This window comes from Coffea arabica, chromosome 6c (genome assembly GCF_036785885.1).
Source record: "Coffea arabica cultivar ET-39 chromosome 6c, Coffea Arabica ET-39 HiFi, whole genome shotgun sequence".
NCBI lineage: Eukaryota > Viridiplantae > Streptophyta > Magnoliopsida > Gentianales > Rubiaceae > Coffea > Coffea arabica.
In genome coordinates, this window is record NC_092320.1 from 59540278 (window position 1) to 59612366 (window position 72089).

General features: G+C 34.8%; 1 protein-coding gene across 1 annotated transcript; it reads left to right on the forward strand.

Annotated features, from left to right (window-relative positions):
* Window positions 1-8581: 8581 nt before the first annotated feature.
* Window positions 8582-18819, forward strand: LOC140008861 (topless-related protein 1-like). Its single transcript, XM_072053762.1, has 22 exons — window positions 8582-8658; window positions 8766-8945; window positions 9028-9141; window positions 9242-9400; window positions 9559-9635; window positions 9963-10033; window positions 11775-11859; window positions 12022-12068; window positions 12209-12278; window positions 12371-12447; window positions 12517-12612; window positions 12689-12784; window positions 12899-13032; window positions 13099-13333; window positions 13459-13623; window positions 16036-16146; window positions 16392-16571; window positions 16877-17005; window positions 17094-17189; window positions 17337-17528; window positions 17671-17837; window positions 18578-18819. The coding sequence occupies exons 1-22, from the start codon at window positions 8582-8584 to the stop codon at window positions 18747-18749; spliced, it is 2730 nt and encodes a 909-aa protein (XP_071909863.1). The 3' UTR covers window positions 18750-18819.
* Window positions 18820-72089: the final 53270 nt, after the last annotated feature.

The window sequence follows — 72089 nt, forward strand, 5'->3', positions numbered from 1 at the left end:
TCAATCATTTAACACGTGCATGCCTAAAATATACGGAGTCTTCTAGTAAAAAGTTTTTAACTCACCAATTTCAGCATGACTCATAGACGTGGGCACGTCCTTGGACCAGTATTCTTTCAAAATTTCTAAACGTATCTTTAAAACTAATCAGCTAATTAGGCTCGGGCACGCCTTGTTGGATAATAGTCTTCTATCCACTAAAACAACAAAATGAAAATTAAACACACAAAATGCTAGAAACCTAAGATAAAAATAATAAAATAATAAAGAAAAAAGTGAACTAGAAAGTGAATTGGATTGCCTCCCAATAAACGCCTTTCTTTAATGTTTTTGACTAGACATTGTCATGTCTGTTTAAGGAGGATAAAATCTTGTAATTCGTTTTAGTAATTCATCCTCTATATAATCTTGATAATCTTCCTAAGTAGAGTGGTCCTTAAGTATACGAGAGTATTTTCTTCCATGAACTAGTAGATAGTGCCAAACAATTAAACAATAATTTTAATTACTCCTCCATCACGAGTGTAAAGCCTGGTGCAACTCAATGAGTACAAACAATTTCACAATGATGCACAAAAATATATCAAATTTAAGCACAATAAAGAAAACTTAATTAAAGAGAAAAGATAAGAAATGCAAACCAAATATCAATCCAATGGCCTCTTCAATAGATGGCGATGCTAACCAAGATGTACAAGTGAAGGCTCACTCCTTCCTCACCCCAAACACTCTTTGGTTGAGCCAAGGAGTTTTACAACTATTCTAGTTAACCCTCAACAACCTACACTTGAAAGATCACTCACCCAATTAAGAACTATTTTATACAAATGAGACAACCTTCACCAAGGTTTTACCATTTCAAGTGATAGGTTCACCTTCACCAAGGTTTTACTCCTCCTAGAGAGTAACCTTCACTTGAGCAACCTCACAACCCAACTTCCCCAACCCCTTATACAACCAACAAAGAATCTTTCTACTCAAAAATCTCACTTGTAAACTTGTATTTTGTGTTGGCAAAAGTCCCTTGTTTTCTTGTGCTTTGGGGTGTTTATAGAAGGTGAGAAATGGCTCCAAAAGGCTCTCCAACGATCAAATATTAAATGCTGTCAAAACTAGCCGTTGGCCTGTCGGACGTCCGAACCACCTGTCGGACGTCCGAACCTTGCGTCCAAACCACTTGTCGGACGTCCGAACCCTGCGTCCGAACGTCGTCAGAGAGTCATCAAATCTTTGCGAAATTTCTCGTACGTCCGATGCGATCGATGTGTGTCCGAGGCGTGCATCCGATCCTTCCGAACGTCCGATGCTTCCTCACGAGCGTCCGACAGAGTTTCCTTCTTGATGTTCTTCATCCTTTCGGACGTCCGATAGCTTCCTTTCGGACGTCCGACATGAGTGCCCTGTTTTTGCTTCTTCTTTTGTGCCACAAGAATCTGTTCTAACAAATTGCTCACATAAAAACATTAGCCCAAATCTACATTTTGGTTTGTTAATCATCAAAACCAAGGATTGATCGACCAAGGTCAACAATCTCCCCCTTTTTGATGATGACAAACAAAATGAAGATTTTTTTTATCAAATAAGTTCAAATAAAGCTCCCCCTTAGAAAGTGCCAACATACAAAGAAATTTCAATAAATCCTACTCCCCCTTTTGGCATCAATCAAAAAAACAAACTCCCCCTTTATTTTTCAAATCAAGACCATATTGAATATCAAAATTTTCAAATGTACTTACAACCATTTAGCACTTCTTGGATCAAATCTTCATGATGTACCTAAATATGAGAAATTTCATTTGGTACCCTTTCTTTATAGGGTCCTTGGGAGTTAATACGACATGATCTAGCAATCCACATGGATTTCATGCCTTTTCTCATATTTTTCTTTACATAGCAATCATTTTGCATATGTCCAAATTTGCAACAAAAGTGACACATGATAAAAGTATTTTGCACATAGGTGGATTTAATGCAACTAATTCCCTTATCTCTTATTATAGCAAACTTATTTATGCCTTGAAAAGATTTTCTTTCTTTTGTTTGAGAAAACTTTTCTTTTTCATTTTGGAGAAACTCGTTCAAGTCATTAATTCTTTTCTTTAACAAATTTTGTTCCTCCAACATTTTTTCATAAAATTTTGTTTTCTCTTCCAACTTCTTTTTCAAATTATTTTTGCAATCAAAAGCCATTTTACATTTCTTCAAATCATCATTTTCCTTTTTCAAACATTTGTTTTCTTGAAAAAGATTGGAGTTTTCTTTCAACAAAGCATTTATTTTTGTTTTCAAATCTTTATTTTTAGCATAAGATTCTCTCAACTTTTTATGCATCTTAATCATAAGAAATCGCATACTATTATCTTCATCACTAGAAGAGTGATAAGAATTTACCTCATCTTCTCCAAAGGCCATTAGTGCCATTTGGGCCAACTCTTCTTTTCCTTCTTTTGAATTGCATTCATCCCATGTAATTTTGCAATCTCCTCTTGAACTTCTCTTGTTGAAGATCTTCTTGAAACTTTTGAAGAGAGGAGTTATATCATTGTCCACTTCCATGTTTTCACTACCCATGAAGGATGAGTTATCCCTCACTTGAGATGCTTTGAAAGCTATGCCTCTCTTATATATTCTTGCATTTTCTTCCTCTTGCACTTTGGATTTGAGCTTTAATTCATAAAAGGTTAGAAAATTCACAAGAGATTCAATGGACATAGAATTTAAATCTTTTGCCTCTTCTATAGCATTTATTTTATTTTCTCATTCTTTTGGCAAGGCATTCAAAATCTTTCTATTTTTCTCACCCAAAGAATATTCTTTTCCAAGCAATTTAAGATCTTGAATAATGTCACAAAATCTACTACACATCTTATCAACATTTTCAAGAGGATGCATTTTGAAAAATTCATATTGAGAAACAAGTAAAGATTTCTTTTGTTCTTTAATATCTTGGTTACCTTCATGAAATTCATACAATTTATCCCAAATGTCTTTAGCTGATTTACAACCTTTAATCCTACTAGATTCATTTACATCTAATGCAATGCACAATATATACATGGTCTTGGCATTTAAAGAAAGATATATCTTATCTTTTTCATTCAATTCTTGTCTAGTCTTTAATCTACTCAAATTAGTGGTAGAGTCAATTATTCTGGCTTCATAAGGACCATCTTCTACCACATACCATAATTCAATATAAACGGATTGTAAGAAAATCATCATTCTTTGTTTCCACATGCTAAAATGAGAACCATTAAACATAGGTGGTCTATCAATAGATTGCCCTTCTAAAAAAGAAACTTTTATGGTTGCCATGATCTTTACTCTAAGCGGTTAAGCTTGATCAAAAGAGACCAAACTCTGATACCAATTGTAAGGCCTGGTGCAACCCAATGAGTACAAACAATTTCACAATGATGCACAAAGATATATCAAATTTAAGCACAATAAAGAAAACTTAATTAAAGAGAAAAGATAAGAAATGCAAACCAAAGATCAATCCAATGGCCTCTTCAATAGATGGCGATGCTAACCAAGATGTACAAGTGAAGGCTCACTCCTTCCTCACCCCAAACACTCTTTGGTTGAGCCAAGGAGTTTTACAACTATTCTAGTTAACTCTCAACAACCTACACTTGAAAGATCACTCACCCAATTAAGAACTATTTTATACAAATGAGGCAACCTTCACCAAGGTTTTACCACTTCAAGTGATAGGTTCACCTTCACCAAGGTTTTACTCCTCCTAGAGAGTAACCTTCACTTGAGCAACCTCACAACCCAACTTCCCCAACCCCTTATACAACCAACAAAGAATCTTTCTACTCAAAAATCTCACTTGTAAGCTTGTATTTTGTGTTGGCAAAAGTCCCTTGTCTTCTTGTGCTTTGGGGTGTTTATAGAAGGTGAGAAATGGCTCCAAAAGGCTCTCCAACGGTCAAATATTAAATGCTGTCAAAACTAGCCGTTGGCCTGTCGGACGTCCGAACCCTGCGTCCAAACCACTTGTCGGACGTCCGAACCCTGCGTCCGAACGTCGTCAGAGAGTCATCAAATCTTTGCGAAATTTCTCGTATGTCCGATGCGATCGATGTGCGTCCGAGGCGTGCGTCCGATCCTTCCGGACGTCCGATACTTCCTCATGAGCGTCCGACAGAGTTTCCTTCTTGATGTTCTTCATCCTTTCGGACGTCCGATAGCTTCCTTTCGGACGTCCGACATGAGTGCCATGTTTTTGCTTCTTCTTTTGTGCCACAAGAATCTGTTCTAACAAATTGCTCACATAAAAACATTAGCCCAAATCTACATTTTAGTTTGTTAATCATCAAAACCAAGGATTGATCGATCAAGGTCAACAACGAGCAATTATCAATTCAAAATATTTGGCTATCACAACTCCTAACTTATTCCTGCCACAAAATTCAAAAACTTTTAGTATAACAAAGACAATCTCACTAACAAAAATTACAGAATAAGAGTCAAGAAGATGTTGGTTAGCAAATGGAGGGGCTGTCACCAAATTTGAAATTTGTTCACTAAATTCATTCAATAGAGCAATTTGAGGTTGGGGTCTCATTGCGCCCTTTTCAACTGCATTTTTAGATCCTTCTTTTTGAGATTCTTGCAGTTTCTCGTCACTTGTCGGGGTATTTGCACTCTTATCTTCCATAAGGTTGATAATGGTTTGTGAGGGCAACTTTTCATAAATTTGAGAAGCTAATTACGTCACTTAAGATGCCATCAGACACATTTAATCAACAAGTTTCTAATTTTCATCTCTATCTCCTATTGAAATCGATATGTGTTAATAGTTAGTGATTTAATTATTTCTTCAAGAGATCTACCTGACGTGAATGATGGTTATTACTATTTATATTGATGTTAAAAATCTATTGGCTCTGTTGCATAATTAAAGTTGGAGTTGTCTCACCATTCTTGATCATACACGTTTGAATAAGGGTCCCACATTTGAGTTAGGGTTGGAAAACGTTCAAAAGTATAGATTAGGGCACTTAGGTCATATTGAAATGCGGGGCACATATCGGTTGAATGACTCGAGACATAACAAATTTCACAAGTTGCAATAGCCAATTTTTCTATAAGAGAGGTATCTAAATGTGGATTATTAGAAAAAACACAAACCTCATTACCCCTTTTAGGAATAAAATTCAGTCTATTTCCAAAATACTAAATGTTAGCAGCCATAAACTAGTAAAAAAAATAAGAGAAAAATAAAAATAAGATGAACTCAAAAAAAGAAACAAATTAATCAGGTACCAGTCCCCGACAACGGCGTCAAAAATTGATAGGTATCGAGCCTGTGTAATAATAAATATCTACTCGAACAAAATATAGATTTTTGTATATAGTGATAAGCAGGGTTAATTTTTCAATTATCTTAAGAATTAGAGAAATCATATTCTAACCGAATAACACGCTACGAGGGTTATTTTAGGTTAGCCTATATGTTCTCCTGACACAAATCCAATTAAACCAGTCACCACTAATTTTAAGCAACTAAATAATTATGGATTTAACTGCTCTAATTGGCTTTAGGTTATTAGATTGAATTAAATATTGGGCACCCTTGATATTCAAACAACTTAATAACTACAAGAAATTAAATTAGAGAACACACAAATACCAGTAAATAAAAGAAATAAATATAATTAATTTGATCTCACAAGTTTGAATAATACCTGAATGACAAACTTAGTTCGTTCCCAAGAAAAAAGCTATGCGCCAAGTATTGGAATTAATTGTCAAGACCATTTTCCAAGAATACGAGATGAAGTATGGAAAAAAAGAAAAAGGAAAAGACGAGTCATCCTAACTACTTCCTCGTTGTTGTTTTTTTTTTTTTGAATACAAAGGAGAGGCCACTGCCTTTTAACATGGTATTAAGCGTGGGGTTGTGACCCCAATTATATCAGCTCCTAGTAACTCCCTTAGTCCTTCCGGTGGCTCTTCTAATCGTCCGCTTGATGACTGTAAACGGATTGCTTCCTTCGCTAGCCAATCTGCACATCGATTTCCTTCCCTCCAGATATGTTGCAGCTTGCATGACCATTCTCTGCTCTTCATGTTCCTAATCTGTTTCACCAGATTGTGGTAAGGCGATGTGATCACTTCATCCTCGTTGTTGTTTCGACTTTCGAGAAAGAAAAGATAAAGAAGCAAAACATGCCTTTCCTTATTCCGTTTCCTACTACTACTAAACTACTACTACTAAGCGAAATCAAATTGTTTCCAACAAATCAAATCTTATCCAAAAAAGAAAAGACAAAATAAACTAGCATCCTAGTAGGAATAAAATACTATTCATCTGGTGAAAAATCCAACTTTTTTTTTTTTTTTTTTTTGGCAAAGCCCCAAATTGGGGTAGGGATGCCATCCCATAATTTATTTATATCGAAAAAGAGTACAGCGAATTACAGGAGGGCCAAACCTGACCTCTGTTAAAGTAAAAGAAACAGCTAAGGATCAACAATTAAAAGCACATATGAAAAAATCTGGAATTCTAAACACATAACAGAGCAATCGAAAAAAATCATCCACATGAGGGTGCCCCACATTTGTGGGAATTTGTGGAAAAATCCAACTCTTGTGACTTCAACTCACAGCTGGAGATCACGAGCCAACTCCTGAGCTTCCTGGACGTGCAGAGTTTAGGCTTGACATGACTATGCCGAATAGCATAAAAATCCAGTGAAGATTACGTCTTTCATCCCTTTTTGCTCCGAATTTCTACAACCAACACCAATCACTAATATGAGTAGAATCTACTAATTAACACAATATTTGGCTAAAAACAAGGTTAAAACGATCATAAATTTAATAACAAAAATGCAACCTATCACAATGAGCAAAAAAATTCCTTTTTTTTTCTCTAATTTCCTAATCAACATGGTATCTTTTCATTCACAGTTTATACTTTTTGGTCTAACCCAACATTCAAGTGTTTCGAGAAAAAAAAAATCTATGGGCTTTTATGGAAGTCAAATTTGCGGTAAAGTCATTTTGTTTTATTCAAAAAGGTTTATCACGGTTCGGACCAACTACATCGCAAGTCTAGTAATTAATTTTTTAATCAATGAAACAGCATCAACTGGACAAATAATGCCACAATTTTGTTTATATTGTAATTTAATGTCAAATTAGTGGGTTCCAAAATTTCATTTGGAGTATTTTCATTGTCAAAGGTCAACTACTAAGCCTGTCAAGTAGTTTGTTCAGTTTATGATGAAATTTCTAGTTTCCGCGATGAACTTTCTTTGGAGTATGTGAAGTCAATTGTGTAATTTAATGTTAATATCATTTTAAAACTTGAAATCAGACAATATTCGTCACATACGTTATATCAATGGATTAATATACATTTGCTACTTTGCATTATGCATTATCTGGTAGAATTAATTAAAAATTGGTTAATAATTGAGTCTAACTGATCCTGAAATGAAAGATCTATTTATTGGTCTGCTTCATGTTTAAATGTACCCTATTATAAGTAGTCATAGTTACAGTATCTCCCACAAGAACTTGTGTTATAAGATGCACGAAGATATCCTCGGAGAAATCGCTCTCATGCCTTTCTCAAGTCACTGACAAGTGACAAGAAAGAATGCAGACACATGTTAGAAGGAAGGGATATCTGTCATCACTGTCTGTTTAGTATCTCTTTAAGTGCATGTAACCGTCATATCTCCTACACTTTTTCTTGCATTCTAGTAGATTTATGGCTTTTTCTTGAACTTCACTTTGTTTTTGTCATTTGTCTACTTCTTCTTAATTGAGATGATAAGCTAGAGTAAATTCGCTAGCATAAGATAACTTCCTCGCACTAGTGCCATTTTTAAGGGGGATTAATGATCTTTCTCTCGTTTCTACCAATTCATTTAGTATAAAGCCTCTTGGATATTCATTTCGTCAGCGCCTTAAATTCAAGAACTTCAATCTAATCTCACTTTTACTGAACTTTGATAACTCAGGGTGATTATATATTTCGTTTCACGCCAAGGACTCTGTCTATTTAATGCATGATTTTTGTGATCTATTAAATAGTTGGTTTCTTTTTTGTTGGATTGCATTAATTGGATTTTGTTACCTGCTTCTTTAAACGGTGGTTGTTTTACTTTCCTTATAAGCATGCAGGCAAAATTGCAATGCTGATCTGTGGAATAATTTTCTCAGTGTGGATGCTTATCTGTTGTCTGCTAAAATTAATTTTCTCAGGATAGACGCTTATCTGTTGTCGGCTGAAATTAATATACGTCTGTTGTGAGATGCGGCTTATTAATAGAGAGCTCTTAAATTGAAGTTGTTCAATTTGAGTTTGCTCGATCCGAGTTTACTTCCTGGTTTCTCTTCTAGTCTTCAAAGAAAGGTGAGTGCTAAATTCAATCACAATTTGCATGTTTGGATGCTTCAAATGTATGAATTCTTTCAATTAATTACCAGTCTTAGTTGATCCACGATGTATCCCTTTCATGCACTTGTGTTTTTCATCTGCATGTGATTCAGTGTCTTAAATGAGCTTCATTCATCTGAAGGTTTGAAAAAAAAATACATGTTAATCAGGGCAATGTCCCTCAGCAGAGACCTCCTCTTCTTGATTCGACAGTTCTGCAAGGACGAGAACCTCCACAAAACTGCTCATATGTGAGTTTCAATTTCCTATTTTCTAATTTCAGCTACGGTTTTCTAATTCAGCAAATTAAGCAATGACTTTAGTTAAACCTTTGACACGGTGAACGAATTCCATATAGGCTCGAGCAAGAGACTAGTTTCTACTTCGACATGAATTATTTTGAAGAGCTGGTATTGAGTGGAAATTGGAGCGAGGTAGAGGCTTATTTGTCGAGCTTCACAACACCCGATAGCAACGAGTATTCTATAAAGATGTACTTCGAAATCAGAAAACAAAAGTTTCTTGAGGCACTAGACAGGTAAGTTATGTTGGACTGTTTATTAAAATTTCAACGAAACCAGTTTTTGAAACAATTTAACACATGCGTTTTTGGTTTGTAGGCAAGACTTGGCTTTGGCACTAGACATCCTGCTGAAAGATTTGAAATGTTTTGCGTCATCAAATGAACACCTGTACAAAGAAATGGCTTGGCTCCTAACAATGGAAGACTTCAGGCATGGATTTTGTGCTTGTCAATCAATTCTTTAGACATTATACATATTGATGACACCACCAGCTAAGCAGCACCGACGACTGCTATTATTATAATTCCAGAAAACACCATTCGCTCTCCACGTATGGAGATATTATATCTGCTAGAAGACGAGTCATGGATGAAGTTAAGGCACTCCTTGAAGCAAATCCCCACTTCCGCCGGAAAATAAAGCTTCCTAACATGGAGACCACACGGTTACGGCGGCTCATCAACCAGAGGTACATGTCTTCTCTTTATGTCATTTTCCATTTGGAATTTTTCCAATGATATGTTTAACATCTTTGTCGTTTTTCTTAATTAAACATCAAATAATATTCTTGGAAAATTAGTTCCATTTTACTCAATGAATCTGATCTTCTTTCATTATGACATGTAGTTTGAACTGGCAGCATAGTCAATGTGGACGTTCTGAGTGTGTGCCCCAAATCAATTCCCTTTTGTTTGATCACAAATGTACTGGTCAACTAAACGACCAAATCCCATTGGTATTTACCTATCTCAGCCTGGATTTATCTCTTTCTCTGAGTATCATTTTTTTTTCTAACTAATCCTTTTCTCCATAATTAATTTCAGTCCTTTCAAGCTATCTCAGTATCAAAATCTCCGCTTGTTGGCAATTCGAATTTTCCACTATTTAGGTTGCCTGACTCTCAAATTTCATCCAGTGCTATCAACCCTACAAATCAAAACAACCTCGGTACCTTTTGATCCCATATGTTTATTAATATTTTATTATTATGCACTTCCAAATATCTTACTAACCATGAACCGCATTTTTAGTTGTGACTTCGGAGGCTATCAAGGATTCCACCAATGCCTTTAGAATATTCTCGAGGATGCCTGTGGATAAGGTATTTACAAATGTTTGATAAAGCTTGTCATTACTAAAGTGATTATGAGGTGAATGAGAAATCACATTTAATAGATCTCTCTCTCTCTCTCTGTACATATATACATACATACATACATATATACGTGCATATATATATATATATATATATCCTTATACTATATAAGAATAAGTTGTGGTCAAAGGAGATTTAAATTTTAACCGCATGAATAGGAGCTTTTTGGGAGTATAAAATATTGTGTAGTTTTTTTAAAACTTTTCATACAATTGAGGGTAGTATGTGCTTAGGTATATTTATCGAAATACCCTCATTTTGGTAAATTTGAAATTTTGATTTATAGAGACATCTGGGCATTTCTGGAATATGAAATTATTTTGCAACCATTTTTGCATCGAGTACAACTCATATAAGCTTATTTGTTGGTATAATTACTAAAATGGTGTTATAGACACATTTAGTTAAAGTGTGGCTTTTGTTGTGCAATTAACACAAAAACATATTAATACGTTATACAATTAACACGTTGCTATAACTGGCCATTGGAGGATATCTTTATACTATATAAGAATGAGTTGTGGTCAAAGGGGATTTAAATTTCAACCGCATGGATATGGCTTTTTAGGAATGTGGAATGTTGTGTAGTGTTTTTAAAACTTTTGGTACAACTGAGGATAGTATGTGTTTGGGTATATTTACCGAAATGGTCTCATTTTGGTAAATTTAAAGTTTTGATTTGTTGATACATCTGGGTATTTCTAGAATATAAAATTATTTTGCAATCGTTTTTGCATTGAGTACAACTTATATATGTTTATTTGTTGGTATAATTGCTAAAATGATGTTATAGACACATTTAGTTGAAGTGTGGCTTTTGTTGTTCAATTAACACAAAAATATATGAACACGTTGTGCAATTAACACATAGTTATAACTAGTCATTGGAGGATATCCTTATACTATATAATAATGAGTTGTGGTCAAAGAGGATTCGAATTTTAACCACATGGATAGAGGCTTTTTGGGAATGTGAAATGTTGTGTAATTTTTTAAAAACTTTTGGTACAATTAAGGGCAGCATGTATTTAGGTATATTTACCAAAATATACTCATTTTGGTATATTTAAAGTTTTGATTTATAGAAACATCTGGGTATTTCTAGAATATGGAATTATTTTGTAACCTTTTTTGCATTAAGTACAACTCATATAAACTTATGTGTTGGTATAATTACTAAAATTGTATTATAGACACATTTAATTGAAGTGTGGCTTTTATTGTGCAATTAACACAAAGACATATTAACATGTTGTGTATTTAACACATTGTTATAACTAACCATTGGAGAATATTTCTTTGTCTGAAACAACTTATGTCTGCTCTTGAACAATTTTCAACTGATATCTGTATGGGTCTTTTGGGAATTATAAAATTGTAAAAATATTGATAAAGCAAAGTGTACAAGTGTGTGTTGCAATTAGAACGTACTATTATTATGTTTGTCATATTTAATGGCTATTTCTTTGCAGAATGTACTATTATTTGTCCAATGAAAAATTCTCTCTAACCATAGGTATCAAACATGGGTACTCCCCCCCTAGTATATATGTATGTATGTGTGTGTGTGCGCGCGTGCACCTTATTCTACCAAGCTAGCTAGTGAGCACTTGTATTATCTTTCCCTTGCCTTTTCTCCTTCTACATGTAATCATCGCTCTTTTGGTTTGCAATTGTACTGGTTTAGGTTGTGTCACAAACAAATGTTCCAGTTCAAAGCCAGAATTTGGATGTTAATTGTCCTGAGGACTTACCTGGAAAGGTTGAACGTTGTATGGACATGAGCTCCTTACCGACTAGCATGGACTTTCATCCTTTGAAAGCAACTCTCTTATTAGGTCAATTGTCGTACGACTAAGTTACTTTACTAAGTTAATGTTCTACTATCAAGTATCAACTTTATTGACATGTGTATTATTGTTCTAATTTTTCAGTTGGAAGCATCAATGGTGAAACAGAATTGTGGGATGTCCGCTCTGAGGTAAAATTTTTTTGGAATGCGTTCATGATTTGGAAGAGAGAGACCATCTCCTCATCATTCCTGGTAAATAAATTAATTACTGATCATTATTGATCTTCATCTTGGAGTCGTCCTGATACTATTTGAACCTTTCATTTCAGATTGATTATAATCAAAATCCCAAAATTTCAGTTAATCGTGTTTTATGGAGCCCAGATGGTTCAATCTTTGGTAAATACACAGGAGTTGAACTTCCTCTTTACCATCTATCTTCTAAGTATTTATTTTGTTAAAAGTATAATTTCTTTTACCCATTATAATAGGTGTTGCATACTCAAAACAAATTGTCCAGTTGTATTGTTATCATGCTACTGGTAATTACATCGAAAAACAATTGGAGGTATATCTATTCTGTTCTCTTTTAAATTCTAAAGTTGTTCACCTTCTGATAACCACTTTAACTTTGAAGATCGATGCTCACTTGGGAGGGGTACACGATCTTGCATTCTCTTCGCCATACGATCAAATTCTTGTAATTACGTGTGGAGAGGACAAACTCATTAAGGTCCAAATATGAAATTGTACTCTAGTAATTTTACTAGTTAAATGAAATAGGTAATAATATTTATAGTTTGTGCCAGGTGTGGGATAGTATGACTGGTTCCAAACAATACATATGTGAAGGTCATGGTGCCCCTGTGTACTCGCTGTGCGCTCATCTGAAGGAAGATATCCATGTATAGTTTCTCCTTGTTACCATTAAAGACTTTCCTTTCTCTACTTTTTTTTTTAACTTGATTTGGTATATTTTTTCTTTTTTTCTAATGGTTTTACTAATTGATGCATTGCAGTTTGTATTTTCTACATCAACAAATGGTGAGATAAAAGCGTGGATGTTTGACAATGATAACACAGGACCAAGGGTTGCCCTTGATGCACCTGGCCATTCTTGCATGAGAATGGCCTATAGTGCTGATGGTAAAAGGTAAGTCCTAGATATAGTATTGTCCTTGGTGTTTCTCCAGAAACTAAATCAACCAAACATTGTCAGGCTGTTTTCTTGCGGGACAAACGAAGATGGAGACTCATATTTAGTTGAATGGGAAGACACTGAAGGTTTTATAACCCAAAGCTACGATGGGCTCTCTAAGTCTTCTGCAGCCATAGTGCAATTCAGCACATGCAGAAACAGGTTTTTGGTTGCTGGTGACGAGCATTTACTCAAATTTTGGGACATGGACAATGTCAATATTTTAGTCTCTCTTGACGCTGATGGGGGCCTACCTGTATGATCTATACACCTTTTTGGAATTATGCTTTTACTTGCTATAAGAGTATTATAGATTTTCAATCATTTGTGATGATAAAAATGATGTTTCATTTACTTGTTAACTTCTTTCTCTATGTCAAGGCAAAGCCTTATGTTTGCTTCAACAAAGAAGGCACTCTTTTGGCTGTCTTTGCTGATGATAGTAAGATCAAAATCTTGGCAAATGATATTGGTACCCAATTGCTGCAGACTTTGCCTTCTGGCTCTGTTGATTCGACAGGACGTCCTTGCAGATCATCAGGGAAGGTCAGCTACTAAAACCTTTCTTTTCTTTTTTTTTGTTATTTTTCGAGAAGCAACTATTTGCTACATTAACAGTGCACAATTAGGCCAGTGACACCCTCCTGAATTAAAGTTGAGGATGAAAACATCCCCATGGCCATGGGGGCGTGGTCTGCGAATTTTTCTTTAGATTTCCTTTTCTCTTCTGATCTACAAGACATTGATTTTCACTTTCTCTTCTTTTGTTTAACTTTACTGCTCGAGCATGGTTGATATGTAAACTTGAACCGTCTGAAAACAGGATGATCAAAACATGAAATGTCTAGGAATTTCAGAGCTAAACAACCAACTGAGCACTAAGGAATATGCAAAACCTACGCAAGTTTCGCAGTGCAAATCCCTGAGGCTCACAGCTGAATTTAAGACAAACAGGGTAAGATTCTGTGTTGCATAAGTCTTCGTTCATATTAAGGGCTACACTTAACCGTTGGTGTTGGAGGCACCACTAGGAGTTGGCTTTATATTTTTAATCTCATTTTCTAGAGTTGTTCATTTTTAACCTAATTCAATGACGTACATTAAAAGAGCATACTACACATCGACTATTTTCCTACCACAAACATTAAATGAAAATATAGAAATTTCTTCATTCTAGATATGGTCTTTTATATTCTTAGTAAGAAATTATACCATGATATATGCCTTTCTTGCATTAACCACCACAAGAGATGATCAGTAGAAAATTAAAAAAAAAAAAAGTTTCCATTCTGTGTAGTAATCAAATTTCTCCTTCTCCTTTGACTGATAATCTTGCTCACATGCGATGTTAAGAAAGATAAATTTGATTACTCGGTATGCTCCTCTTCTGGTATAACCGTACTAGTATTCATTGACCTGAACTTAGTTGGGGCGTATGCATTTTCCTTCTGTTTTTTTGGGCTAAATTTAGGATTCAAAAGTTGCTTATTGGCTTTTAATTATCACAGATGTGTAGGTTAATTATCATGTAGGTTACTTAATCTTTGGGGGAAGGGGGCAAAAAAAAACATTGCTACTAAAGTACAAAGGTTGAAGCACTTAATTGAGTGGGTAGATGTCATTCCAGGTGTACAATAAAAGAAGGGTAAAACACACTTTACCCTCTTGTGGTTTAGCAATTTTTCATATATTCTCTCATAGTTTCAAAAGCTATACATAATCTCCTCATAATCTGGATTAAAGTGTTAAAGTGACGGAAATGATCCTTTGTGACGAAACCTAAGGAAATGTGAAAATATCCTTGTTTAAAAATTAAAATGGATTCAGTGACCAAAATATATAAATATAATATGCATGACACTTTAACTCCTTATGATTTTATGTTTTACTACATAACCCCTTTATGGTTTAGTACTTTACCATATAATCCCCTTATAGTTTTCAAAATATATATATAATGCCCATGTGGTTAATTAATAATTTTCAATTTCACAAAGGGGTACTTTTGATATTTTAGTTGACTCCATTTTATAATGCAAATTTCGTGATTTCGACACTTTAATCCAAATTATGAGGAGGTTATATATAGTTTTTCAAACCTCAAGGGAATAATGTGAAAAAATGCTAAATCACAGGAAAGTGTATTTTACCCATAAAAAAATATAACATACTTTAATTATTTTTCTACCACAAAATTAAATAAAAATATAAAAATGTCATGATTCTAACTCTAAGTATGGTCTTTTATGGTCTATGTAAAGAATTATACTACGACACATTTCTTGCATTCACCACGAGATTTTTTTTTAATTTTTTTTGTAGAGGGCCACCCAATAACAGGTGGCACCTCTCCAAAAATTGGCATATGCCACTAATTGCGGCGAGCACACCGTATTCTTTAGTAAAGCAAAGAGATAAGTAAAACAAAGAAAATATCAGACCTGTTTGAGAACCCAATTCAGCACTTAAAAAGTTAATGGATTCAAATCTTAATATATTTCAACCGTTTGATAACTAAAAATTCAACATCTGAATTAATTAAGTAATACTGAATCTTCTAGGCAAAACTTGCTCCCAACATGAAGTGATAAACTATTCACATATCACTTAACGTGATATGTACTCAAATGTATTAGATTTAATATTTTACAATTCAACAACTTAATGGATTTAGATTTCAGATTTCAAATTTCAAATTTCAGATTTTAGACTTTTTTTAAATTTTCGTTTTATCAAACGCACCCTCACTCTATGTAGCGCAATGGAACTTCTCCATTGACTGATAATCTTTTTCATATGTAATGCTAAGAAAGATAAACTTGATCACTCCTTGTACTGCTCTTCTGGTACAATCGTACAAATATTATTATACTGAAATTAGCTGGAGGTATGAGCAGTTCCCTTCTTCTGCCTTTTTGGGTCAAATTGAAGTTACTTATTGACTTTTATTGATCTCAGATATGTAGGTTGCTATACACTAACGCAGGTAACGGAATATTGGCTTTAGCAGCAGATGGCATTCATCTATTCTGGAAGTGGCCAGGAAATGGGTATAACAATTATGGCCAGGTACAACAGTTGATGCGTTCTGTTTTCTTCTGCATCTCTCTCTCTCTCTCTCTCTCTCTCTCTCTCTCTCTCTCTCTCTCTCTCTCTCTCTCTCTCTCTCTCTTTGTTCTGTATGTGTATCTTTGTTTTCTCGTGTGTTGATTTTTAGTTAAATTTTTAACTCTTGTCCAGATTCGCCAGTAGGGAAGAATTGGAATAGTTAATTATTACAGTTCTGTTATTTAGCAATATGCTCATTGCCGCAGGCAACAACAAATCGTCCCCCTTGTCTTTGGCATCCGAAGACTGGATCAGTTATGGTCAATGACCTCAACAATGACCCATATCAAATAGTCTCACCATGCTTTGCATTATCCAAGAACGACTCTTATCTTGTATCAGCATCAGGAGGGATGGTTTCATTGTTCAACATTGTAAACTTTGAGGTAAGCATGTGATAACTTATTTGTCAAAATTTTTTAATTTGAGCTGATAGAAATGGAAAAGCCAGCAGAAAATGTTTAACCAAAACACTTCAGTCATGCAGAAGAAAAATGCTGTGTGTGATTCCCGCTGATCATTGTATATCCTTTATCCTATCTATCTAATAACTATTATAGAAGGGCAAATCTAATTTGCATTCTTGAACATGTGGAAAAAATAAATTGCTAATTTTATTGTTAGAGCACCATTTTACATGAATCGTCCCTCCCATTGATTTCGAGTTCAATTTGTTGGATGTTAACTGCAGAAAGTGAGGCGTTGCCTGCTGCCTCCACCTACAGCTACATGCATGGCATTCTACCCTCTAGATAACAACCTAGTTGCTATTGGCATGGACGATTCAACTGTTCTCATCTACAACGTACGAGACTCTGAGGTATAACACTTATATCGTGTGTGTAAAACTTTTCAAATGATGAAAGAGTCGTAGCGATCAATTTACCCATTTTCCATACATATTACAGCTTATGAACAGGCTTTCTGGGCACTTGAAAAGGGTTAGCGGCTTAGCATTTTCGAACTCATTAAAAGTGCTGGTCTCTGCTGCAGTAGATTCTCAGGTCTGTTCTAAATAAAAACATATGTCACACTCATGTCCTCATAAGAATTGTTGTTATTAGCTGCAATGTGCAGTAATAATATTCCTAATCCGACCCATCTCACATGCAAAATTCCTGAATCCATCATATTGTTCCCTTTTGTTGCAGATCATTGTCTGGGATACAATAGCGTGGGAGAAAAAGAAAAGCATCTCGATGCAGATATCAGTTGGGTGGTGGCTGCCATCAGAAACCTCAGAGACCGTTATCCAATTTCACAAGGATCAATTGCACTTTCTTGCAATCCACGAGACTCAACTTGCAATGTATGAATCAAGAAGTCTAGACCGCATCAGACAGGTCAGTTTTTTCGCCCATTCATTCTTAGTTTTTTTCACCCATTCACTCTCCACAAGCACTCGAAGCATACATATATAGCAACTTGTTTTTGTATGCACTGGTTTTAATTTCTTTAGACTACGTTTTTCTCAATTGCTTGTAGTGGAACACGAGAGACTTCTGTGCAAGGATTTCGAGTGGAACATTTTCATGCGACAACCAGCTGGTATTTGTTGTCATGAGAGATGGAATTGTTATGATACTCAGCGCCTTAGATCTGAGTCCAAAATTTCGGATTGATCCTTCTGCTTACCTTCCGCCTAGTAGTGGGTACGTATAACTAGCTACAAGCTTAAATATCGCGGTGCCATTCTTCATCCCACTTTTTATTATATTATTATTTTTTCTTCTTAATAAACATTATATTTTAGTTCTTTTTTAGTTTTTTTAAAATCCAATAACTATTGATTGAGTAAAAAATAAATAAAACAATTTTAAAAAAGTAATATATAATAGAAAATTAAAAAATACAGCAGAAAATTCATAAAAATCTCCTATTTTATGCATTTTGATTTTTTGAGTTTGTTAATTTTTGTGTATTATTCAATTAATAGTTATTGGATCTTAAAAAAAAAACTAAAATGTGATGTTTATGAAAGAGAAATAACAATATAATAAAAAGTGGGACACGAAGTAGCACAGAATGTGGAACACAAGATACGCTGTGCTTAAATATATACTACTCGTCTCTTACGCCTGGACGGGCTTGCCATTTGGTCTAATTAATGATTTTCAACTTAAGAAATAAAGAAGGAAACTTGCATGTAATATTTACATTCATGCTCTATACCCGCATAAAACTAACTCATCGATCTTACAATCATTTTCACCAAGTTTCATATATAAAATCTGGGTAGTTTTTTGCTCATGAACCCCTTAACTTTCCTCTTCATCACATTACGTCTGACGTTAAATATGCCCTTTAGCACTATTTATTTGCCTTGATTATTCAATCTTATTCAATTTAGTTGGATCATCTTGAACATAACAATCTGCTTCTCTGGATGCAGTCATCATGTATATCCAGTGGTGATAGCAGCTCATCCACAGAAGTCGAACCAATTCGCCTTGGGGCTGAGTAATGGCGATGTAATCGTTGTTGAGCCTCATGAGTCTGAAGGAAAGTGGACAATATTACCACCATTTCACAATGGACCAAGAAATAGGATAATCATAGATTGAAGTTCAGTCCATCCTCTCAAAAGATGATGTGTTCAACATAGTTTGCATACTTCAGATTTCAAAATAATTAGCCGAGATTTGGCAATAACATCAATAAAACGGCTTATGTAGCTGAATGTGTAATTGTTTTATGCCTATATTAACTTTTTCCGAAGTATGGAGATGTAAACCTCCTCATTGCCATTTACGTTTTTTTTTTTTTTGGATAAAATATCAAAAAACTCCCTATAGTTTGATAAATGTTCAATTTAATATCCTCTGATTTAAAAACCTACGCGATAACTCCATGTGATTTCAATTAAATTGAAAATTGAATAGAAAATATTCAATCTAACGATTATACGTAAAATGTCAATATTAGTCCTATTATACGTAAAGGCAAAAACTTGTGTAGACCTGGTCCGCGGCCCTACATATAGACCGAGTGGTTCACAAAATGCCACATCATCATGGCAGAATTTTTCAAACCAAAATTATTTTGACTCCTTGAAGGCCTTTCCAGTATGCAGATATTTCACTTTAAGCACCGTTATCGCAAAGAATGTCCAGCAAATCTTCAAATGCGTATGGACATAAACAAGTCAATATTTAAAAAGCAGTCCACAAAGTTATCAATAAATGAGATATCAACCAGTCAATTTTCCAAAGGTATCTTCTAGTAACATTTTAGCCATAATCTTTCCAAACAATGGCTACTAGCCATAGCCATATACATACAAATCAATAACTAGTTTTAATAATGTTCCAGAATTTTCTTCTTCCTTTTTTTTTTTTTTTGCCCAAACTCCATCTTATCCTTGTATTAAGATCTCCCAACCCAAAATTTAAAAAAAAAAAAAAAAAAAGATAAAAAAAATCGTTAAATCCCCTAAGATCTTGAATTTTTTTTTCTATTTCTTTTGATTTAACATTTGTTGTTATTTTCAAAATTATAGATCTTAAAATTTATCTGAAACCTAACGTTAGTTTTTGTGGGAAAGAGGTGAAGGCGACATGGAGTAGAACAAAGCGATAGTGACAGTTGGAAATTGGCGAGAAAGAGCGACGAGGACTTTGGGTTCAAAACGAGAGAGTGCCTGAAAAAAGGGGTCATACGGTTGGCTATGAATCTCTCTTGGCTGGCAACTGCTACCTCCTCCCGAGCAAGGGCTGCTAGGTAATGGCAGTGATGGAGCGGAAGTTTGAGAGATAATGAGGAAGGATCCAAGTGCTGTTTGGGCTTCAGCTGGTATTTGAATGATTAGTATTAAGCAGTGGCACCAGAATGCGGGGCTTTGGGGGGTCTACATAGACATGGCAATTATGCTCAAAACCCAACAATCCACCCATTAATTTAAGAGGTTGGGTTGGGTAAGTTGGGTTTTGGGTCAATTTTGGATTGGATAATAAAAATTCATATATATTTTGGATGATTTGAGCATTTATGTTAGGCATCCATTACCCAACTTAAGAAAAAAAACAAATAAACAAACAAGAAATAATAATGAAAGTAGACACGTGCTTTATTCAATTTAGGAGCTGTATGGTCAGAGCCAGAAAATTTGGATTTCTGAGCTTTATGCCCCTTGGGTTGCTTGCTAGCCCTCCGAGTTCTCAATCCTAAAGGCCACCATGCTGGCTGTTTTGAACAAGCTAGTGCTCTAGCATTTGCACATAACAATGCTCTACAGGCTGTCCTCCCCAATCTTGAACTCCTGCTCAAGGGTTTCAAATACTGCAACTTCAATTTCTATGATTGGCTCCTTGATAGGATTAATTGGACACCCGCGGATGGTGGCGGAGGGCTGAGGCGGAGTTCAAGCAACCGTCCTTTCGTCTAACGAGGGGCTGTTGAGGAGCCTTCTATTTCTAGTCTAGAGATTTTTCATTTTTAATCTGCCAGGATAACGTGGCAAACTTTAGACCGCTCGGTCTACCGGTGTGCTTATAGACCGAGTCTACACAAGTTTTTGCTTCCTGTAAAATGCTTTTCATTCAATTTTTAATTTAATCGAAATCGTAATGAACTATAATGTAATTTTTTAAATCAGAAGGAATTAAATTAAACATTCGACAAATTATAAGGAGTTCATTTATATATGGGTAATATTGACATTTTATGTATAACTGTTAGATTGGATGTTTTTCGTCCAATTTTCAATTTAGTTAAAATCACACGAAGACATAGTGTAAGTTTCCAAACTAAAGGAAATTAAATTGAATATTTCACAAATCATAAGAAGCTTTTTTTTATATTTTACCCTATTTTTTCTTGAACAAATGATAGTTAAACCTAGGGCTCCTTTGAAGGCAATGTTGCCCCAAAAGGGAAAGGGTGGAGGGAATATGAGATTTATTAGTATGGATTTATTAATAAAGTAAATTTTATATACACTAACAGCGTATATATTATCATAGTTGGATATATGATATATATGCAAAATTTGAGTTTTAAATTCAAATTTGAATTATGTGTCATGCATCTAATAATGAAAGTGTATACACTATCAGTGTATATAAAATTGGGTTGATTACATTTATCTCCGTTGAGGTTTGGCCAAACTACAAATTGGACCCTTAGGTTTGGTAAAACCACAAAAGGTCCCTCTGTTTCAAACTCTATAGCATATGCGTCCCTGCTGTCATTCTACTGACGTTGACCAGTATGTTGTAACAGAGTCAACAGAGAATTGTGACACAATTCCTAAAGTATTCATGTGACACCAAAATTTTATCATTTTATTTATTTGTTTCACTTCTATCTCTTGGAAAAAAATCATTTTTAGAAAAAATCAAAAAGGAAAGAAAAAAAATCAAATAAAATTTTTGCCAAAAAAAAAAAAAAAGCAAGCAATCCACATGCACACACGCCAATCCTTTCCCATGGCTTCGTACCAGAAGCCATGGATGAATAGTACAGCAAATTGCAGCTGCATGTTTTATCCCATTTCCACTCAATTTTGGGGGGACAGATCATCTTCCAATCTTTATCCCAAATCTGCCATCTGACGGCTCAAAATAGTCCCGAAAAATCTGTTTTCATCACACCCATTGACATTATGTTGGAGGGAGCTTTGATTCCATATAAATAGATAAAAACGGGGTCTGAGAGGCATAACAACAGATGAGACAGTAGAGGGGCGGCGGAGAGAGCGAAGGGAGAGAAAAAAACAGTTAAAAAAAGGGAAAACAAGAGGAAAAGAAGGGCAGAATTTTTTTACAGAAAGGTGAGCCAGGGTTGGAGATTCAGGGACCTTCCCAGCCATTTTCCGAACTCATAAGTGCTTTTTTTGGGAAGATATTTTTTCTGGATAATCTACGGTGTTTGGAGAGGAAGTTTTGTGTTGATCATTTCTAGAAAGAACGGATGGAATATCATCAAATTTGGGTTTAAACCAGCCATCCACGCCAACCTTGAAGTGGGTTCCTGGAAGTTTTGCAGCTTCACTTTGTCATCTTACTTCGAAGTTTATTGCATCCTCTCATCAAAAGGTAGCTCCTTTTGCTTGTTTCATCTCCCTATAAGCTTAAATCCTGACCCAATCTGTCAAGTCTTGCACGCACTTGTGTTTGTTGTTTCATCCTATGATATTTTTTTTCTTCCTTTTATGCATCATTTAGCTCAGATTCTTGCTCTGATGTTTGATTAAAGATGTGATATTTATGTAATAAGGTCGAGTTTGATGATAGGATTGTGTAACGTCGTTGTCTTGACTTGAAAGTTTGGTGCTTGTTTGGATTTTGGTTTCTTCCGTTTTTGACATGAAAACCCAGTAAGGCTGAAGAAGAAACCAGCGAAGAAGATGCATGAAAGATTTGAAATATTACATTTTTACCCCTCGAATTTCTAACTAATTTCTCTATGGCCCAAAATCTGAATATTGGGACCAATTTTTGCCCTTTTAAGTTTTAATCCTCCTTTTATACTTTCAGTGAGTTTGTTGGGTAGGGATGAGCAAACAGTACAAATTCGGTAATTCAGTTAGTTAAATTCTGTGAATTCGGTTATAACCGCTTTCAATTTCGAATTCGCTATAACCGAATTCATTTTGCAACTGATTTCGAATTTGGAAATGGTAATGAATTCGGTTAGACCGAATTCATTTATTAAAAAAAAACTGATAAGATAACCCTGTTATGGTCCTGAAGTAAGTGATTGTGTAATTTTTAATTTACAAATTAGGGCTTCTAAATTATACTACATTCATTATGCTCCTTAATGATTTAAAAATTATTACTAATTTGATCCCCAAAATTATTCGTAATTTAACACATTACTTATGTTCTAATCATTTTGCGGTTTAATTGGCATTTATTTGATCACTTATACCTAGAATCCTTAGTCTATGATTTAAGGAACACATAAAAAGTGATTAATTTAAATTAGAATAAACCTTAGACTGTACAATGATTAGTGATAATTTATGAATTTATAATTTGCAATGATTAATAAAAAGGTATATTAGTTACAAACTTATAATTTATTTCAAATCAAAATGAAACTTATTTACTTACATATGTTATTGTGAAAACCAATACACTAATACATTGATTTTGCAATTCATATGCATTCACTTACACTGTTTAGTTGTCTTGTCTATACTTAAAACCTTAAGATTAGTGAATAGAGAATATGAATTTTTATGTTAAATATGTAATGTAAATTTAGAGCATACTAATACTTGCAAGTTACAGGTTACACATTCAAATATTCAATAATTCAAACATGAATGATGTATCAAATTACCAATATCTAAATTCTAATTACTAATTATGTTTATTGTTTAATATTTAGTATTATACATATATGTATTAATTATTACCTAATTCTAGTCATGTTACTCATGTATAAAATAATAAGTATTATAGTTATGTTATATTGTTATGTATTACTATATATTTGTATTATTATAGTCATATAACAATTAACAAATACTAAAATATGCTGTACATTATTATATATTATTATTATTATAAGTACGTGATAATACCATGTCCTAACTATTATTAATAGCATTTACCTATATAATATAATAATATATTAGTAGTATATACTAATACTAAATAGCATTTATCTATATATTATATAATTTTATAAACTAATTTGGTATTTGAATGCGGTAATGCGGTACCCTATTTCATTTATCGAATTTGAATGCAAAATCGGTTATTACCAAATTCATAATCTCATTACTTATTTCATACCATATTAGAATTCGGTAAATTCGGTACGTACCGAATTTGTACCAAATTATCAAATACCCGATTTTAAATTACAAAATTGAATTTGAATTCGGTTATGAATTCGGTATGTACCGAATTTGCTCACCCCTATTGTTGGGTAGATTAATTCTAGATTTTATGATATAATTAGATTTCGATAATTTTCAGTTATTTTATTATCTTGTTGGGTTTTAATAAAAATTACATGAGAATTGCATTAGATTTAATTTAATTGGGTTTTGATTGTGGGTTGGTTTATTTTTTTGTTTGGATTTTGGTTATTTGCTTTCTGGGTTTAAAACGTGGGCTTGCAAGTTAAAAGCCCTAGTTTTGTTGGATTATTTTGGGGTCAAAATGGGGGACTGCCCTGCTCCTTTTGCCTTCGACCTTCTGTTGGGCTTGGGAGGCAAGGCCTTGGTGTTTTGGTTGGACCATTAGATGGATTAACCCGTCCGTTTTCTCTGGATTTTTTGATGGGCCGAGGGCAATCTTGGCCAACAGAAATAAATAAAACGGCTCGTTGGCCTGTTCTTCAAAGGGATCTGATATGGAAATTGCATTTCAGTCCCTGAACTTTTGCGTTATATTGATATAATCCTAAAACTTTTGATTTCTTTCAAATAGGTTCTTAATTTAATTTTAAATAGGTCCCTAAATTTTATTTTCTTTTAATTTTGACCCCTAATCTTTATAATAATTATAATTTAACCCTTAAGACTTTTTAATTTTTGCAATTAGGTCCATGATAGTTTTGATTGTTTAAATACAAGTTGCTTTTCTTCTTTAATTGATAATTATACTTCATTTAAGTGCTCTAATTGGTGGATTTCATGATTATTTTTATTTTTTTATAATAAAATTAGTGTCTTGACCATTTTGTTGATTTTTGGAGTATAAATAAAACAAATTTCACCCTATCTAGTCATCACTTCAAGGGAGGTAACCTCTTTTATTATTTTAAACTCTTTTATGTGCTCCAATGTGATTTTATGTGTAATTGCATGTTTTCAGTGCTTTTTCTTTAATTAGTCATTCTTGTTCATTTTAAATTTCATTTGTTTTATTTAATTTTGATGATTATTTGAGAGGCATTAAAATGTCAAGTTATAATAGATAGGTGCTCAAAACATGTATTTAGTTAGTCTATGTAATAGATAGGTTTTATTTTTTTGCTAAAAATGTATTTAGTTAGATGAATGTAATAGTTAGGTTATTATGTTTTAGAATTTCCCCCTTAGATTGTAGTTAGGGCTCCGAATGTAATAATTAGAATTTTATTTTCGTTTATTTGCTTGAGTGTTTGCATGCTTATGTGTTTACGTGTTTATTCACTTTTATTAAGACATTTGCATCTAGATATTATGCCTACGTGCTATGTGCGCTATGTGTTTTATGTGTTTACTTGTTTAAATTATGTTTTATATGATTTATTTAGTTATAATAAATGTATGACGTTACCACACTAGTCAAAAGCGATTTGTGGTCATTCTCCTCGATTTCTCAGTAATCCAACATTAGTGAAGACTTGTAGAAATGGATTAGTCCAATGCTAGACCTTTTAGGCCGTTTTCGCTAGATTCACAGTTTTTGCATGACATTCATCGCATTTCATACATATTTTTCATTTTTAGGGTCTCTTCTCATCTTGCATGATATTTCCTCTATATATTATCTCACTTCCCCCTATGTGTGCGAAACATGACATTTAGACTTGCATTCTATTTAAGAAATTAGAAGTAGGTTAGTTCATTTACTTGATTAGGTTAGGGAAGTCACCCTTCAAATATGAGAAATGGACGAGTATGACTTCTTAGTCTTAACACGCTCGTATCTCTTCTATAAAAAAGAAAATTGAGTCACGAATCTTAGTCCTCCGTACCCGTTATGTTGCATACCTCTCTTTTATGTCACGTATATTTATATATTATAATTCTTCTTTTTCTTCGAGTCTCATCTTTGCAAATTCGTGACATCTTCTAAGAATCATTTTGGGCATCACAATTAATGTGATTTGCACCAATTAAATTTTGAAGAGATATTTCGACCCTTTCGATATTCATTAGATCTAGATTTGCATTCATATAGTAACATCCAAAATGTGATAAGTTTTATAGGTTAAATTAAGAAAATTTTTTACTAAATCACGCAACTAGACTTGACTAGGTTGAAAGGGTGTTTTGATCAAATTTTTGTTTTCCCTTTTTTTCAACCGTGACTCCCGAACTCTTTTTTTTTATTTTTCGAAGACCTGGAGTTGTGTAAAAAGAGTTTTGTTTAGTTTTTATTAAAAAAAATTTTAGATGACTTAGTACACCTAAACTCGATACCAAGTGGCGACTCTTATTTTTCTTAAAAATCTTTTTTAGACTATTATTTTGGGTCAAAATCGTCGCACTTTTTAAGTTCCATTTTAGACTCTTTTTCTTTATTTATTCTCTAAAAATCAAAACTCATTTTCACTCAGAAATCAAAAATTCATTTTTTATAACTTGTAATTTTATTTTTCAAAAAATGGGGCGCGACACCATGATTATTGAATCCAAATATATTCTTCCTTTTGCTTGTCTAACTAAAATCGCACCTTCTCAGCAATACTTCGACGGAATTCCACCAGGCTTTGCTTGCAATTGCATGGCAGCCATCTGTCATCATACCTCATTAATTAGAAGAAAGACAATCCAAATCTTTGGTAAAACACATAAAAACAAAAAAGCTTCAATTCACCATAATCCAAAAAACAAGATGCTTCAATTCATCATAACCTTGGTAAGACCCATTTGTCAAGCTACGGTATCCAGAAACTTCCAAGCTTCAAAATCTGCCAAAATAACACAAAATCCATGAATCTACTGATATCCAAGCCAACGACTTTTTTAATTTATCCAACGAAAAATCATCCATTGGCAGACTTGGTTCCTTTCTTCATTGACTCTCAAAACCCTACCAAAATAAATTTGATATTGTGAAATTATTCAGCTTAAGTGCCATGTTTCTCTTTATGTTTCGAAACTGAAACACAAGAAAATCCAGAGACAACGAAGGAGATATACCGAGGAAGAAATGGTTTGGATGGTGTCAAATCTGGACTCGATAGAGTTGGGGTTAGTTGAGGTCTTGTGGGAAAACAAGAGAGGGTTTTGAACATATCAGAAGTCTGAAAAAAAAATGCGGTTGTTAGAATAGATTGTTTGACCTGGTAAAGGAATACAAGCGGGAATAGAGAATAAGGAGGCAGATTGAATTTTGTTCATTTTTTTCATCATTTCCTTTTATTTTTTGCATGCGCTGATTTATCTATTCATTTGTTTCTGTTTCTTAATCTTTCTTTCTTCATTTCTCTTTCTTCATTTTTATGGGCATATAATCTAGAAAATTTTCATCTTTGGTATCTTTATCTTTATCTCTTTCTTTCTTTTTTTTTTGGCAAATTACATTTTAGCCTCCTGTGGTTTTCGCAAAAACCACGTAACCCCCCATGATTCAAAAAGTTATATATAAACTCCCTGTGGTTTGGGTTATGTGGTTTTTGCGAAAACCACAGGAGGCTAAAATATAATTTACCCTTTTTTTTTTTTTTAAGTAATCCTTTCTTCTCTCTCTTTTTTTTTTTCTAATATATCAATCTTGTAGTAATACATAAAGTTTTTTTTTGGGTTATAAATTAAGTCACTTTTGTCATTTCAAGACTTCTGGTAATTGGGCTTACATACCGTCAACGTCAATGACAAGGGAATGAGTGTTATTTGGCTAAACCATAGGGTCGGTTTTGGTAGTTTGGTCAAACTTTGAGGGAAATGAATGTAATTAATCCTATAAAATCAATCCTTGTTATTTGTTAATAAGGGAAATGAAGGACTAGATTGCAAGTTTTGAAGTGGTTCTTTTTAACGCACCTGAAGTGATTCAAATTCACGCAAAAACGTCTCGAAAAAAGATTGAGCTGAGTATGAAGCGGGATTTGCCGGTCGAGCTTGACCGCTGTCTCTACACTATTCTAATGTAGACATAACCAGCATATAGTTCTCCTGTGCCTACCCTCAAAGACATTCATCTGGTGAATGACATATTAGGAATTTTCCTCAAAGATTTGAGTTTGACTAAGGCAATGTTAGTGTTTTGTTTGTCAATACAAAGATCGGGTGCGAAGATATTCTTTGGCTTTATCTTCTAGGGGAATAGGTAGGTTCAGCTAATGATTTTAAAATTATTATTATTTATGTTTTTCTGCATTTTTTGAATATTTTCCTTTTCTTTTACTCTCAATTTTATAGTTCAAATTCATTTATCATATTTTGTTTACAATTAATGCATTTTGATAATTTTTGTTTTCAATATATCTAATGTCAGATACAAACGTGGTTACTAATAGGGGGTAAACGTAATTTAACCATAAACTCAGAGACTCATAAGTAGTTTTGTTAAATTTTAGGGGAATTAAATATCATTGACTTCTAACATTTCGAAGCACAATTTCATCCTTATAGAAGCCGACTTATAATAAACTTTAAAAAGTTGCCTTTCTGGAAGTGATTCCTTATTTATGAAAAAAGAATAAAAAAATCAATATTAAAAAAAAAGAATGAAAAGTACAATACATTTTAGGTTCACGCCTTTAAAATATATCTTTGTCGATTGTAGTTTAATTGTGAGAGGCATTTTACCAATAGGCAGGAGGGGAAGAAATAATGGCGAATTGCCTTGAATTTAGGACGATCATCAGTGGCTGCGGTTTTAAAAACGCTTCCTCAAGTTAGAGGCGTGGTTTTTTGAAAATTCTCAAGATGCCAAAGCATATTTGTAGGCAGAAAGTTAGTAGGGAGAGCACTATGGCATTCTTGCCTTATCCGCAGATTTCAACCAACCTCAATTAGGATTTAAGTATACTAATGGTCCATCAATTCTAGGGATTAAAAACCTTGAAACCATACAAATTTTATTAGTTTAAAGAGGCATTAATTAATCGATAAAATAATAATTTATTAATTTATCAAGTGTACTTGCATTTCAAAGAAATAATCATTTCATTCATTCGAATATACTTACAACTTAAATAAACAATCATTTGGTTTACAAAAATTGTTGCTAGCATCCTTGAAAATCCTGTTAATGATGAAGCTATGAGTGATACAGATGGAGCCATGTTACGCAGAAGGAAAAACTCAAATCTTCAATAAGTCTTCAAAATTTCTTATTCCAATATGGGAATTCAAGTCCAGCACTTTTAGATGAAATAAAAAAAATTAGGGATGAGATTTAGGTAAATTTATTTTTCAAGAAAAAATAAACAACAATAGGCTCACATTTTAGGAAAATATGATTTGTAATTTTAGTAAATTATTAATTTATTATATGAATGAGACCAAAGAATTATATAAGGTTTTTTTTAAAAAATTATTATGTTATTACTTTTTCAAATTTGTTAAGTTAGCTTGTTAACCCAAGTCGGGACTAAATAAATTATTATTTAATGGAGATTATTAATTTTTTGAGTATTAATTTACAGAGGTCTTACTGTATTTATATCTTTATTCTTTTTTGTGCATTGATGTAGTTGTTTCTTTGCTATTTGATCTATCAATTGCTGATCTCGGATACGAATTCATTAGGCCATTATTCTTCTGCTCCTTGTTCACCACTACGAATGATTAACATTTATTTCTTGGAAAAAACTAAAAAAATATTTATATTTTGGGAGAATGACCAAAATGGTCCCTCATATTTCAAAAAAAAATCATTTTTTTATCCTTCACATATAAAACAATGCAAAATAGTCTATGACATATAACAAATGTACTTACTTGGTCTCAAAACCTATTTCTAACTAAATAATCTATGGCATAAACTATCATCAAGATAGCCTGTGACATATAAGATTTCTCTCAGAGTTCATCTTTGTTCCTTTAGAGGTAGAAATGAGGGAAGGCTGATTCTAGGGTTTATGGAAGGGAGAGAGTGTTTAAGACTACCAAAGAATCAAAATTTGGAATTGAGGACAATCATTTAGATCAAATTATTTTTTGGGATACAAGAATATTATAAATCACTAAGCTTTTGTTGTTTAGATTTCTGAAATAAAATTATGCTGCTCATGCAGTTAAAGCATCTATGAATACGATATTCTTGCAATGAATTGTTTTTATAGGTGGAAGAATTTTATAGATTTTATTTGTGTTGTTTAGGGATCCAAGAATAATGTTATCACATGTAAACCAAAATATTTTTGTGCACCATGGCAAAGTGACAAATGAAGGTCACTCTCTACATGGTGCCAGAGTCAATTATGACTCGTAAATGAATCTCATACTATTGTTTGTGATCTAAAGCCGTACTTTTTATAATTAAAAAAAGTTATTTCTATCACCATCAATTTCAAGTTAGACAAGGAAAGTTTTTGCGACTCACAGAAATCTAACAAGTCACCAAAGTCTAAGTTTCTTGTGATGTACAATATCACAATATCTTCTTTATAATGTTTGAAAAACTGACTTGATATGATACGTGACAAGTGCTTAAAATGCTCGATATTTTGTGACTCTTTTAGTTGGTTTTAAGTCATTTTTTTAGAACCAAGAGTTAAAGTGGTACTTTTTCTACGAAATAATACTTGAGTATTGATGGATTAATTTTACTATGTTTATTCATTTTTACTTCCATTCACAAGGAGAATGAATATATCAAGTGTGAGGACTTGCAAAATTCCTTATATTTTTCTTAAAAATCCCCTTTTATTTGAAAAATATTACTTTAGAATAACCTTACTACTCAATCACCCCACAATAAGTGTAAATGAACATAAAATTAAGGGTTTTTCCTTTCATTTTCACGTTATAAAAAAAATTAGGGTTTTACGCCTATCCGCAGTGTGACTATCCGATACGGAGTGTGTATCTAATTTGGTGATTAAAAGTGAGTTTTAGATGATATTAAGTGTGTGATTAAAAGTTATAATAATAAGTTAGTGAACTATAAGTTAAAACCCTAGTATACGCGATTTAAGAAAAATCAGCCCGAACCGACGGGTATCGCTCACTACCGATTGAACACCCCACTTGACTACCACTTACCCCACCATCACATATCCTTGATATTGTTGCAAAATATCTCCCTCATCCTTAGCTCTCTTGGCCGAAATTTTTGACCCAAAAATACAAGGAAAAGGAAAAAAATTGAGATGGATTTTGGTGGCGACAAGTGACGGCCATCCATGGATTCTTGCCAACCTAATTTTCCTCCATATTTATCATCACAAAACACACAATTGCTCCTCATTTCTTCCTACCAGCCTTGAGCAAGAGAGAGAGAGAGAGCAAGAGAAAGCAACTTCAATTCATCTTGAGTTTGAACCATTTGAGTGAAAAAAAAAAACAAGATTCTAAACCGATAAATCCTTCTTTGAGCACTTGGAAAGCTTGGTGTGCAAGAGGTTTACAAGAGGAGGTGGTGGATAACTCTTATAAGCATCTTTGAGGGGTATATGGGCTGACCATCACATTTATTTCCCTTAGTCTTGTCTAAGTTGAGTAGTAACTTGTAATCTTACTTGTGATGCTTAATTCATGTAATTTTGGATGATTGTAGTGATGAATTTTGAGTTAGGGTTTTGAATGTTCACTTGAAATTTCTATTGTTTGGATGATATATGGTATATATAAGTGTCGCGCCCCATTTTTTGATAAAATAAATAAAATGGTTTTAAAAAATGTATTTTTGTGATTGAAAAATGAATTTTGATTTAAAAGAAAAGTGGGTCTAAATAGGGGTTTGAGAATGCGACGATTTGACCCATAATTATAGTTTAAAAAGGGTTTTTTGAAATAAAAATTGGAGTCGCCACTTGGTAATGAGTTAAGGTGTACCAAGTCACCAAAAAATGAATTTTTAAAGGAAAAATAGGAAAAAGTAGTAAAAAACCCCTTTTAAACGACTCCTAATCCACGTAATCAAAGAAAAAGGTTCGGGAGTCACATTTGACAAAGGGGAAGGCAAGGATAAAATCCAAGGCACCCCTTTGACCTAGCCAAGGCTAGTTGCATGATTTAATCAAAGATTTTCTTGTTTTAACCAAAAAATTTATTACATTTGGATGCACTACATGAATGCAAACCCTAGACCTAGGGGTATTGGGGGAAATTTCTCTTCAAAGGTTGAGTGGTGCCAATCACATTAATTGTGAAGCCCAATAACGATCCTTTGAAGAAGTCACGAATAATGCGAGTGGGATGCAAATGAATGGAATGCATGTATGCAATGTGATGATATGTGAAGTGAGAAAAAATAATAAAAATAATAGGATGTAAGTAGAGGTGTGCAAATGTATTTACAAGTGTTTGTGTGCAAGTGAAGGGATAAAAAGGTGCATGTGTGCAAATGAGACAAAAGTGAAAGTGTGCAAGTGAAGGGATAAAAGGTGTACGTGTGCAAATGGGAGGAAAAGTGAAAGTGTAATGATAGAGTGGACTTAGAAATGCATGAGCCTAGGGAATTCATGCATATTGGGTACGGGGAGACCTAAATCGTGACTCAATTTGCCCTTTTATAGAGGGAATACAAGCGTGCTAAGGCTTAGAAAAAGCCACACTCGTATATATCCCATATTTAAGGGGACTCTCAAGCAAATGAACCCTATAACTAGCATGAAATGCAAAAATCCTAAAATGGAGGGAAAAGGGGTTCGAGGAGCATGCCAAATGATAAAACTAAGAAGAATGCATGATATGTAATGAACATGCAAACATGTACTAACGAGGGGAAATCCCTAAGGGTCTAGCGTTGGACTAGCCCATTCTATGAATTCCGACTAGCGTTGGACTAGCGGAAAACGTACATTTCATCCATCACATTCATTCATGGCTATGAAAAGCGAGTAGACATGCCAAACACTCATAAACACATAGCACATAACATTTAGCATGCTCGACTAGATGCAAGGCCCTAACAACGCAAATTAGCACTTAACACGTAGGCATGCAACCAAGCTAATGAACCTATTACATTCACTAACTAAAACAAAAGTGGAAGGGGAAAATGGACCAAATTGCTCGCCAAAGCCCTATCTATTACAAGCCAAGAGGTGTACACATACCCCATAAAGAATAACTTAAATAAAAAGCAAAAGTAAATGACATAAATAAAAGGAATTAAGGAAAAGCTAGGAAAGCAAAGTAGGCATGCAATTCACTTAACACGTTGGGTCACATAGGAGAGAAACAAAAGGGATAAAAGAAATTATACCGCCCCTTTGAATGGTGTCCAAATGAAAGAAAAATGGCTTCAAAACAATAAAAAAGTTAAGGTACCTCAAATAGTAAAGTATAACAAAGTCACCAAATCTCTCCTAATTGCAATTTAAATGAAATCAAATAATGCATAAGTTTCAAGAAAATGACCCACCAAGGACCCAATTACAAACTAAAGACCCAATTGCAAACCTTAGTCAACCATTCGAATTCAATTGAAACATTTAAGCACTCTAAAGGTTCCAAGAGCCAAGAAAAGGTTAAACAACCAATTTATTTAGGGAAATTAAAGAAAATAGGCAAACATGAGCTCATTCGGTCATAAAACCCCTAAAGTCATGACTTAAGTGCAATTGACAAAGCATGGTAGTTAATTGAAACAAAACAAGCCATGAAGTTGCACAAATTAAAATTGCCAAGGACCAAATTGATGAAATTATTTAATTGATTGGGTTCTAGTGGAACAAGGAGAGACTTGGGGGGCCAAAGTGCAAATTTTTGAAAGTTCCATGCATGCAAATCACGTAGAAGCCTTTCATTTCTGCGCCAATTCAGCTGCATTTCTTTTATGATTCACTCCCAAATGCCAACTCCAAATCCAACTACATACCTTAACCAAAGCTAACATCCAAAACTTTAAACTAGACAGAAAAAACATAAATTTAACATCCCAAATCAGCAAAGACATAGGAGGAAATCATGCAAACATTGAAGAATGAACATGCAAACATTGAAGAATGAAAACTGCTACAACCGAAAGTGAAATCTGCTGCATTTTTTGCTTGCAAACTGACTCAGATTTTCTGGTTCAAATACATAACTTCGACTAAGATTAAGCAACAAACAACTTTGGCTTGAGCAACCATGATCCAAGCAAGCAAACAACTCAGAAAAACATCATATTCAGGTCTGAAATAACATGCAGGCAACGATAAAAGGTTTCAGCTTCAGCAATGTTTCCGGCCAAACAACTTTGCAGCAATTTTCTTATAAACTCAGATTCTTATCACAACCTTGATTAGATGTATTTAAACCCAACGTCACAACTTTAGACCAAGCCCGCAACTAAACCACCATCATAATCCAAACAAACAAGAAACCCAAGAAGATATCATGCAAATTTCTGGAACACTTTGTCCATAAGCTTTCAGCAGCCAAAACAAAATCTGAACGTAGCTTGCTTTCAAATTCAGATTTCAAACCCAAACACATAGCTTTAAACTAGACACAAGCTACATACTCTCTATTATCCAAACAGGCAGCAAATCTTTGGAAGATTTCATGTAAAATTCTGAAAAAACATGCAAAACATTGGAAGAAACAAAAACTGCTGCAACTATTTCATCAACACGGACAGGCTGCTGGAAATTTTCCTACACCTCTCTTTGCTACTCTCCGCAATCTGCTGTGCTTTGTTACCAACTCACAACACATCAACTTCGAATCAACAAAACACAAGATACAAACACCCCACTTATCAGGCAAACCAAACTACTCCAACCTTAACGCAGAATCAAAACAGGAAAAACCGGGATGATAACTGTCGGGGATACCAGAAGTAAAAGCAAAAGAAAGAAACAAAAGTGCAGCAAGCAATCTGTAACTTTACAGCTTATTAACAACCCAAAGAGCTTTGCTTTAGACTCCAGAAAAACATGATAAAACACTGGATTGAACGCGCAAACAAATAACCCATTCAAAGCTCATTCCCAGCAGATTCAAAGGTGCCACTGAAACAGGAAAATGCAGCAGAGACGGAAAGAAAAAATCTTGCGCTAACCATGTACATGGGAAACCAGTCAAACAACAAACAAGTCTCGGATCTCAAACAACCCAAGAGCTGAAGCAACCAAGAAAAAAACTTGTTCTCTCAGATTTTATCCCCAAAACCTAGCTCCTATCTAGAATCATCTCCCCCCCTCCAGGTGTCCTAGACATCTGGCCTTTTACAGCTCCAAATTTCACCTCCAGGACCCCCTGCAACTTTTGTTTGCAAGCTGCGGAAAACGCAGCTTGCTGTCGCGTGTTTGCCATTTTTTTTTTAAATATTTAACAAAACCAAAATGATAATAATATTAACAATAATAATAACAAAACCCACTTAATTAACATTGGATAAAATAAACAAACTAGAAACAACAAAATGCAATTTTTCATTTTCCATTGTCATCATTTTTTCCTTTTTTTTCTTTTTTTCCTTTTTTCCCTAAATGAACCAAACAAAAACAAAATTTAAATTAAGTAGAAATGACTAAAATAGATAAATAAAACAAAATTGCTATTTTTTCTTTTTCTTTTTCCTCTTTTTCATGATTTTTCCTTTTTTTCATTTTTTCATGATTTTCTACGCTAAAACTTAAAAAACAAAAACTAAAAAACTAAAAAGTAAATAAAACTAAAAATAAAATAAAATAACATCCAAAGGGGCAAAACAAAAATGCAAACCATTTAAAACAAAAATCATGAGATAGACAAAAATCAATAGACAAGACTTATCACTAAAAAGAAGCATATAAATCAATTCAAAATTTGGTGTCTACAGTTTGCCCCTCTTTGTCTGAGTTTTGGAAAAACTTGAAACAAAGAAGTAGACACCAAATACTTACCTGTGTTATTTGGCTATGAACGACTCGAACGATGGGGACTGACCCCGGACAGGAAATTAAACGGGACTGACCCGAACAGAAATTTAAACGGGATAGACCCGAAACGAAATGTAAATGGGATAGACCTAGACAAAAATGTAAATGGGATAGACCCATGGGATAGATCCGGACAGAAATGTAAATGGGATAGACCCAGACAGAAAATGTAAATGGGATAGACCCACGGGATAGACCCGGACAGAAATTTAAATGGGATAGACCCACACAGAAAATGTAAATGGGATAGACCCACGGGATAGACCTGGACAGAAATTTAAATGGGATAGACCTAGACAAAAAATGTAAATGGGATAGACCCACGGAATAGACCCGGACAGAAATTTAAATGGGATAGACCCAGTCCTACCGAGGTAAGCGGTCAGCGGGATAAAACCCGGTCCTGCCGAAGTAAGTGGTCAGCGGGATAAAACCCCGAAGTAAGCGGTCAGCGGGATAAAACCCGGTCCTGCCGAGGATAAAATAAAACACACACGTTAGTGAGATGGACTCGATGCTAACGGCAGTAGGATGAAAACACGCACGTTAGTGAGATGGACTCGATGCTAACGGCAGTAGGGATGAAAACACGCACCACGTTAGTGAGATAGACTCGATGCTAACGGCGGTTGAATGAAAAATGCACACGTTAGTGAGATAGACTCGATGCTAACGGTTGGTGAGGTCAGTGAATATGGTTGTCAAGAAAGGAGTCTTTGCAAATTCGTGACATCTTCTAAGAATCATTTTGGGCATCACAATTAATGTGATTTGCACCAATTAAATTTTGAAGAGATATTTCGACCCTTTCGATATTCATTAGATCTAGATTTGCATTCATATAGTAACATCCAAAATGTGATAAGTTTTATAGGTTAAATTAAGAAAATTTTTTACTAAATCACGCAACTAGACTTGACTAGGTTGAAAGGGTGTTTTGATCAAATTTTTGTTTTCCCTTTTTTTCAACCGTGACTCCCGAACTCTTTTTTTTTATTTTTCGAAGACCTGGAGTTGTGTAAAAAGAGTTTTGTTTAGTTTTTATTAAAAAAAATTTTAGATGACTTAGTACACCTAAACTCGATACCAAGTGGCGACTCTTATTTTTCTTAAAAATCTTTTTTAGACTATTATTTTGGGTCAAAATCGTCGCACTTTTTAAGTTCCATTTTAGACTCTTTTTCTTTATTTATTCTCTAAAAATCAAAACTCATTTTCACTCAGAAATCAAAAATTCATTTTTTATAACTTGTAATTTTATTTTTCAAAAAATGGGGCGCGACACCATGATTATTGAATCCAAATATATTCTTCCTTTTGCTTGTCTAACTAAAATCGCACCTTCTCAGCAATACTTCGACGGAATTCCACCAGGCTTTGCTTGCAATTGCATGGCAGCCATCTGTCATCATACCTCATTAATTAGAAGAAAGACAATCCAAATCTTTGGTAAAACACATAAAAACAAAAAAGCTTCAATTCACCATAATCCAAAAAACAAGATGCTTCAATTCATCATAACCTTGGTAAGACCCATTTGTCAAGCTACGGTATCCAGAAACTTCCAAGCTTCAAAATCTGCCAAAATAACACAAAATCCATGAATCTACTGATATCCAAGCCAACGACTTTTTTAATTTATCCAACGAAAAATCATCCATTGGCAGACTTGGTTCCTTTCTTCATTGACTCTCAAAACCCTACCAAAATAAATTTGATATTGTGAAATTATTCAGCTTAAGTGCCATGTTTCTCTTTATGTTTCGAAACTGAAACACAAGAAAATCCAGAGACAACGAAGGAGATATACCGAGGAAGAAATGGTTTGGATGGTGTCAAATCTGGACTCGATAGAGTTGGGGTTAGTTGAGGTCTTGTGGGAAAACAAGAGAGGGTTTTGAACATATCAGAAGTCTGAAAAAAAAATGCGGTTGTTAGAATAGATTGTTTGACCTGGTAAAGGAATACAAGCGGGAATAGAGAATAAGGAGGCAGATTGAATTTTGTTCATTTTTTTCATCATTTCCTTTTATTTTTTGCATGCGCTGATTTATCTATTCATTTGTTTCTGTTTCTTAATCTTTCTTTCTTCATTTCTCTTTCTTCATTTTTATGGGCATATAATCTAGAAAATTTTCATCTTTGGTATCTTTATCTTTATCTCTTTCTTTCTTTTTTTTTTGGCAAATTACATTTTAGCCTCCTGTGGTTTTCGCAAAAACCCCGACTTATAATAAACTTTAAAAAGTTGCCTTTCTGGAAGTGATTCCTTATTTATGAAAAAAGAATAAAAAAATCAATATTAAAAAAAAAGAATGAAAAGTACAATACATTTTAGGTTCACGCCTTTAAAATATATCTTTGTCGATTGTAGTTTAATTGTGAGAGGCATTTTACCAATAGGCAGGAGGGGAAGAAATAATGGCGAATTGCCTTGAATTTAGGACGATCATCAGTGGCTGCGGTTTTAAAAACGCTTCCTCAAGTTAGAGGCGTGGTTTTTTGAAAATTCTCAAGATGCCAAAGCATATTTGTAGGCAGAAAGTTAGTAGGGAGAGCACTATGGCATTCTTGCCTTATCCGCAGATTTCAACCAACCTCAATTAGGATTTAAGTATACTAATGGTCCATCAATTCTAGGGATTAAAAACCTTGAAACCATACAAATTTTATTAGTTTAAAGAGGCATTAATTAATCGATAAAATAATAATTTATTAATTTATCAAGTGTACTTGCATTTCAAAGAAATAATCATTTCATTCATTCGAATATACTTACAACTTAAATAAACAATCATTTGGTTTACAAAAATTGTTGCTAGCATCCTTGAAAATCCTGTTAATGATGAAGCTATGAGTGATACAGATGGAGCCATGTTACGCAGAAGGAAAAACTCAAATCTTCAATAAGTCTTCAAAATTTCTTATTCCAATATGGGAATTCAAGTCCAGCACTTTTAGATGAAATAAAAAAAATTAGGGATGAGATTTAGGTAAATTTATTTTTCAAGAAAAAATAAACAACAATAGGCTCACATTTTAGGAAAATATGATTTGTAATTTTAGTAAATTATTAATTTATTATATGAATGAGACCAAAGAATTATATAAGGTTTTTTTTAAAAAATTATTATGTTATTACTTTTTCAAATTTGTTAAGTTAGCTTGTTAACCCAAGTCGGGACTAAATAAATTATTATTTAATGGAGATTATTAATTTTTTGAGTATTAATTTACAGAGGTCTTACTGTATTTATATCTTTATTCTTTTTTGTGCATTGATGTAGTTGTTTCTTTGCTATTTGATCTATCAATTGCTGATCTCGGATACGAATTCATTAGGCCATTATTCTTCTGCTCCTTGTTCACCACTACGAATGATTAACATTTATTTCTTGGAAAAAACTAAAAAAATATTTATATTTTGGGAGAATGACCAAAATGGTCCCTCATATTTCAAAAAAAAATCATTTTTTTATCCTTCACATATAAAACAATGCAAAATAGTCTATGACATATAACAAATGTACTTACTTGGTCTCAAAACCTATTTCTAACTAAATAATCTATGGCATAAACTATCATCAAGATAGCCTGTGACATATAAGATTTCTCTCAGAGTTCATCTTTGTTCCTTTAGAGGTAGAAATGAGGGAAGGCTGATTCTAGGGTTTATGGAAGGGAGAGAGTGTTTAAGACTACCAAAGAATCAAAATTTGGAATTGAGGACAATCATTTAGATCAAATTATTTTTTGGGATACAAGAATATTATAAATCACTAAGCTTTTGTTGTTTAGATTTCTGAAATAAAATTATGCTGCTCATGCAGTTAAAGCATCTATGAATACGATATTCTTGCAATGAATTGTTTTTATAGGTGGAAGAATTTTATAGATTTTATTTGTGTTGTTTAGGGATCCAAGAATAATGTTATCACATGTAAACCAAAATATTTTTGTGCACCATGGCAAAGTGACAAATGAAGGTCACTCTCTACATGGTGCCAGAGTCAATTATGACTCGTAAATGAATCTCATACTATTGTTTGTGATCTAAAGCCGTACTTTTTATAATTAAAAAAAGTTATTTCTATCACCATCAATTTCAAGTTAGACAAGGAAAGTTTTTGCGACTCACAGAAATCTAACAAGTCACCAAAGTCTAAGTTTCTTGTGATGTACAATATCACAATATCTTCTTTATAATGTTTGAAAAACTGACTTGATATGATACGTGACAAGTGCTTAAAATGCTCGATATTTTGTGACTCTTTTAGTTGGTTTTAAGTCATTTTTTTAGAACCAAGAGTTAAAGTGGTACTTTTTCTACGAAATAATACTTGAGTATTGATGGATTAATTTTACTATGTTTATTCATTTTTACTTCCATTCACAAGGAGAATGAATATATCAAGTGTGAGGACTTGCAAAATTCCTTATATTTTTCTTAAAAATCCCCTTTTATTTGAAAAATATTACTTTAGAATAACCTTACTACTCAATCACCCCACAATAAGTGTAAATGAACATAAAATTAAGGGTTTTTCCTTTCATTTTCACGTTATAAAAAAAATTAGGGTTTTACGCCTATCCGCAGTGTGACTATCCGATACGGAGTGTGTATCTAATTTGGTGATTAAAAGTGAGTTTTAGATGATATTAAGTGTGTGATTAAAAGTTATAATAATAAGTTAGTGAACTATAAGTTAAAACCCTAGTATACGCGATTTAAGAAAAATCAGCCCGAACCGACGGGTATCGCTCACTACCGATTGAACACCCCACTTGACTACCACTTACCCCACCATCACATATCCTTGATATTGTTGCAAAATATCTCCCTCATCCTTAGCTCTCTTGGCCGAAATTTTTGACCCAAAAATACAAGGAAAAGGAAAAAAATTGAGATGGATTTTGGTGGCGACAAGTGACGGCCATCCATGGATTCTTGCCAACCTAATTTTCCTCCATATTTATCATCACAAAACACACAATTGCTCCTCATTTCTTCCTACCAGCCTTGAGCAAGAGAGAGAGAGAGAGCAAGAGAAAGCAACTTCAATTCATCTTGAGTTTGAACCATTTGAGTGAAAAAAAAAAACAAGATTCTAAACCGATAAATCCTTCTTTGAGCACTTGGAAAGCTTGGTGTGCAAGAGGTTTACAAGAGGAGGTGGTGGATAACTCTTATAAGCATCTTTGAGGGGTATATGGGCTGACCATCACATTTATTTCCCTTAGTCTTGTCTAAGTTGAGTAGTAACTTGTAATCTTACTTGTGATGCTTAATTCATGTAATTTTGGATGATTGTAGTGATGAATTTTGAGTTAGGGTTTTGAATGTTCACTTGAAATTTCTATTGTTTGGATGATATATGGTATATATAAGTGTCGCGCCCCATTTTTTGATAAAATAAATAAAATGGTTTTAAAAAATGTATTTTTGTGATTGAAAAATGAATTTTGATTTAAAAGAAAAGTGGGTCTAAATAGGGGTTTGAGAATGCGACGATTTGACCCATAATTATAGTTTAAAAAGGGTTTTTTGAAATAAAAATTGGAGTCGCCACTTGGTAATGAGTTAAGGTGTACCAAGTCACCAAAAAATGAATTTTTAAAGGAAAAATAGGAAAAAGTAGTAAAAAACCCCTTTTAAACGACTCCTAATCCACGTAATCAAAGAAAAAGGTTCGGGAGTCACATTTGACAAAGGGGAAGGCAAGGATAAAATCCAAGGCACCCCTTTGACCTAGCCAAGGCTAGTTGCATGATTTAATCAAAGATTTTCTTGTTTTAACCAAAAAATTTATTACATTTGGATGCACTACATGAATGCAAACCCTAGACCTAGGGGTATTGGGGGAAATTTCTCTTCAAAGGTTGAGTGGTGCCAATCACATTAATTGTGAAGCCCAATAACGATCCTTTGAAGAAGTCACGAATAATGCGAGTGGGATGCAAATGAATGGAATGCATGTATGCAATGTGATGATATGTGAAGTGAGAAAAAATAATAAAAATAATAGGATGTAAGTAGAGGTGTGCAAATGTATTTACAAGTGTTTGTGTGCAAGTGAAGGGATAAAAAGGTGCATGTGTGCAAATGAGACAAAAGTGAAAGTGTGCAAGTGAAGGGATAAAAGGTGTACGTGTGCAAATGGGAGGAAAAGTGAAAGTGTAATGATAGAGTGGACTTAGAAATGCATGAGCCTAGGGAATTCATGCATATTGGGTACGGGGAGACCTAAATCGTGACTCAATTTGCCCTTTTATAGAGGGAATACAAGCGTGCTAAGGCTTAGAAAAAGCCACACTCGTATATATCCCATATTTAAGGGGACTCTCAAGCAAATGAACCCTATAACTAGCATGAAATGCAAAAATCCTAAAATGGAGGGAAAAGGGGTTCGAGGAGCATGCCAAATGATAAAACTAAGAAGAATGCATGATATGTAATGAACATGCAAACATGTACTAACGAGGGGAAATCCCTAAGGGTCTAGCGTTGGACTAGCCCATTCTATGAATTCCGACTAGCGTTGGACTAGCGGAAAACGTACATTTCATCCATCACATTCATTCATGGCTATGAAAAGCGAGTAGACATGCCAAACACTCATAAACACATAGCACATAACATTTAGCATGCTCGACTAGATGCAAGGCCCTAACAACGCAAATTAGCACTTAACACGTAGGCATGCAACCAAGCTAATGAACCTATTACATTCACTAACTAAAACAAAAGTGGAAGGGGAAAATGGACCAAATTGCTCGCCAAAGCCCTATCTATTACAAGCCAAGAGGTGTACACATACCCCATAAAGAATAACTTAAATAAAAAGCAAAAGTAAATGACATAAATAAAAGGAATTAAGGAAAAGCTAGGAAAGCAAAGTAGGCATGCAATTCACTTAACACGTTGGGTCACATAGGAGAGAAACAAAAGGGATAAAAGAAATTATACCGCCCCTTTGAATGGTGTCCAAATGAAAGAAAAATGGCTTCAAAACAATAAAAAAGTTAAGGTACCTCAAATAGTAAAGTATAACAAAGTCACCAAATCTCTCCTAATTGCAATTTAAATGAAATCAAATAATGCATAAGTTTCAAGAAAATGACCCACCAAGGACCCAATTACAAACTAAAGACCCAATTGCAAACCTTAGTCAACCATTCGAATTCAATTGAAACATTTAAGCACTCTAAAGGTTCCAAGAGCCAAGAAAAGGTTAAACAACCAATTTATTTAGGGAAATTAAAGAAAATAGGCAAACATGAGCTCATTCGGTCATAAAACCCCTAAAGTCATGACTTAAGTGCAATTGACAAAGCATGGTAGTTAATTGAAACAAAACAAGCCATGAAGTTGCACAAATTAAAATTGCCAAGGACCAAATTGATGAAATTATTTAATTGATTGGGTTCTAGTGGAACAAGGAGAGACTTGGGGGGCCAAAGTGCAAATTTTTGAAAGTTCCATGCATGCAAATCACGTAGAAGCCTTTCATTTCTGCGCCAATTCAGCTGCATTTCTTTTATGATTCACTCCCAAATGCCAACTCCAAATCCAACTACATACCTTAACCAAAGCTAACATCCAAAACTTTAAACTAGACAGAAAAAACATAAATTTAACATCCCAAATCAGCAAAGACATAGGAGGAAATCATGCAAACATTGAAGAATGAACATGCAAACATTGAAGAATGAAAACTGCTACAACCGAAAGTGAAATCTGCTGCATTTTTTGCTTGCAAACTGACTCAGATTTTCTGGTTCAAATACATAACTTCGACTAAGATTAAGCAACAAACAACTTTGGCTTGAGCAACCATGATCCAAGCAAGCAAACAACTCAGAAAAACATCATATTCAGGTCTGAAATAACATGCAGGCAACGATAAAAGGTTTCAGCTTCAGCAATGTTTCCGGCCAAACAACTTTGCAGCAATTTTCTTATAAACTCAGATTCTTATCACAACCTTGATTAGATGTATTTAAACCCAACGTCACAACTTTAGACCAAGCCCGCAACTAAACCACCATCATAATCCAAACAAACAAGAAACCCAAGAAGATATCATGCAAATTTCTGGAACACTTTGTCCATAAGCTTTCAGCAGCCAAAACAAAATCTGAACGTAGCTTGCTTTCAAATTCAGATTTCAAACCCAAACACATAGCTTTAAACTAGACACAAGCTACATACTCTCTATTATCCAAACAGGCAGCAAATCTTTGGAAGATTTCATGTAAAATTCTGAAAAAACATGCAAAACATTGGAAGAAACAAAAACTGCTGCAACTATTTCATCAACACGGACAGGCTGCTGGAAATTTTCCTACACCTCTCTTTGCTACTCTCCGCAATCTGCTGTGCTTTGTTACCAACTCACAACACATCAACTTCGAATCAACAAAACACAAGATACAAACACCCCACTTATCAGGCAAACCAAACTACTCCAACCTTAACGCAGAATCAAAACAGGAAAAACCGGGATGATAACTGTCGGGGATACCAGAAGTAAAAGCAAAAGAAAGAAACAAAAGTGCAGCAAGCAATCTGTAACTTTACAGCTTATTAACAACCCAAAGAGCTTTGCTTTAGACTCCAGAAAAACATGATAAAACACTGGATTGAACGCGCAAACAAATAACCCATTCAAAGCTCATTCCCAGCAGATTCAAAGGTGCCACTGAAACAGGAAAATGCAGCAGAGACGGAAAGAAAAAATCTTGCGCTAACCATGTACATGGGAAACCAGTCAAACAACAAACAAGTCTCGGATCTCAAACAACCCAAGAGCTGAAGCAACCAAGAAAAAAACTTTATGTTCATTCAACGGATTTTCAACAAAATATCCAACCTATTGGGCTACCGTAAGCAGTAAAATAGCGAAGCATATCTATGAACAGAACGTAGCAAAAATCTTTGGCAGATTTGATGAAGATCTGGGTGTGTGCAAGAAGTAAAGGGCGAAAAGAAACTACCTTTGATGTCTCTCGGAATCTACTGAACGAAGAACGGCTGACAAGAGTGCATTCGGATGAAGCTTCGCGGGCGGTCATGGCAGATTCCGACGACGTGATGCGGCTGCGATTCCTTTCCTCCTCTGCTTTTCATTTCCGCCAAACCTCTCTAGTTTCCGTTGCTTTTCCTTCTTGTTTTGCTGCTCACGGTCACCCCTCTTTCTTTTCAGATTTTCCCGTCACTTTTTTCTGGTTCCTCCCTATCCCTCAGCCGTATCCTGCTCTCTCTCTGGTTTTCTCTCAGAATTTCCCCTCCAATTTCCAAGTTTTTCCCTCTGTTCTCAACTCTCTCGGCCCTCAACCGAAGACCCTTCCTCCTCTTCTCACAGCTTCGTCCTTTTTCACCAGCCCCCACGATACCTCCTCTATCTTTTTGTTTTTCTTTTCTTTTTGCTGCCAAATTGCGGCCGTCCCCCTCTGTCACGCTCGTTCTCTCAGATTTTATCCCCAAAACCTAGCTCCTATCTAGAATCATCTCCCCCCCTCCAGGTGTCCTAGACATCTGGCCTTTTACAGCTCCAAATTTCACCTCCAGGACCCCCTGCAACTTTTGTTTGCAAGCTGCGGAAAACGCAGCTTGCTGTCGCGTGTTTGCCATTTTTTTTTTAAATATTTAACAAAACCAAAATGATAATAATATTAACAATAATAATAACAAAACCCACTTAATTAACATTGGATAAAATAAACAAACTAGAAACAACAAAATGCAATTTTTCATTTTCCATTGTCATCATTTTTTCCTTTTTTTTCTTTTTTTCCTTTTTTCCCTAAATGAACCAAACAAAAACAAAATTTAAATTAAGTAGAAATGACTAAAATAGATAAATAAAACAAAATTGCTATTTTTTCTTTTTCTTTTTCCTCTTTTTCATGATTTTTCCTTTTTTTCATTTTTTCATGATTTTCTACGCTAAAACTTAAAAAACAAAAACTAAAAAACTAAAAAGTAAATAAAACTAAAAATAAAATAAAATAACATCCAAAGGGGCAAAACAAAAATGCAAACCATTTAAAACAAAAATCATGAGATAGACAAAAATCAATAGACAAGACTTATCACTAAAAAGAAGCATATAAATCAATTCAAAATTTGGTGTCTACAGTTTGCCCCTCTTTGTCTGAGTTTTGGAAAAACTTGAAACAAAGAAGTAGACACCAAATACTTACCTGTGTTATTTGGCTATGAACGACTCGAACGATGGGGACTGACCCCGGACAGGAAATTAAACGGGACTGACCCGAACAGAAATTTAAACGGGATAGACCCGAAACGAAATGTAAATGGGATAGACCTAGACAAAAATGTAAATGGGATAGACCCATGGGATAGATCCGGACAGAAATGTAAATGGGATAGACCCAGACAGAAAATGTAAATGGGATAGACCCACGGGATAGACCCGGACAGAAATTTAAATGGGATAGACCCACACAGAAAATGTAAATGGGATAGACCCACGGGATAGACCTGGACAGAAATTTAAATGGGATAGACCTAGACAAAAAATGTAAATGGGATAGACCCACGGAATAGACCCGGACAGAAATTTAAATGGGATAGACCCAGTCCTACCGAGGTAAGCGGTCAGCGGGATAAAACCCGGTCCTGCCGAAGTAAGTGGTCAGCGGGATAAAACCCCGAAGTAAGCGGTCAGCGGGATAAAACCCGGTCCTGCCGAGGATAAAATAAAACACACACGTTAGTGAGATGGACTCGATGCTAACGGCAGTAGGATGAAAACACGCACGTTAGTGAGATGGACTCGATGCTAACGGCAGTAGGATGAAAACACGCACACGTTAGTGAGATAGACTCGATGCTAACGGCGGTTGAATGAAAAATGCACACGTTAGTGAGATAGACTCGATGCTAACGGTGGTGAGGTCAGTGAATATGGTTGTCAAGAAAGGAGGTAAAAGGGTGCATGGCGGACGCTGAGACTTGTCAACAAAAAAATTAAAAATTGAGATTTGAAATTGATTTCTTCAAAAAATAAGAAGTTAAACCTAATTTTTGATTGATTGATTTTTGATGATTTTTTTTTTTGGTTTTTTGATTTGATTTTTTTTTTGATTTTTTTGATTTTTTTTTCTTTGATTTTTCTGAATTTTTCCCTTCCCTTCGGATTTTTCCGAGAGAATTTTTCAACAAAATTTGCCCCAGTGTCGGGTCCATTTTTCCTCCTTCTTCTTGCTTCTCTTTGCAGTATCGGCCTTCCGCCTTACTGGATGCTTTTCGTCATTTTGAATCATGAATACCTGCACAGGGGTCTTAACAAAGCATGACATGCACTTAAATTTCATGAAAAGAGCAACGTGATTGATTCGAAAAATGTATCATTTTGACTTTTGGACGAAATCCGCAAATGTATTGCGGAAAATTTTGCCCCAGTGTGGGCTTATTTTATGAAATCTCATGAACAAAAATTTGCCCCAATGTGGGCTTATTTTACAAAATCCCTCCAATGAAAACTTGCCCCAGTGTGGGCACATCTAATTGCAAAAATGTGTTTGGATGAAGCTTCATTTATTTGAACAAAGTAAGGAACTGTGTTTCCTATACAATGTGAAGAAATCTAAAATGTCTTGCTTAAACTCATACAGAAAATTTCGTGATGAATTTCTCAAAATAATGCCCAATTACAAAAGATTTCTTCCTCACTTTAGCATCGATACTTTGGGTAATGGGTCACCATTTCCTGTTAGCTCAATCTTTCAGGATCACCGAGTGGGTATTATTTCTGCTTTTGAAATGGCTAAGAAAAATGAGAAATCAAGATTTGTCTTATTTTGTGCCCCAATTGTATGTAATCCATTCAATATCACATCTTAGTGAAAGCAAATAGTTTGTCACCCTTATTTCTTGAGAAAATTTAGTCAACATATAAGTTTTTATAAGCTTGCAACGTATGGGTAGAAACGATAGCTAAACATGTGAAAATTGGTTAACCCTTATGATCACAAATGATTGATGAATTTTTAAAAGCATAGCCTTCACTTCAAGTTGTCATGAAAGATAAGTCAACGATGGACTTTATGAGCTTGTAATGTGGTTTGAAACGATAGTTAAAGAAATAAGATTTTCAAGGACATTGCACTGAAGATCGCTCTTTTCCAAAATTGCCTCTATTTTGAATTTGCAAATCTGAACTTTGTCTGACTTTTATCATCACTCAACAGGGAATTTCAGCATTGAATGTCTTTGCACTTTTCCTTTGCCTTTATTTTCTTTGCTTTTCTTTCTTTTCTTTCTTTTTCCAAAAATGCCCTTTGCGGGTTTTCACATGATGAGTAGCGTCAACCCCATACCCAAGCAATTCAAAAATACAGCTAAAATTTTCGACATCAGAAATTTTCTGGACAGGGCTATTGCAGAGAACAGAAGTCAGGACTTTCGGCTTTTGTAATGGGGTCAGGTGGGGTGCTCAGAAAAGTTAAGGCTTGAAAGCAGATTTCAAAAGCTGTTTAAATGATCTAAGATCGCATCATAACTCGCCCCAGTTTATTCTCAACTTGAGGCTCTTTCATCATTTTCTTTTCTGATTGAATTTTCTTTTGGCCTTTTGCCATTTCTTTGAGATTTTTCAAAATTGGCCTCAGTTTATACTCAACCGAGGTTCTCTTTTCTTTTCCCTTTTGATTTTTCTTTATCACATTTCACCTCTTGAGGCTTTTCTTTTCTTTTCAACTCAAACTTACCCCAGTGTGGGGTTTGCAATTCTCAGGGGTTGCCAAACGAAATAATTCATTCTGAAGGCTCAAAAGGGATAACTAAGGATAGAATGTTCGCTTGGAAAAGAAGAGGGTCTGACCTTTATCCCGTTCTTTACATTAACTCTGAAAGGAAACTTTCATTAATGACGAAATTTCTCGCATGTATTTGAATTAATTGACTGAGGAAGACGCCTGTGAAGCATAGATGATCCGCCAGATGAAATTCTTCCTTTTCTTTTTTCAACATTGGAACCCAAGTGGAATCAAATTTCCAATTTGTGGTTCTCTCCCTTTTAGCCTTAGCATTTTGGCTTTTCTCTCTCTTTTGGAAAATTCTCCAATCTTCTTCCCCAGTGTGGGGGGCGATCATAAGTGCTTTGAAAAGAACCAGCAATTTTGGTTCAAATGAGGATGCAAGGGATAAAGCAGTGTTTAAGTGGTAGAAACGATGACCAAAGCATCATTCTTACGCTTCATGACAAACCAAAGTAAAGAAATGCTCATTGAGAATCCATTCCCCCTTTTGATATTCGAAAATTTTCTCATGTAGGGTTGTGATCATCAAGGCGCTTATTTGAAACGAAGTTATTCTTTTAAAGGCTCAAACGGGAGAGCAAATGATAAAATCTGTATGGGTAGAGAAACGAATGCTCAAAGTATCATTCCAAATTTTCAAAACAAATAAGAATAATGCACCCTTTCGCTTTCACTTAGATGTGATTTGAGTCTAATTAGACACCATGGATATTTTTCCAAGTAAAGGTTGCCCCAATGGGGTCAATAGAAGTGGCAAAACATGAATTGTTCAGCGAAGGAGAAAAGGTATCTCATTGGATCTTTTGAAGGACCTCTCTTATTTTTGAGCACTTTTATTGTACAACTCGGATCACCAACCTGGTATGCATGAAGATTTTAGAGAGTATACACTCGTGAATCCTCAGACTGAGGTTGGAAAAAAATCTCAATTTGGTTTTATTTCTCAAAATTCATCATGAACTCTCCAATGAGTAAGAATAAAGAATGAAATGTACATGAATATACAAAAACAATAATTGTCCAAAAAATTTTTATTGCTGAAAAAATTTGAAACAAAATTTCTCGTTCAATTATGATACAAATGAGAAGAAAAAAAAGAAAAAAAAAACTTCTAAAGAGCTCCACATATATACTCTTTTTGTCTCCCTTTCTTTTAGAGCAAAAAATGTATTAACACATCAAATAAACAGAATTTTCCTTTGAAAAACAATTATAAAGCCTCTCAGAGATTTTGGCCTAGAGCCTTCAGATGGATCTTTCATGTCTCCGTGGCAAGATCTACCCAAGAATCAAATAATACTTGTAACCTTCAAACTTTATTGGACCAAAATTATCATCAGATATAGAAGAATGTTTTCGCCTTATTGAAACATTGAATGCAGGGGAGGGGGAAAACAAAAGAAAAATACCCCGAGTTAGTATGCAAAACTGCAGAATCGGTATGCATGTCCTATGGGGGAACCCTTTTATGCCAAGGGTAGGCCTAGCATGGAAATGCAATCCGCTAGAGTAGGCACTATACCGTACCTGATAGATCTGATCAACTCATTGAGTGAAAAATAATTTGAAAAATTTAATCAATTGGAGAGACGAGAGACATTTATCAAAATGAGGTCAACGTCCGAATGGATTGATCACTTTTGATCGGTACAAAATTTTGCAAAAACGCACGGGTTTGACCTTGACGAACTTCCTATCAAAGAGATTGGAATTCGTTTTGACAACTTTTCTCAATGAAGCACAGGTCAAAACTCCAACTGATCAAATGGCTGGATGCAGTGGATGGTTTTCTCAAAATCGACTAGGTTTCCCTATTTGAAATTCGACATTGAGATCCTAATTGGCTAAATGAAATTGACAATTTATTGAAAATCGATCGGATTACCCTAAAAAGGAAAACAGGTCAAATGAATTGAATGAAATTTAATTTATCCAAAATTAATCAGATCACCCTAAAAAGGGTAAATTGATCAAATAGATTGAACGAAACTTGATTTATTCAAAATCGGCTCGGTTGCCCTAAAAAATAGGTAAATTGGCCAAATGAATGAAATTGAATTAGTGATTTATTCAAAAATCGGCCAAATGACCCTAAAAAGGGTAAATTGGTCAAATGAATTGACGATTTATACAAAATCGACTAGGTAACCCTAAAAGGGTAAATTGGTCAAATGAATTGACGATTTATTCAAAATCGACCAGATGACCCTAAAAAGGGTAAATTGGTGAAATGACCCTAAAAAGGGTAAATTGGTGAAATGACCCTAAAAAGGGTAAATTGGTCACATGACCCTGAAAGGGTAGATTGGTCAAATGAATTGACGATTTATTCAAAATCGACCAGATGACCCTAAAAAGGGTAAATTGGTCAAATGGATTGATGATTTATTCAAAAAATCGACCAAGTAACCCTAAAAAGGGTAAATTGGTCAAATGAATTGATGATTTATTCAAAATCGACCAGGTGACCCTAAAAAGGGTAAATTTGTCAAATGACCCTAAAAAGGGTAAGTTGGTCAAATGAAGAATCGGCAAAATGGATTGGTTGAATTGTCCGGCCATTGGTTATTTCAAAATCATTGAAGTGCATTAGTCTATGACCTTCTAAAAATCAAATTTTGGCCTTAATTTATTTATCGTCTCAAAAGGAGGAATCATTTGTGAATTTTCTCCAAATTAATGTCCTTTGCGCAAGGGATTTTTACCAACTTTGATAAAATGGCCAAAAAGTGATTATTAGATGCTCATATTCCAAAGATCACTCTATGAAAATGATCGGATCCTACCTTACCTTGTGCACTACCCCTTTGGATGGTACAAAATGTAAACGTGCAAGTCTTGTTGGATTAAGTATCCGAGACACAAGGTGGCTTATTCCTAACACGGGATCCCCTAAATGGCATTCCCTTTCTAGGGTTTATGCATGATGCCATTTATTAAAGTAATGTAAATATGCAACAAATATGGCCTAAAGGGTATAAATAATGCATCGGGGGGAAGAGGTCTAAAATGAAATGTACTTATTAAAAATTAAGTATAATGACTGAAATTTAAACATGTGAGCTATCTAGTGGGTAAGTCACTAAAAGAGTGCCAAAGAGGCCTCTTATTGCTAAGGCACATGAATGCAAGCCAAGAAAACAAAAAGAATGGTTAGTGCAATTGATAGTACACATAACACATTGGGAGCAATTAAGAAAAGAAATACAAATAAAAACAAGTAAAAGGGGTGGAACCCCTTCCCTCGTGCCTAATGTGCTTAATAGGGTAAGGTCGACTCTACCCTAGGCGAGTCTAACATGGATGCATGAGGCTGGGACTCACTAATGCAACTAGACTCGATAAGGCTTCGGCTCCCAAGCCTTCAGACCTAAAGGCAAAGGGTCATCACTCCCAAGGCCTTCGATCGGTGGCTCGAGTGATCCCTTAGGTAGCGCTATGGGCGCAGTGCACACCATCCGCCTACCCAAGACGATCGATCCTAATCCTACAAGGCGGTGTGGGAAATGCCCACGAAAATAAAATAAAATGGGATAACAATAAGTAAACGTGCACGTATGAAGTGCTCCCTATTTTGAGGGAAGGGGTTGAGAACCACGCGAGGCTCTAAAAGGTGACACACACCCCCCCCCAAATGCAATGCAAGCGCGAGATAAGTAAGTAAACATACATCCAATCAACCAATCATACATTCGTGAGCGAGGGAGTAATTTGAGACGCGAGTGATGCAAAATCCTAAAAAAGGAAAAAAATGCAACCCTAAAACACCCAAATGTGATATATGAAAAGGTTAAAAGAAGAAAAAAGGTTGATTAAATCAAATTTGCTCGGACTCTCGAATGTCCCCAGTGGAGTCGCCAACTGTCGCGCCCCATTTTTTGATAAAATAAACAAAATGGTTTTAAAAAATGTATTTTTGTGATTGAAAAATGAATTTTGATTTAAAAGAAAAGTGGGTATAAATGGGGGTTTGAGAATGCGACGATTTGACCCAAAATTATAGTTTAAAAAGGGTTTTTTGAAATAAAAATTGGAGTCGCCACTTGGTAATGAGTTAAGGTGTACCAAGTCACCAAAAAATGATTTTTTAAAGGAAAAATAGGAAAAAGTAGTAAGAAACCCCTTTTAAACGACTCCTAATCCACGTAAACCAAAGAAAAAGGTTCGGGAGTCACATTTGACAAAGGGGAAGGCAAGGATAAAATCCAAGGCACCCCTTTGACCTAGCCAAGGCTAGTTGCATGATTTAATTAAAGATTTTCTTGTTTTAACCAAAAAATTTATTACATTTGGATGCACTACATGAATGCAAACCCTAGACCTAGGGGTATTGGGGGAAATTTCTCTTCAAAGGTTGAGTGGTGCCAATCACATTAATTGTGAAGCCCAATAACGATCCTTTGAAGAAGTCACGAATAATGCGAGTGGGATGCAAATGAATGGAATGCATGTATGCAATGTGATGATATGTGAAGTGAGAAAAAATAATAAAAATAATAGGATGTAAGTGGAGGTGTGCAAATGTATTTACAAGTGTTTGTGTGCAAGTGAAGGGATAAAAAGGTGCATGTGTGCAAATGAGACAAAAGTGAAAGTGTGCAAGTGAAGGGATAAAAGGTGTACGTGTGCAAATGGGAGGAAAAGTGAAAGTGTAATGATAGAGTGGACTTAGAAATGCATGAGCCTAGGGAATTCATGCATATTGGGTACGGGGAGACCTAAATCGTGACTCAATTTGCCCTTTTATAGAGGGAATACAAGCGTGCTAAGGCTTAGAAAAAGCCACACTCGTCTATATCCCATATTTAAGAGGACTCTCAAGCAAATGAACCCTATAACTAGCATGAAATGCAAAAATCCTAAAATGGAGGGAAAAGGGGTTCGAGAAGCATGCCAAATGATAAAACTAAGAAGAATGCATGATATGTAATGAACATGCAAACATGTACTAACGAGGGGAAATCCCTAAGGGTCTAGCGTTGGACTAGCCCATTCTATGAATTCCGACTAGCGTTGGACTAGCGGAAAACGTACATTTCATCCATCACATTCATTCATGGCTATAAAAAGCGAGTAGACATGCCAAACACTCATAAACACATAGCACATAACATTTAGCATGCTCGACTAGATGCAAGGCCCTAACAACGCAAATTAGCACTTAACACGTAGGCATGCAACCAAGCTAATGAACCTATTACATTCACTAACTAAAACAAAAGTGGAAGGGGAAAATGGACCAAATTGCTCGCCAAAGCCCTATCTATTACAAGCCAAGAGGTGTACACATACCCCATAAAGAATAACTTAAATAAAAAGCAAAAGTAAATGACATAAATAAAAGGAATTAAGGAAAAGCTAGGAAAGCAAAGTAGGCATGCAATTCACTTAATACGTTGGGTCACATAGGAGAGAAACAAAAGGGATAAAAGAAATTATACCGCCCCTTTGAATGGTGTCCAAATGAAAGAAAAATGGCTTCAAAACAATAAAAAAGTCAAGGTACCTCAAATAGTAAAGTATAACAAAGTCACCAAATCTCTCCTAATTGCAATTTAAATGAAATCAAATAATGCATAAGTTTCAAGAAAATGACCCACCAAGGACCCAATTACCAACTAAAGACCCAATTGCAAACCTTAGTCAACCATTCGAATTCAATTGAAACATTTAAGCACTCTAAAGGTTCCAAGAGCCAAGAAAAGGTCAAACAACCAATTTATTTAGGGAAATTAAAGAAAATAGGCAAACATGAGCTCATTCGGTCATAAAACCCCTAAAGTCATGACTTAAGTGCAATTGACAAAGCATGGTAGTTAATTGAAACAAAACAAGCCATGAAGTTGCACAAATTAAAATTGCCAAGGACCAAATTGATGAAATTATTTAATTGATTGGGTTCTAGTGGAACAAGGAGAGACTTGGGGGGCCAAAGTGCAAATTTTTGAAAGTTCCATGCATGCCAATCACGTAGAAGCCTTTCATTTCTGCGCCAATTCAGCTGCATTTCTTTTATGATTCACTCCCAAATGCCAACTCCAAATCCAACTACATACCTTAACCAAAGCTAACATCCAAAACTTTAAACTAGACAGAAAAAACATAAATTTAACATCCCAAATCAGCAAAGACATAGGAGGAAATCATGCAAACATTGAAGAATGAACATGCAAACATTGAAGAATGAAAACTGCTACAACCGAAAGTGAAATCTGCTGCATTTTTTGCTTGCAAACTGACTCAGATTTTCTGGTTCAAATACATAACTTCGACTAAGATTAAGCAACAAACAACTTTGGCTTGAGCAACCATGATCCAAGCAAGCAAACAACTCAGAAAAACATCATATTCAGGTCTGAAATAACATGCAGGCAACGATAAAAGGTTTCAGCTTCAGCAATGTTTCCGGCCAAACAACTTTGCAGCAATTTTCTTATAAACTCAGATTCTTATCACAACCTTGATTAGATGTATTTAAACCCAACGTCACAACTTTAGACCAAGCCCGCAACTAAACCACCATCATAATCCAAACAAACAAGAAACCCAAGAAGATATCATGCAAATTTCTGGAACACTTTGTCCATAAGCTTTCAGCAGCCAAAACAAAATCTGAACGTAGCTTGCTTTCAAATTCAGATTTCAAACCCAAACACATAGCTTTAAACTAGACACAAGCTACATACTCTCTATTATCCAAACAGGCAGCAAATCTTAGGAAGATTTCATGTAAAATTCTGAAAAAACATGCAAAACATTGGAAGAAACAAAAACTGCTGCAACTATTTCGTCAACACGGACAGGCTGCTGGAAATTTTCCTACACCTCTCTTTGCTACTCTCTGCAATCTGCTGTGCTTTGTTACCAACTCACAACACATCAACTTCGAATCAACAAAACACAAGATACAAACACCCCACTTATCAGGCAAACCAAACTACTCCAACCTTAACGCAGAATCAAAACAGGAAAAATCGGGATGATAACTGTCGGGGATACCAGAAGTAAAAGCAAAAGAAAGAAACAAAAGTGCAGCAAGCAATCTGTAACTTTACAGCTTATTAACAACCCAAAGAGCTTTGCTTTAGACTCCAGAAAAACATGATAAAACACTGGATTGAACGCGCAAACAAATAACCCATTCAAAGCTCATTCCCAGCAGATTCAAAGGTGCCACTGAAACAGGAAAATGCAGCAGAGACGGAAAGAAAAAATCTTGCGCTAACCATGTACATGGGAAACCAGTCAAACAACAAACAAGTCTCGGACCTCAAACAACCCAAGAGCTGAAGCAACCAAGAAAAAAACTTTATGTTCATTCAACGGATTTTCAACAAAATATCCAACCTATTGGGCTACCGTAAGCAGTAAAATAGCGAAGCATATCTATGAACAGAACGTAGCAAAAATCTTTGGCAGATTTGATGAAGATCTGGGTGTGTGCAAGAAGTAAAGGACGAAAAGAAATTACCTTTGATGTCTCTCGGATTCTACTGAACGAAGAACGGCTGACAAGAGTGCATTAGGATGAAGCTTCGCGGGCGGTCATGGCAGATTCCGACGACGTGATGCGGCTGCGATTCCTTTCCTCCTCTGCTTTTCATTTCCGCCAAACCTCTCTAGTTTCCGTTGCTTTTCCTTCTTGTTTTGCAGCTCACGGTCTCCCCTCTTTCTTTTCAGATTTTCCCGTCACTTTTTTCTGGTTCCTCCCTATCCCTCAGCCGTATCCTGCTCTCTCTCTGGTTTTCTCTCAGAATTTCCCCTCCAATTTCCAAGTTTTTCCCTCTGTTCTCAACTCTCTCGGCCCTCAACCGAAGACCCTTCCTCCTCTTCTCACAGCTTCGTCCTTTTTCACCAGCCCCCACGATACCTCCTCTATCTTTTTGTTTTTCTTTTCTTTTTGCTGCCAAATTGCGGCCGTCCCCCTCTGTCACGCTCGTTCTCTCAGATTTTATCCCCAAAACCTAGCTCCTATCTAGAATCATCTCCCCCCCTCCAGGTGTCCTAGACATCTGGCCTTTTACAGCTCCAAATTTCACCTCCAGGACCCCCTGCAACTTTTGTTTGCAAGCTGCGGAAAACGCAGCTTGCTGTCGCGTGTTTGCCATTTTTTTTTTAAAATATTTAACAAAACCAAAATGATAATAATATTAACAATAATAATAACAAAACCCACTTAATTAACATTGGATAAAATAAACAAACTAGAAACAACAAAATGCAATTTTTCATTTTCCATTTTCATCATTTTTTCCTTTTTTTTCTTTTTTTCCTTTTTTCCCTAAATGAACCAAACAAAAACAAAATTTAAATTAAGTAGAAATGACTAAAATAGATAAATAAAACAAAAATGCTATTTTTTCTTTTTCTTTTTCCTCTTTTTCATGATTTTTCCTTTTTTCATTTTTTCATGATTTTCTACGCTAAAACTTAAAAAACAAAAACTAAAAAACTAAAAGGTAAATAAAACTAAAAATAAAATAAAATAACATCCAAAGGGGCAAAACAAAAATGCAAACCATTTAAAACAAAAATCATGAGATAGACAAAAATCAATAGACAAGACTTATCACTAAAAAGAAGCATATAAATCAATTCAAAATTTGGTGTCTACAATAAGCTTGTATAAGAGGTTGTGGTAGTGATTTAAGCAAGAAATGAAGAGATTTCCCTTTGAAATCTCAAATTCCAGATTTCAGTTTTTCACCTCCCCTGTTCTGACTGGTTCTATTTGACTAGGTTGGAGGCCGAATTAGGCTTATCATAAAACATAAAAGTTGTATAGAATGATATTTTATAACTTTTTGTAAAATTTCAGCTCAATCTGAGCCCTGTATCATGTGAAAAGACAAAAATACCCCTGACTGCCATAGGTAGAACTTGAGGGACAGCTTTGACATTTCACCAATCTGACCGCATCTGTTCACCCTGATGCGTACTGACTTAGCATTTGGTCAAAACACAGAAGTTGTAGTGCTATGTCTTAGCTTTCCAACGCCCCTGAAAACGCCTCAATCGGACTTCGGTAGCCTGAGTTATTATCGTTTAACCATAGTGTAGTTAGCTAACCTATTTGTGAGATTCTAGTTTTGTACATTAAAATTTTGACCTTGCTATACTATGAACTGGACTGAGTGATCTTCATCAAAGTTGTAGTCCTTTATCTTAGCTTCGAAACGGTATAAATTGCATCCCAATCCGATAAGCGTAGCCTTAGTTGTGTCCGTTACGGAAAACAACATCAAATCTATCTTTTGTTTCTTGACTCAAACTTCATTTCCGCACATGTTCCTAGTTTGGTTTTGTATTTGTATGACTTTGAGCCTATTGAACGGCTATTGAAATGAGATTATTTTGTGTGTGTCTTTGGGACTGATTGAGGAAACGAATGAAACCATAATTGGTTGGAAAATAGGTAAATACAAAGGGCGTGCTGCCCAAATTTACGCTCGAAAACTAGGTAGATATACTTGCGACTCGAGTAAGGCTTGAGAGTGAATACCACGCGAACTATCTAGGATATTTGTGTCTTCTTTTATCGAGATATATAAGTTAGAACTTGGCTGAACTTGTACCCTTGGGAAATGAAATAACGACTACGAGAAATACGTTTTCCCCATTTTTTCGACTCAAATGGTATTTCAAAGTATAATTGCTTCAAAGTTTCAAAGGTTTAAGAGCGAGCATGAATTTTTCGAAATTTGATAAGTATCGTAAATACTACTTAAACGAGTTGCATTTACTTGATTTTCTTGAAGCGAAACTCCTATGTTTCGAACTCTAGAGAGTTTTACATTTGCAAATGATCTTTTATCGCAGATTTGAACTCCAACCAGGGAGTTGGACCTGAACGTGACTTTTGAGAGGCACTAAACCTTTGGTGAGTGCTTCCAAATATCAGATTGAACTGGACACTTAGTTTCAATACTTGACCAATGTGATTTAATGATATGTCATTTGTTTGATCGAGCAAGAGTGTACATTATCGCACTTGCTCTAATATGAAATATACTTGTTTATTGTTCCAATGGATTTCATATATTTGTGTATATGGTGCGCACTTTCTGGAATTCCAGAAATCCTGTGGCAAGTTACTCGAGTCGATCCGGCAAGGGCTTAGTCGATTGGATAACGAACCCTGGGTCTTTTGTTTTGTCGAGTGGGGTGATATCTCCTATACTAATCGGTATACTCGAATATTATCACCAGTGTTTATTGAGGATTTTGGGCCCAGTAGGGGGTTTGGATGGTGGACGAAGAGTAGTTTAAGTGGTGCTCTACTGGATTGGTTACTTACTTGAAAGTTGACGGAGTGTCGACCATTACTTGATCAAGCTCTGGTGATGTAATGGGAATTTGGCTCCTGAGAGCCATCAGTATCCTTATACATTGGAATGATTAGTATTTATCGTGTTATTGTTTCGTTTTAAAAGAAAACTTTACACTCGCTCATTTTGAGATTTGCTACTTGAAGTATTATTGCCCATTTTTATGAATTTTTCATGCTCATTACTTGGCTACGTGATACTTGCACGTTTAAAGACAAAATGGTCAACTTGCTATTTGGAATCTCATTGGGCTTTTAGTTCATTCCACGTCATTTGTTTTCCTTACAAGGGGTACGAGCGAGGCGTGAGACGTGTACAGACTAGCATAGTCTTGTTGTTTTGAATTTTGAATTTTGTACCCACGCTAGTACCCGACCAGGGTTGATTGTATTCGAATTATAAACACTTTGAAATATTTTGGTATGTAGATGCTTTGTATCTGGATTTGAGCATCAATGTATATATTAAGTTGAAGTGGATGTGTTATTTATTTTCTATGGATGTACGTTATTTTTTTTTCTTGAGCTATGAGTGAGTGAGTCTTGGCGAGAGTTGGGCAAGTGACTCGCCGAACCCTGGGGTAGGCCCTAAGGGGAGGTGGGGCCGTCACATCAAGTCGCCAAAATAATTAATGAAAACAAGAAGTGTTACGTGTTAAAAAAGTAGTTGTGAGGCAAGGGAAGAAACCACACGAAGTTGGAGTGGTTTCATCTCTCGATTCTAGTTAGATTGCTATCTCCCTAATGCTTCAAGAATAGAGCAAGAATCAAGCAATGAATCCTTACGAGACTACTCTGGTATCATCTCTTAATTCTCCAGCCAAAAATTTTGTATAAGTTGCACAACTTGTGCAACTTGATTTCCTTTGTCTTACACTTTCTTTTGTGAACGGAAAATTTGATGGATATCTTGGTGGCTAGAAGCAAAGCTCAAGCATCATCTAAAAACAACTTTATATCACTTCAAATCATATAGATTTGTCAAGAGCTCACATTGGAGAAAACACAAAAAGGCTTGAAAACTTCTCTATAAACATGAGTTGTGTCTTTCATTTGAGCTAAGCTTAGAGTTTGAAGAGAAGAGATGCATCACAAAATGTAGCTCTTAAACTCCCAGTTTTTTAGTTTAAGATAGAGTAGTGTAGTGTAGTTTAGTTCCTCTCTCTTGCATGTAGCTAAGTATAGATGAAGTTGAAAATAAAGGTGGAGAGTTATTGTATCTCAAGTAATAAGGGTGATATCTTCCCTACTCTTTATTGCTTATATTGATTCATATATTTAGTTATAGGGTAAAACACCAAAAAACCCCCTGTGATTTGTCAAATGTACACTTTACCTCCTTATGGTTTGGAAACATATAATTTAACTCCTTGTCGTTTCAACTAAAGTGAAATCTGATAGAAAACATCTACAATAATGGTATTTGAGTGCCACCCACTTCTACTGAGAGTTGTGGTTGCGGTAATATTTTCACTTGCCAAAGATACCCCAGTGTGTTTCCAAACCATAGGGAGGCAAAGTGTATATTTGACAAACCACAGGAGGCTTTTTGGTATTGTACACATTCTCAAATACACGAAACATTCTTCCGAGGAATTGACTTATAGAGAGGCAATTTTGGCATTTTTTGTTCAAACGTTAGTTTAGATGTTTTCCGTCAAATTTCACTTTAGTTGAAATGACAGGGAGTTAATTTGTAGGTTTCAAATCATAGGGATGCAAAGTGCACATTTGGCAAACCACAGGGGAGTTTTTGGTATTTTACCCTTAGTTATAATACAAGTTTGGTTCTTGCTTTCATTTTCTTTATGTTTTGCTAGTAGTTTTACCTATGGATTATCTTCTATGATTGTTATGTGAAGTTTTCATGGTGATTTGAGTTATTTCTTGAGTTAGTTATTTAGTGCTTTTGCTATTATAATCATTGATTAATTGATCATTAATTATGATCGTCTAAAAGTGTTATTTCATCAATGAATTTTGGATCGAACACTAGTTCACAGAAGTGCTCAATCTAAGGAGCACACTCATGAGAGCAGATGTGCATGTTTATGGCTTTTTATGCATGTAATTTCATAGAAGAAATAAACTCGTAACTAATCTCATAACCACGAGAGTAGGTATGGATTAGTTATATATATAATTAATTTATTACGAGAGTAAGTTTCATATACATTAGAAAATTATATCATAACTAACCAAAATAATAATATTCAATTAGCAAATAATTTCACTTGTATAGGAATTTCATAACTCTAGAAGTTTTTTATTGTTATTCTTACTTCATTTTATTGCATGTTTATATTATAGATTTAATATATTACACTTGTGATAGTCTAAATAATAAAAAAAATTTGAAAAACATTGATAATTAACAATTTTTCATGTGAGATCAATACCCAATATCCCTGTATATGATTTTCTATACTTTCAGAAAATGGGGTGTTTACAATTTTAAAATTAGAACAAAGGAAAAACCTTGTCGATATGCAGTACAATAATTCTAAAAATTGATTGCGATTTTGTGCTAGCAGAGCAGATTGGTCTACAAATAGAAATATATGCCTTTTGGTGACTACATTTGTATCTAATATCATCTCTCCAGTATCTTGAAATTTGTTGCGTTGAGCATATGTAGGAATATTTATCATAGTTTGGACTTTAGCTATCTCCATATTTGTTCGGTTTCATGAAGTTAGGGCATTATGCAAAATAAACAGCAATTTATAATCCAGGAATCCTGAAAGGGTTGAAAAACATTGCTATATATATATATATATATATATATATATATATATATCTTCTATAACGTGCAAAATAAACTTTTTCCCAAGTTAAGTCTCTTTAAAACTCGATTCAGAGTAGGACTTTTAACGTTTCCTTGAGAAAAAAAAGGAAATAACTTGTGCCCTATAAATTATATATTTTGTCGTCTACAAGAAAATCCTATCCGCTTCACTTTGTTGTTGTCTTCCAAAACCCATCTCCTCCTCTATTACTCCCCCGGTTTTGTTCAGCAAGCAATCAGGCTCCCATTCTTCTCTACGTTTTTATTAGCTACTGGTATATCTCTTACGCCAACATATATATAAAGGTCTTTTTCTTTCCTAAATTTCAAATTATTCTATAGGGAAAATCGTCCAAAACGTCCCTCACATTTTATAAAATGACTTTTTTCGTCCCTCACTTTTAAAAGTATAATTTTATGTCCCTTACATATTCACATCGGTCAAATTTAGTTCCTAACTAGGTTTCCGATCATTTTTTGGCCGGAATCCATCATGTGCAAGGCACATGATTATTTTTGAAGGGTGAATTTGTCAAATTATATTTTACATAATCTAATATATAGTCCTCCACATTTTATAAAACAAATTTTTTCGTCCCTTACATTTTATAAAATGATTTTTTCATCCCTCACATTTCACAAAATGAATTTCTCCATCCCTCATATTTCAAAAAATGAATATTTCCATCCCTCACTAATTATGTGTGTAAGGGAAACCCTAAAAAAAAAAAACATGTGTGTAAATACAATTTGTTTAAACACATGTATATGTCTATTTGATTTTGCTTAATAATACAAATAACATAAATATATGTATGTGTCTTTTTTATTTCACTTAACAATATAAATACCATATATTATACGTGATCATTTGATTTCATCTAGTATTAGCTAGTAAAAAATTTTGCATTCATTGTCAAGTTGCCCAATGAAGCTATTTTCGGTCAAAATACAATAATAATATGCAAATTAAGATTCTATTGGTAAATATTAGTCATAATCATACAAAAAGAGAAGATAGCCCACAAGTTGGGTCCAATTACATGTGTTTATGCTATTATTATTAAACAAAATCAAATAGACATATACATGTGTTTAAAAAAAATGTATTCATACACATAATTAGTGAGAAATGAAAAATTCATTTTTTGAAATGTGAGGGATGGAGAAATTCATTTTGTGAAATGTGAAGGATGAAAAAAATCATTTTATAAAATGTGAGGGACGAACAAATTTATTTTATAAAATGTGGAGAACTATAGATCAGATTATGTAAAATAAAATTTGACAAATTTACCCTTCAAAAATGATCACGTGCCTTGCACATGATGGATTCCGGCAAAAAAATGATCGGAAACCTAGTTAGGGACTAAATTTGACCGATGTGAATATGTAAGGGATATAAAATTATACTTTTAAAAATAAGGGACGAAAAAAGTTATTTTACAAAATGTGAGGGACGTTTTGGACGATTTTCCCTATTCTATATCCAATATTTTGACATAATACTTTTATTACTTGTGCTTGTGGTTATTCGGTTTTTGCTAGATTGATGATAGTTTCTTGCATCCGTTCAAGGTGAGATAACAAAATACTCATCCATCGTATTGTTCTTTAATGCCCTAAATTTCATTTTCCATTCACAAGTTGGTTGGCACTCAATAAACTGGGAGCAGTTTTCTTTTCTTTTCTTTTCTTTTCTTTTTTTACCCTTCCACCTCTTTCCACACATTTCCCACCTCCAACTGTTAGCCATAGGATTTGAACCTGAACCTAGCAGCGGAGGAAACTTTGGGCCAACCCTAGTGGTTCAATAAATTAGTAATTCCAAAAGGTAACAATGCCATATTTTCCATTTTTGCATCACATTACATTCTTGCTTGTAAATCATAACTATCTTCACAAAAAATTTGTCACAGAAAGTAAGCTTTTTGAATATCATATAGACAGACATTTGTACTTATTTATAAATATTTTTTTGATAAAACTCTGGAAAAATGAGGCCACTCCTAAATTAAACAAGAATTGCTACTCCTTTACATGGGTTGGAAAGATGGAAATCCTTATCTATCTAATTTGATTTGACCACTAACTAAATGTGGCGGTTCAGCAAATTAAGGAATGATAAACCATGGAGGACTGAGATGAACCAATATTTGAGAGGAAATCCGACTCCATCTTATGAATATGATGTTCAGCCCATGAATTGAATCATTTAGAGACTGTTTATTCCCAGGGGGGAAAAAAATCATACCATGCATTAGCATTTTGCTTCAGAAACCCTTGTCATCTTTTATATGTTGACTCTTTGGACGTGTATTGCCTATTTCATGAGCAAATTGGTGACTGAATTTCGACAAATTCATTACATTGGGCTTTCGTCTAGCATTGTAGATCAGTGTTACCCCTCTATATTATAGTAAATGGTCTGAGTATTTGAAGGCTTGTTCTTCCAAAAAAAAAAAGAAACAATGTCACCCTTTCCCTCCCTGTATTCCTTAATATCAACAAAAAATTTGCAAAAATTAAAAAGCTCATGTTTTTTTTCTTTTTGTTTATAAGTTGGAGGTGAAACTGATTCTTACCTGCTTAGGTGGAGTTGAAGCTGAAAACCTACGACTTCAAGAGCACCCCAGCCTCTTCTGCAATCAACTGCACTTGTTCATTGTTTTTCACCTAATGACTGATTTTCGCCTAACTGTCACCACCTCTTCATTGGCAACTATATGCTCAGGTGGGATTAACTAAGAAAGCCCACCATCAGGCTTACATACTCAAAAAATGGAGCTCAAATTGTGTGCCAAAAATAATAGCAATCTTGTTCTTTCAATTTTCAATTAATATAGGTTCAAATTTTTTTATTTTTGCAGCATTTTCCTGCACAAGAATTACTTAATAATAGGGGGTTGCATTGTAATTTCTCCTCTATTGATTGGGACAGCATGTCACTTCATTCTGCCAAGGGTGGTAAGTGTGATTTCAAAAGGTTAAGGGGTGCTAGGTGTGATTAGAGGAAACCTCAGGGTAGGTTTCCGAAATTAACCCATTAATTTAAAAAAAAAAAAAAAGTCAATTCGTATACTTAAAACATAATTGGTGATAGTTTATGTGAACAAGGTGTGAAATAATCAACTTAAGTAGGTGCAAGTAATTCCATGAATTCTAACTATTCATTTACCTTCAATTCCCTTCTAATTATCTAGTGACTGTATTTGGTGTTCATTATATGTATTGGCTATGTATCATGCCTGCAGATACTTAATATCCAAATCAAGAGTATGGTTTTGAGACGTTGCGCATCTCTGCTGAACCAATTTTGCAAGCGTATCAATCCCTTCAGCAGGTATCCTAAGTTGAGCTACATGCTTAATGTAAGACATGTAGGTTTCAGAATTGCCTTACTTTGCTTATTTGCTTTCTTACCAATGAGTTGAATGACATAGAGTAAAAAACTACAGCAACATTGAACATAAAACAAGCACTCAAAGATTTGCTTCCCTAAAACAAGAATATGAATCAATTGAGATTTGCGTGTCAATTAAGTATGAAAAGGCTATAAAAGGCAACCAGAGTTTGTACCTGTCTAATTTTGAGTTTTGGTCACAATTACCTTACAGTCTCCTTTAATACTGCCCCCCTATTTTGAAAAGCCCCCGTCTTGACACAGAATGCCCAATTTCTTTTAAAAATATCTACCCCCAGTAAATTTGATTTGGGAAATATTAAAACACAAAATTCAATACTTCTTTTATATATAAAAATTAAGTTTAGAAAGTCTAATTAAGTTAAAACTCAACATAAATACATAATCATAATGCGAACTGCTGTAACTGTAATGAATGACAATAATATCAATTTAGGGATACTATATTTTTACAGAAGAAACTGCTCTGGATTTTTCGCAGGACATACAGTTTAGTCAAATACGAAATAACCTTAATAAAACCAAATAATTTCCATTTCATTGATTCCATCCCGAGAAACTTCTGCTAAGAAAACGATAGAATTGTAAGTGGTAATTACCTTTCGCCTATTCATGCTAGCAATAGTTCTAACGTAAGATCATAGTCGCAGACTCTGTACTTGCTCATATTGACTAGAAAACTACTACTTGTTTCAGTCGTGGAGTTATAGGAAGCCGAAGAAGTCGAAAGGCAACTGAAAATTCCAAAAAACCAAGCAAAGCCTCTAGCTCTCCTCGGCAGGTTTATGACTGCGATGGCGGTACTGCTAGTTATGGTGGTACTGCTGATAAAACGACTGGTGATGCTGATGGCAGTGGTGGCAGTGATTTTATAGGAACGGCTGTGGCGGCAGCGGCTGCGGTGGCAGCTAAAGTATAATTAAGCAAAAATATACTTAAACCATTGTAAATTTCAATTAGAATTTTCATTATTAGTTTTTGTGTCTGGTGACAACATCAATCAGCATGTGTGGATTTATTTGCATGGTGTCTTTATTTTCTTTGTTTTTCAAGAAACTTTTGGATGTAATTCATGGAAAGAATGATGAATCATGGTGGGAATGCATTTCAACTCTCATGTATTTTCAAGTGCATTGGATGTTCATTTAGAAATAATTAGAATCTCCTAGACTTAATACTATTAGTTATTGACAGGTTGTCGAAGCCTGTGCAATAATAAAATTAAACCTAATTGTCAGTTAAAATGACCAAACCCAATTCCAAGTACTGGAGCAGGGACTCTAGATGTGCAATGGGTTACTTGATTCACCCTGTTCCCGAAGAGTTTGCTTGATCCGATATACCCGAATGGAATGGTTATTTATTTTCACAAGGAATTATGAATTTGCAGACAGGACAAGTAGGGTCGTATCCACAGGGATTGGGTATATTTGTTTCTTAAGAAATCCAAAGTAACGCAGGGGGTGATTTTATAGGAACGATGACAATCAAATATATTCAAGTAAGAAAATAAAAATAAATAACTAGAAATTAAATAACAATCCCCTGAGCTTAAAGCAACAATAATTAAAGGTCCAAATCAATTAAAACAAGAAAACAATTAAAATAAAATAAAGTAGGCAATTAAAAGTCAACTGGCAGTTCACTAAAATCAAGATAATATTAATTAAAGATCTAGCCAAGAAGTAACTTCAGCAATGGTTCACCGAGTTGATCATTGAAACAAAGGCAATTCCAATTATTTATTGATAAATAGGTTATAACTGCCAAACAAGCGATGACAGTCAACCCCTCCTTACTGTGTCAGTGATCAAGGTACGCCCATTAATCACTTCTCTAATTGAAAGAACAATCCTAGGTACGCCCGTAAGATTTAATTTCCCAATTGCCTTACGTATTAGAGGAGCCCTATTCTAATCAAATAACGCACTACCAGGGTTATTTCAGATTAGCCGGCATATCCCCCTGACACGAATCTAATCGTGCCAGTTGTCACTATTTCAGGACAATTAAACAATTACGGATTTAATGTCCTAATTGACAGTAGATTATCCAATCAATTAACCATCCGGATCCAAGACAATCAATTAATTAAATGACCATAAGCATAGCAATCAAGGAATATGCAAATACCAATAAATAAAAGAAAAAAATTAAATTAAATCGATCTCACAATTTGTAGGCGAACCAGAGCTTTCGTTATTTCTTGACTAGAATGAGGGAATTAGTTCATATTTGATGAACTAAGTCCCCGGGAAATTCCAGCAAAAGTCACGGCCATTGACTGCATTTCAGGAGCCGCAATTCGTCGAACAATTGAAAGGCGAATGAAAGTTACAGGCAACAATTGAGTCTCTTAATTGTTTCTAGCATCCGTAAAGTAAAGCCACTCAAAAGGTTCAAGGAGGAAAAGTCAAAGTAGCTAGCTCCACTGCTCCTGACATGCGTGAGAACAAGCCGAAGAGGAATTCTCAAGGAAGAGCTAATGAATTCCTAAGCTAGTACTCATTGTCCCCATTTCAACCGTAGAGATTGCCTGTAAAGGCTAAAGAGCAGAGTCAAAAGGTGCGGCTACAGCCCCAAAAAACTCTCCGGTGAGCCGCCCTTTGCTATTTTTCTTGTTTTGGTTTTTATCCTCCTCGTCTCCTTGGATGTGCGGCAGCTCCAGGGAAACTGCATTTTGGCCCAAAATGACCGGAAAGGGCTCGTGTCCCTCTTTCCCGAAAATACCCTTTCAAGCCTTCAATTCAATTTTCTTCCCGATGACTCCAAAGTGGCCTTAATCGTGGTATTTTTTATCTACTCCCTGAAATAAATGTAAATTACGAAAAATGAGTAGAATCCATCGATCAATCCACATCAAGTCAGGTAATAGGGGAAATTAATGATAAAATAAATAGTAAAATTACGACCTATCAGTTATTGTTAGGAAATTGGTTTAATTTTTTTAAGGCAGGTTTCTTGTTTTATGTGAAAATAAATAGTTTCTTAATTAATTTTAGTTACTTGAAGTAGTAGCCAAAGAATTTCCTATTTTGTTTAGGATTTAGAAGTTATTTTCTATTCTGTACAAGTTTAGGAATTAGCACTAATTTCCTGTTATTATTTGGGTTTTGATCAAATAATGTTCCTTATAAATAAGTTGATTGGTATACTATAAGGAGACACAGAAGACCACACAATGACGATATGTAGCCTTATACATGGGGTATGAGAAAGAGTTCTTGGGAATGAGAAATGGTATATAAGGGTTGGGATTCGGTTCATATTGTATTCTTATATAAGATTTTCCTCTCATAATAAAGAACGGGTTTCTCTCCATGAGCGTAGACCTAATGGTGAAGGCCAACTATGTTAAATATTGTGTGTCATTTATCTTTCATGCTTATAACTTGTTTTTTTATTAAATTATTGTGTATGAGATATATAAATAGTTGTTTGTTCCGCACTTGAATCCTAAGAGTTATTATGAGTATAACATTCAAGTGAAGATAATTTCAGCCAAGTTAACTCGCCAAGTGAGCCTGTTGCACAAAGATTCGCTCCAGTTTTTCACAAAAAAAAAATTTTTGTTAACTAAGAAAATACATCTTATTCAACAATGTCTGTCAACAGCCTTTTTTTTTTTTTTTAAGTTTTGACATTTAACAATAGTGAAAACCAAGTTTAAAAAGTCCTAGAATAACTTGAACGGGAATCTGCATAGATTAACTTGAACACTATGATACTATGAATCTCTTCAAGTCAAGATTTTTTGATCTTACTTTCTTTATTCTCCTCCCGTCACAAATTTAAAACAAATATTCGACCATATATTTTCTATCTGGAGAATGTGAGTCAAGTAAAAGTCGAGAATTTTGCACAATTTTGGATTACGGATGCCCAATGGTTGATATGTTGTTACGAGCAAAACAACACAGAAGGGCCGCACTCAAGCATATATAACTTTGTAATTCACTAAGTTAGATTTATAATAGTGTTTCATTAGACAAATAGAAAGACAAACAAAGACGTCTGCCATGCAAAGCTGCCCTAATCTATACTCAATAATTACACTAGTAGTAAGGATAATAATTTTAAAAAAAAAAAAGTTTCACTTTGTTCACTTAATTTCATTCTTCTTCTTTTTTTGGGTCAATTCACCAATTGAATTTGTGAAAGTGCACTATGTGACATGCTTATGTTGGTAAGCTCATACAGTGACCAAAATAATGCATTTTTAGAGATTCAGCAGGTAATTGACCAAAAAAAAATAGAAAAAAAAAATTCCGTGAGTAAAATGAAACTTTCTAATACCTTGGTGACCATGCATGACCCCAGAATTCAACTAATGTAAAAGGAAGGTCCAATGAAATCTGATTCTAATTGACGCATGGCGTCAGGACTGAAAAACTAGTGGTTTTATAATCCCACATAACCTTTTGGGTTGAGCCGTAGATTCCCCTTAGGTAGTGTGTGCGTGTATTGTTTGCGATTGCTGACGGGTATAATCCCACATAACCCAATGGTATACAGTATCTATTGTTAAGTCAATCTTTAAAAGCATCATTCTACTTCCTTTTTACACTATTAACTCCTTTTTACACTATTAACTCGTGAGCCAAGAAACAAAGGAAAAAGGAAGTTGCAGCGTAATTAGGCGCTAGCATTAAAAAAAAAAAATTCACTTTGTACATTTCTTGGTAACATTTTAGATTAATTTCACTTTGTACCTCTAAACTTATATATTCAATTTTCGCTTTGTACTCTAAACTTTAGTTTTAAAAATATTGCACCCTAAGCTCTTCGATTTGTCCCATTTGATTCTAATATTAAACATGTAAGCAAAAGCACACAAGGAGCACAAACATACCACACGGAAGTAACAATTGCACATTAATAAAATAATTAATTTTATTTTGCACCTTATATCTTGTATCCGTTTCTTGAATACATTACATCCAAGATTTCAAGTTTGTCCTATTTTTAGATAAAATAACCAAGCCTGATAATTCTCAAAATGCCTTCAGATTTCCCCTTTTCTTATGACAAATGCTTATGCTCTTGGCAGTGGACATGGTGCAATTATGCCCTCATTACGCGTTTTTGAGAAACTTCCTATAGGATACACGATAATCCTTTCACCCTTAGGTTGAGTGGGAAATCGGCATCATTGGTGACTGTAAACCTCCCATCTGTCGCCCCCTGTTACATTTAAGGAAACTTAATTTGACAATGTCAACTACATATATTAATCATGAATAAACTCAACAACAAAAAGACAGTACAAAGTTCCAAACTTTCTTCAAAATCTTGAGTCCTAACATGTTTCACAAGTGCAACCAAGGCTTTACATTTGGTCACTCCGCCACATATAAAAGCCTTAAGACAAATTAAAATGCCTCGAGTCTGAAGTTTGTCTTGTTCTTTTGCTGATTAAGTGGTCAAGCAATTAAGAAATTAGAGAGAAGTTTGGCTGGCAACGCTGTCTAATTTTCTGTTTTTTACATTGACAAATCATTCAAACCAAAGCAATTGCCTGAAAAGGACTGGTTTGGTCTATACAGAAGAAATTGTCCGGAAGTTTCACTGGACATAGAATCTAATGATATATAAAAACTTACCCAATAACACCAGATTAGTCAAATGTACCATTGATTCCATTTCAAGAAACTGCTGCTAGGAAAATGATGATAGCATTCCAATCATGCAGTAGTAGTTTTTGAGTAGTACCTTGGTTAGTACATGGTCATATTAGTAGGATGACAACTTGTTGTTTCGATTGTCGATTTATAGGAAGCCGGAGAAGGCAGCAGGAATCTGAAGAGCCCTCCACAAAACCAAGAAGACAGGAAACTTTAGAACCCTCGACAAAACCAACAGGGCAGGCAACTGAAGAAACCTCCACAAAGCCAAGCAAAGACCGGAGTTCACCTCCGCGGCCAGCTATTGCTGATCAAAATGCTGTTAGTAGCGGCGAGAGGGATGGCGATTTGGTGATCTTGACTGTAGCTGCTGATGTTGTACTTGCTTCAGCTGAAATAGCAGCCACAGAAAGCAATGATAATAAAACGAACGGCGGTGGAACTGCCCAGGGTTGCTGCTGTGGCGATGGAGGCAGTGGCGGTGACTGCGGTTGTGCTTGTGGTGGTGGATGTGGTGGAGGCTGCGGTGGTTAAAGTATAATTAGACCAATATTGTTATTCCAAACAGAAATTTCCTCCTGAATTTTTGTTTCTGGTGACAGCAACAGTGTCGATTTATGTGGATAATGTCTCTCTCTCTTTTTTTTGAGTAAGGATTTGGCTTGCCCTTTTTTTTTTTTTTTTGTTATCTAGGAAAATAAAGGGTTTTGGATGAGATATGGAGTAAATGGCATCTAGTGGAAGGGATGATTAATCATGGTGGGGTTACATTTCAGTTTCTATGTAGATTCTTTGGTATTGACTGTTCATATAACACTCTATCCAAACACACTCACATTCCAGCCTTCGCTAATTCTGAACTTATATAGTACTATACGGAGAGTATAACATAGAATACCACTAATGTAGTTTTCTCTATACCCTTCCAAGATGTAACTCTACATCTGACATCATGGACAACAGCTTTCACAATGGCAATTAGATTTGCAATTTTTCTTTGCTGCCTTAAACTTACGACCTCCCTTGGCATAAAAATCCCTGTCTATTCTTTAAACCAACTACAAAAATGTGAAGATCAAAGGTGAAGGCTCCTCCAATGTGTTCTAGGCTTTAGGCCTTCAACGGATCACAATTCATCCGGGCGACCGAAATTCTTATGCCGCCCCAAGGAATGGTTGTCCATTATGTACTGCCCGACTTTGGTCCATTCATTCTGGCAGGCAAAACCTCCACTTTCTCCTTATGAGACCATGTCCTCGTCTCCCTCAATCTATGGATGTTCTGAGATGCCTAACTTCAATTATGGCC

Coding starts and splice junctions, on each gene's coding strand:
- LOC140008861 (XM_072053762.1), top strand. CDS start 8,582: ATGTCCCTCAGCAGAGACCTCCTCTTCTTGATTCGACAGTTCTGCAAG. Junction 8,659..8,765: donor CTCCACAAAACTGCTCATAT/GTGAGTTTCAAT, acceptor AATTCCATATAG/GCTCGAGCAAGAGACTAGTT. Junction 13,624..16,035: donor CTTGCAGATCATCAGGGAAG/GTCAGCTACTAA, acceptor TATTGATCTCAG/ATATGTAGGTTGCTATACAC.